The 72089-nt window shown below is 37.6% G+C and overlaps 3 protein-coding genes across 3 annotated transcripts; 1 reads left to right on the top strand and 2 right to left on the bottom strand.

The window, feature by feature from the left end:
* Window positions 1-6466: 6466 nt before the first annotated feature.
* LOC140140383 (craniofacial development protein 2-like) lies at window positions 6467-7321 on the bottom strand. Its single transcript, XM_072162143.1, has one exon. It carries the CDS (start codon window positions 7319-7321, stop codon window positions 6467-6469), a length of 855 nt encoding a protein of 284 aa, XP_072018244.1.
* A 17568-nt stretch (window positions 7322-24889) lies between these two features.
* Window positions 24890-58624, bottom strand: LOC140140382 (uncharacterized). Its single transcript, XM_072162142.1, has 10 exons — window positions 57658-58624; window positions 52684-52827; window positions 51382-51629; window positions 50003-50837; window positions 49257-49472; window positions 48379-48780; window positions 40825-41331; window positions 34106-34249; window positions 30654-32048; window positions 24890-30105 (listed from the first exon to the last, which is right to left on the bottom strand). The coding sequence occupies exons 1-10, from the start codon at window positions 58145-58147 to the stop codon at window positions 29747-29749; spliced, it is 4740 nt and encodes a 1579-aa protein (XP_072018243.1). The 5' UTR covers window positions 58148-58624; the 3' UTR covers window positions 24890-29746.
* An 8804-nt stretch (window positions 58625-67428) lies between these two features.
* Window positions 67429-71567, top strand: LOC140140932 (uncharacterized). The gene is made up of 2 exons (XM_072162693.1): window positions 67429-68203; window positions 69981-71567. Exons 1-2 carry the CDS (start codon window positions 67683-67685, stop codon window positions 70204-70206), a joined length of 747 nt encoding a protein of 248 aa, XP_072018794.1. The 5' UTR covers window positions 67429-67682; the 3' UTR covers window positions 70207-71567.
* Window positions 71568-72089: the final 522 nt, after the last annotated feature.

Below are 72089 nucleotides of genomic sequence, written 5' to 3'. Positions count from 1 at the left end.
ATTTATTTGTTTGCTTGTTAGTTTTTCCGCAAGTAAAATACAAAAAAATTGAGAAAGGTTGTTCGTTAGGCCTATCTACTGGTGATAGCATTTTTAAACCTAATGAAATAAAACAAAAAAAGAGGAAATTATAAGACTTAGCATGAGACGAGTCGGAAAGATAATTTGGTATATTATTGTATTTTCCATGTTTGTTTGTCTCTTTTTTATTTGTTTGATTTTTACCTACAAAAATGAATTTTTGACAATTTTTGTTCTGTACATCATAACAAAAAAAACACTCTTTCCAAATTTTTTTAAGTTTTTTGATATTAGCCTTATTTTTTGAGATATTGACCATAGGCCTATAAAGCATCAAAATGTACTTTTTAAAATTCACAAACGCCTATTTGCACAAAATGATGCCTAAAATTGGAAATAGACTAAAATATAAGAAAATGAGAAACACGTTTCTTAAGTCGATCATGCGTTTTATGATGAGCACAATTGCTTAATAAATGCTGTATTCATTGAGTTATCGTGTACCTAAATCGTCATTTTACCGAGAAAATGAACATTGGAATAAAGGCAGTTGAAGTTTAAAGTGGTCACATTTTGCACTTTGATCAAAGATCACAGGAGAATGCGGCATTTCTCGTCTTTCTTCCTTACATTACGTGAACATCGAGTAAATCCACAGCCCCTTGAGAAGTTTGGGCGAAATCTTTTCATATCTTGATGTTAAAATCGGGGGAGAAAACTTGAAAAAAAATCACAGTAGCTAAAACGGAGCCCTTTGACCGCAAGGTTTTTTTGAAATCAGTGCTTGCGTGGTGCTTCCATAAGATGCGCCGCGCATGCAGATAATCGTTGCGTATGCGTAGCGTATCCGTGCGTTAACAAATTGCGCGACTACAAAACGCGATGTGTTGTTCCTCGCGTGTACCCCGATGGAACAACAAAGATTTCCTTTCCTTCTAAATTGCGGAAACGTGAAATAGTGAAATAAAATCCATAAAATAGAACAGTTAGAGTTAACAAATCTGGATTATTTTTTCTTGTATTTATGAAAAACATAACAAAGTAAATACATTTCAAAAACTCAATTTCATGAAAGAAACAGTGTCTACGCCCCATTCCAGAAAAATACAGAACTAATTTTTTTGCTTTTAAAATAATATTATCCTGTTTTGGCAAATGAAACATAGCTAAATCCTAATCCTTTAGTTAGTCCTAACTGGAGATAAAAGAAAAAGTTCACTATTTCACTAATATCTTGAAAAAGAGCCAAAAACATGCATTTTCGGCATGTTTTCTGACAACCGAGTCACGAAAATCACAAACTTGGAACAAATCTAAGCATTTAAAATCTTCAGTATATGCCGAAATTTTGATCTAATTTTCACTTTTTTGTGTTACTTTAATAAATGGTTGCTTTATATAAGAATGAAACATGTCTTTTCCAAAAAATTAGAAGGCATAAAATGTTATTATTCTTAGTTCAAGTCTTTGGGCTTGATTATCACAACATACGGAAAACACCCTAAAAACGCATGTTTTTGGCCCTTATTTTCAAAAAGTGGCTAGATATCAAAATTTGACTTTTATTACTAGGATAATGTTTTTTTTTATTCAAAAAAAATTAGTTCTGTATTTTTCTGGAATGGGGAGTAGAGTACACAGCCACGTTAAACTCGTACTCGTATGATAAGCATATTTCAGCAGCTCAATGATCTAAAGGTTTAAAAGCACGATAGGAATGAAAAGGTAAAACATAATTGGGGTGTTCTTATGTCAGTTTGTTACAATTTCAACTATTATGAAATTATCAAAATAGAATAGCTAAATTATTTGAAAAGTACATGCCGGTGACTGTTTTCAGGAATATACATGACGTAGGTTAAAATAAGTGTTCGGGTAAATGTCAGCAAAAAATATAAAACTTTCTTCAGAACTTATACTAGCAGCTGTAGATTGCGGTTATTTGAAAATGACTATATAGGCCTTAGGCCTACCCCGGCACCCTAGTCAACACAAAAGTTGACAACCATGAGAGTTACCAAATTGAAATTGCGCGGAAAAGGGGTTATTTTTTTACCAGCAGCAAGGACTAGCCTGAATCCTTCTGGCCTCTAATGGCGGCGCCTTTTATTTACCCACAATCTTTCACATTGCCTTAACCTGATGACCGTGCGTAGTTGTTGAAAGACTGAAGGATCCAGCTTAGGCTTAGGAAAATCAGCGAAGTCCATCGTACACTTGCATTTATAAATCCTTGCACATAAAATCCTCATACGAAAATGATGATGCTTCCTCCAATCTCCTTTGCGCTGCTATCTCCACAAATATATCTCCGTGCGTTGCTTTCTCCACGAATGTATCTCCTTGCGCTGCTTTCTCCAAAAATGGTGTTTCTTTCACCATTCTCTCTTTCTCCAGGGAACAGGTTTCTTTAACACAGCTCCGCAGTTTTTTGACAGATGCGTGGCCTTCACAAACCCAGCAAACTCCAGCAATTTGACAGAAGAACTTTTAATCCTTTGATGAGGAAGAGCACTTTTGTGTGCTCGCTGTCTTCTTCGTTGCTGTATTAAAATTAGCTCAATTATTGGCTATATAAACTGGTTAAAATGTACTTCTTTTTGAAGCACGAAGACCATCACACACATGTGGAGTTTTCAATCTCCCATGGCATTCTGTAAAGTCCCACAAAAGCCTCCAGCTTTTATATCAGTACTCATGCAAAAAATCCCATCATCTATTAATAAACCATTACTTCAATCACATTTTCACAACATTGCTGCAATCTTGGGATTTCCCAATATTAATTATACACATTCACCTTTCACATTACATCACTTCCTGGGGGGTTTTCCTGATGGTGCAATAATGAACTGGGGCTTTCCAAGTTCCAAACATAGCTCTGACTTTGTTTACAATAATTTGGGGAATTCCAAAACGACTTTCCACACCATTATCTTGCACGTACAAGGGGGTTTCCCATCTCATGAAATACTTTCAGCTTGTAAACAAAGTTAAATAATTAAATTAAATCAAATTACTCAGGGCACATCACATGAGTAAGATGAGTCGAGTAGACCTACCGTTTGATGGTTAATATTTCAACAGCAGTTTCATTATTGGTGTTATTCGACATAATCATTTTTTCGTTTGTCGTACATTATTTTTGTAAAATCAGTTGATTTTGAGAAAATCAGATTTCAAAGTTAATTTAGCTTTATTCCGTGTTAATTTATGTACAAACGAAATAAATAAAAATTGACACAAAACGATGTCGAATACATTTTACAATTTTTAAACTGTTGAACTTTTGTATCACTAAATTGAATATATTATGACGGTTATGACAATGTCAGGTTTCCAAAGATTACATGTAAATAATACATGTAGAACAAAGGACTCGTTGACTTGAAATTGTAGAGGGAAATTTAAATGCAAATAGAAATGGTGCTGGTGCAATATCACTCGTAATTGAGAACAGAATTTTTCACAAATAATAGGAAACATAACCTACTACCCTATTACAGCTTGCTACATAAAATTATTTAAATGTCGGTAAGTATTTAATTTTAATTTTATTCATTTATCAATTCATCTTATTTTCATTTTTAAATAAACATGCGCAATTTATTTTGAACTAAAAGCGTCTGAGGGCAGTTGAGTGATCAAACCGTTGTAGAACAGAATAGTTGATCAAAATACTCATGTGTGCAACATCGTTTTTGGTGTGTTTTCTAAGAATGTATTTTTCGTCCAAACCATTAGAGGTAAAGACATGATTTTTTCACCAATAATAGAAAACATACTATCCTGTTACAGCCTACAAACACAAATTATTTAAATGTCGGTAAGTATTTTATTTTAATTTTTGAAGTTGGGTACAGTTCATTTTAAATCACCCTGTATTTTAAGATTATAGCCTATACACGCCCTTAATGCCCTTTTTCACAAATAATAGGAAACATAACCTACCTTATTCTAAATTCCTAAATGGAAACAGGACACCTCGCCCACACGCAACTTCGCCTACACGGCATCTCGCCTACGTGCCATCTCGCCCCCTATGCAATGCAATGCATTGCAATGGCGGTTGTGGATGTATCATGACGATCGATGTGACCGGAAGGGTCGCGTGTTCCTGTGTTGGTAGCAGACTATACGATCAAGGATTCGTTCCAATGAATGCACGGGAATATTCAACAAATTTGTGTGTGTGTGTGTGTGTTTTATAAATTGAGGCCCCTACCGTCCCGTCCCGGTGTAGATTATGTTCGGTTTTTAACACACCGTGCTGATGTGATTATAACAATATTTTTAAATATTTTAATATGTGTATGCATTTTTTCAACATGCATTTTTAATAATTTGATAACTTCGTGTTAAAGTGTGTGAATTTTTATGAAGATAATTATAAAGAAAAATATGGCAGTCTTAATTTTCTTAATACCTCACCTCACCTCACCTAGGCTGTTTCATCCTCTGTAGTATGAAGCCCTCTTCAAGAATCTTCCATTTCTGTCTGTCTTGCGCATCCCTTGCCCAGGTGCTGCCTCTATATGCTGTTAAGTCGTCTCGCCATCTTCGTCTTTGCCTTCCTCTTCTACGCTTTCCTGTTCTTGGTTGCCACTCGGTGACTCTTTTTGTCCATCTGTTGTCGTTTTTTTTTGCCACATGTCCCGCCCATCTCCATTTAGCTTCCCCTATCCTTTGCATGATGTCTTTGACTCCCGTTTTACTTCTTATGTCACTGTTTCTGATTTTGTCACGTAAAGTTATGTTTAACATACGTCTCTCCATGGCTCGCTGTGCCGTGGTGAGTTTTTTGTTCCAGATCTTTGGTAGTCGACCAGGTTTCAGCGCCGTAGGTCATGGTTGGTAACACACATTGATCGTACATACGCCTCCTCAATGTCATTGGTAGCTTTTTTGTCACAAAGGATGTCTTTGTACCTGCCAAAACAACACCAGCCAGCCTTGATTCTCAATAAAACTTCCTCTCTTGTGTTGTCCTCCATTTTGACTGTCTTGCCCAGATACTTGTAACTATCTACTTTCTCAATCGGTTCGTTGTCAATTTCAATGGACTCTCTAGTGTCAAAGTTGGTCATGTATTTTGTTTTCCCTTTGTGCATTTTTAGTCCAATTTTCCTGCTCTCAGTGTTCAAACTATTTAGCTGAACTTCTAATTCTTTGACTGATGGTGATGTAAGGGCTACATCATCTGCAAACCTCAGGTCAGTTAACCATTCTCCATCAATGTTGATGCCTCTTTCTTCTAAATCTAGTTGTTTGAAAATTTGCTCCATTGCAGTTGTGAATATTTTTGGAGAGATTGTGTCCCCTTGCCGTACTCCCTCTGTATGTGGATAGGCTTGGAGACATCCTTATCTATGTGGATTGTAGCTGTGGCGTTTGTGTAGATGTCTTCTAGAATCTTAACATACCCTTCGTTAACTCCAATCCTTCTTAAGGCTGCAAATAGATCACTGTGTTCCACCGAATCAAAAGCTTTCTCATAATCTATATAGCCAATACAAAGCTTCAGCTGATACTCATTTGCTTTCTCAATCAGTTGGTTCAAAGCATGCAGATGATCAGTTGTTGAAAAGCCCTCTCTGAAACCTGCCTGCTCTCTAGGTTGATTCTCATCCAATATTATCTTGATTCTATTCTGAATGAGTCGTGTGAAGATTTTATACGCATGTGAAAGCAGACTAATAGGTCGGTAGTTTTTGATATCCTCTTTATCTCCTTTCTTATGTAGAAGAATAATCTTGGCTTCCTTCCAGGCTGCTGGTATCTTCTTTTCTGTCAATATTTGGTTGTAAAGTCTTGTCAATTGAGTGATGATTTCCGCACCTCCTATCTTATACACGTCACTGGATATATCATCAGTGCCAGGTGCTTTGTTGTCTTTCATTTGTTTTACTGCTGTCTCTACTTCTCTAACAGTTACATTTGGTATGTCTGTTTGATCTGGAGACAGGAAGTTTGGTTTACTTTGGTTAGAATGAGAGCTATATAGGTCTTGGTAAAACTCTGCACAGATATTGAGTATTTCTTCTCTACTAGATGTAGGAATACCATTTTGTCTTTCATCTGGCTGATTCTAGTTTTCTTACTGTTCATTTTGGAGATCTGTTTTGGTCCTTTACCACTTTCTAGGATGGACTCAATTTGTTCTCTTCGTTTTCTTCTACTTCTCTGACGTCTCTTCTTTCTAACTTCCTTCACAGTTTCCTTGTACTCTACTTTCTGAGTAGTAGTTTTGTCTATGATTTCTCTGAGTATCTTTCTTTTAATATCTAGCTCCTCAATCTCAATATCTTCTTTGGTTTTTGTTTCTTTGTTCTTTCTTGTGGTGCTATCTCTTCAGCAGCCTCTGTCACTATGCTGGATATAAGTGTAGATCTCGAGTCTATATCCATATCTTCCATATCCAGTGCTGTGAATCGATTCTTGAGTGTTAGTTGAAATTCTTCCTCCTTTCTTTCAGCCGCATTATATTTAGTTTGCTCTTTTTAGAATTCTTGATGAATTTGAGTCTTGCCAGTTTCTTGTTCAGTAGTATCTTAGCTCTAATCATCCTGTGATCGCTGCCAATGTCCACATTCGTGATCACTTCACAATTCTGTAGTATGCCTCTCTGGCTACTTAGTACAAAATCAATCTGATTCCTGATCTTTCCTCCTGGGCTTTCCCATGTCCAGTATCTGTTTTCTTTCTTTTTGAAGAAAGTGTTGGCAATAACCAGGTTTTGTTGTGTAGCATATTCAAGTAGCATCTCTCCTCTTCTGTTTCTTTCGCCAATTCCATACCTTCCCATGATTGATTCCTCTCCGGATTGACGTCTACCTATCTTGGCGTTGAAATCTCCCATTACTATGGTGTAGGTTGCTCTACTTTCTTCCATCGCCTTACTCACATCCTCATACATTTCTTCTACTGCTTCATCCTCATATTCGCTGGTAGGTGCATACACTTGCACTACACATAGGTGATTGTTTGCTGTCAGTTGTACATCAAGTGAAACAACTCTATTTGAGTAGTATTTTATTTCTCTGATATAGTCTTTGAATTTTGGATGGATCATGAATCCAATTCCTTTCGCATTCCTGTTGTCCTCAGTTTTCCCATGATTATAAAGCCATGCTCCTCCTTTCAATTCTTCAATGCCCTCTCCAGCACGCTTTGTCTCTGACAGTCCTATAATGTCCCACTTGAGATCTCTCAGTTCATCTATAAGTGATTCCAGAGATTCTTCGGTCCTTAAAGTTCTGGTATTATATGTACATATATTAATACTTCTTTGTCCACTCATATGGCTCTCATCAATCTTGCAGCGTCCTTTCGGCTTTGGCTGCAAAACGTCATACGAAGTGTTGGCTTCGAGTCATGACTGGGCAATCTGCAACCATCTTTTCTCTGGTGGTTGCGCCCGTATTGGCCTCGGGCATTACGGCCTCTTTTTACTTTCACTTCCATATTGATTCTTAAAGGGTTTTAGCCATATACTGACGCGCTGGCTGGGCGAGTTGTCAGTAGAGGTTGAAGTCCGGGTTACCTCACCCTTAGTCTCACGATGGATGCAGACAAAGCAGTGTCCTGCAGTCATCTAGGCTACTCCAATAACCTATCAGGCTACAGTCCACTGCCCCCAGAGCCCCGTCTGTTAACTCAGAAAAGTTCTGAGCCGTAACAGGTGATACGCGATTGACATGCAATCTTCGAGAACGTGGGGTTGGGTAACTACAGAGAGTGGTAGAATACCATTGATTGTTAAAACTTTCAGCCTACTTTTAATAACTTGATAACGTGATAAAGCGTTTAAAATAAATTTTGGCCATTTTCAGCGAGCAGGGCCTGTGGTGTGCGTTTCGCCCCTTTTTACACCGCGGGTATTTGCTGCCGACGATTGCTTGACAAGTCCCCTGCGTGACTGCCAGCCAAACCACGGAATGGCCCGGAAATGGAATATACTGGATACGTTGCGTGCTACGGTGACAGTGCCATTGATTTACCCATGTCATACCCGGCGATTTCGCGGAAGTCTTTACTTGCCAGCGTGTTGGAGGACGGGTAGTGTGCGCAACAAAACATTTGTAATTGCGGGCCGTGTTAAAACATGTTTTGTGCTTGTAAGTCCGTACCATGCAAACAAAGACGAAGGAAAGCCATTGAATTATGATACAAAATCATAAGGGTAATGAAAGTTGATTCCAAGTTTCCCATCATCGTCATCACTTTTTTACATTATATTAGCTTATATTTTCACGAACAATAATTAATTTAATATGTCCGAAATTTAGGCCTTATAAATGTATTTTTATGTTAAATCCTTATGTATTTTATTATATTTACAGGTATGTTTTCATGAACAAAAGAATCAATTAGGCACTATTATATGTGTTATTTTATTTTACAAATTATGTTTACTTACTTCATATAAGTTCATACTTTTTAGTGTTAAATTAATTATGGCCAGTATGGCCTAATAATTTATATAATATGGCCAAAAAAAGCGCTTGCGAGTTTTGTGTATTTTTATTTAATTAACCGAATCATTCATTTTACCGGCTCAAACTCACTTAAAATAAAGTTTGAGATGTTCAAAACTTTTAAAACTTGCAGTCCTATAAAATATATTAATTCAGAGAAGATCTTCTTTGACATAGCCTAATGAAACAATTAAGGGAAAAAATATTTGCCAAATTTTTCAAAGACAAATGCGCACAACTAGCAAAACAAACGCCAGCAGCATGCAGCTTTGAGATATTTTGTGGGGTGCTGTGCAGTGACTTATGCCCCATTTTGCACCGCGTGTTAACGGCGGATATTAGCTACCACTTACACGAAAACGCCGGGTGTGATTATGTTCAATCAATGGTACCGTGATCCATGCACGCAAAAATGCCAGAATACACCGATGTATCTTCCTTGACAAGGCCGGGCCCCGCGCGCGGCTGCATGGCATATACACACTGATGTACGATCGATTGCTTGACAAGTCCCGGGTCAAGTATGCTCTCAGTTTGATTAAGACCCCGAGAATTATACGGGCCATGTTTTGTGCTTGCGACGTAGGCCTATCGGAGGCACGCGAAGAAGAAAAAGTTGCAAATGTTTGCAAAACTGGTTAATACTAAATACGATTTCGGTAAAATTTTAATTTGGGGTTATTCTTTGTCAAATATTATTAGTATTAACGTGCTCCCTTATAGGCCTACACATCCAAAGACCCATAATTTTCTTATTGTTTTCACGCAAAAGACCAGCTCCCATGACCATTTTGTGGAAAAGTCCTAGGTTTTATAATATGGCCCAGAAAGAACTCTTTTCTTTTTTTTTTTTCTTTTTTTTTTTTTGGGGGGTCTTCCTCGAAAGGCCTCATTTGTTAGCAACTGCCCTCGAAAGACCTTTTTTTGGATCCTACTCCTATTTATTGCACAATTTTTCCCCGAAATACCTTATGAGCGCGAAAATGGAAAATGTTACTGAATCTGGAATCTGTGTTTTGTTTTCTTTCTCCTGTAATTCTATAATGACTTTGGTTTGTTTATTTGTTCTCTCTACGTCCACTCACCCCTACACATCCCACCTAACACTCCATACACACCCCTTCACGAACACATCTCGAAGAATCAAGCGCGGAAATTGAAAATGTTACTTTTGCGCGCATAAATCCGAATTTGATTTTTTGTTTGTTTGACGGTGGTGTTTGTTAGAAATCAGTAAAGAAATATGTTGTGCATATGTATAATATACAAGAAGGTATACACATGATAAATGAAAGAAAGATAATAATTATAATAATAGAAACAAGGAAGGAATTATTTTAGACAAGTGTTAATTGTGTGTACACTACAAGATTCCTGGCGACGTAGTACCTCTGCTGCAATGTTACTTCGCGGCTACTACCGCTGCTACTACCGAGTACCCAATCCCTTTGTGGCCGACGTTGGTACTACACCAAAGTACCAGCGTCGGCCACCATACTGTAGATACCCCGTAGCAAAGTACTTACATCGATACTCCACCATGCGTCACCTAAGAGTCAACTGCGATGTACCGAGTAGGTGACTTATAGGCAGACCATGGTCGGGGGTACTTCGATGGCCCTTCAGCGATAGTACCTGCACAGTAACCGCATCCATGGTGTACCCATGTGTCAGCAGTGAAGTAGCAGTGAAGGTACTCACCCGCGAGGTACTCCGTCGCTAAAGTCCTTTGATCGTAAAGTTCATTGACTTCAAGGCGCGCGCGCCCGTGGTACAACTACGCGGCCGACTGCGCGTTCAACTACGCGTTCAACAAGGCTTGCACACGAACGCGTTGAAGTGGAATTGTTAATTTGTTATGATCTGGATGCAATTGCTTGTTGCACAATGCAGTTTTTTTCCGTACGCCGGCGACAGTGTTATAATTCCGTTGTTTTTCTTTTGTTTTCCGTTTTGTTCTGTTAGGAAAGTAACACGGTTTTTTGTTTGTTTGATTGTTTACTTGGTTGGTTAGTTAGGTGTTTGCTTGGCTGATGGTTGCTCATCTTAGTTGTTTTCATTTGTAATTTTTATGTTATTTAATTATTTAGTAGGCCTAAATTTATTATTTTTCAGAAATATTTAGAAAAGATTACATCAAGTATTTTATGTTCATATGGTTTTTTTTTCATTAACTCATTACTTGCTTTAGTTATTTTACTGATTTATTTATTACCTGTTTATTTATTTAGTTGGTTACTTATTTATTTACTTATGTACTTATAAATTTACTTAGTTCTTTCTTTGTTTTTTATACTTATTTATTATCTTCACTTATTTATTTACTTACTCATTTAGATATTTATTCATTTATTTATTTATTTAGTTGCTTATTTACTTACTTGGTTATTTTCTTATCTTCTTATTTTCTTGATTATTTACTTATTTAGTTATTATTTACCTAATTATTTACTTATTTGTATAATTAGTTATTTACCTATCTCCTACTATTTATTTATTTATTTATTTATTTATTTATTTATTTATTTATTTATTTATTTATTTACATCTTTGGGTTATTATTTATTTAATAACTTATTTACTTGTTTACCTATTTCCTTATTTATTTACTTACTACTTTAGTTATTTGCTTACTTATTTATTTACTTACATATGTATTGTTATTTACTTATTTATTCGCTTATTTACTAATAGGCCTACTTAACTTATCCGCTTAAAAATACCCAAAGAATAAAATAAGAAACATAAATCAAGAACATATTAATCAATATAAATCAATATGGCAACAGAAATAAATAAGAAATGGCAACCCGCTTGCCTCATTTTTTTTGCCAGAGTACCCATGTCGGTACTCAGCTGCAGAGTACCCGGCAGGTGAGTACCAGTGCCGGTACTCAGCTGCAGAGTACCCGGCAGGTGAGTACCAGTGCCGGTACTCGGAGTACCTTCAAAGTACCTAATCCACGAGGTATTCGCGAGTTGCAGCCGGCTTGCTGGGCCACAAGGGTCTGGTGGCCGACGTAGGTACTCGAGAGTAGCAGCGTTGCTACTCTCATGCGAATCCCGTAGTGTAGGCCTATGCCCAGCCTGATCATGCAAACGACATCCGAGTTATCCGAGCTTCCAAATCTGGGTGTGTGATAAGCCTAGATAGGGAAGACCCATTCGTAGACGGTGCGCACATGAACAGGCAAAATTCGGGGCAAAATAATGATTTATATGAAGTTTAAAATGAAATCATGTATGGTATTTGATAGACCTAGAAGACGCGGTGCGCGTGTTAATAGTATCTAGGAAAAATAACGAGTTATATGAAGTTTAAAACGAATCATACCTGTATATTATAAAGCCAAACAACCTACATCTTCCAATCTGGGGAAAATAACGAGTTACGTGAAGTTTCAAATTAAATCACAGCTCGTATATCAATAAACACATTTATTGCACAAAATGTTTCCATTTATTTGAAATTTTATAACTGCGGCAGGTCCCATATACCCACACCCATTATAATCATTTTTTCTCTTTCCCGTCCAATTATGATGGTTCAAACTATAAACGAATACCGTATAATCCGTATTAGATTGTTAAACCGGATTTCCTCCTTCAGGCATAAGGCCAAAGTCTTTCTTTCCTTATGTCCTTAATTTTTCTTTATTCAATCCTGTTCTTTCTTGAGGCCTAGGCCTAATTCTATTTTCCCTTTGATACGTTTTTGTATTGTCAATGGTCATGTCATATACATAAATAATTCAAACTTTCTGACTTTGGTTTGAGCTGAGACTAAAATACCTAAAGCCTTACTTGCATTTGAATCAAATAAATATATTATATAGGATACATGCTAAATACTTGAAGCCAAAGCAATTAAGTATAACGAGTCAGATCATGCTGACGGTGTTTATGCTACATCATAATGCGCAGGTGCTCCTTTGTTAAAAGGGAAATCCCTGATGAAAGTCCACTAACCGCCCCACCCAAAAAGTTCGTCTTCATGGTCTTTCTTACGCCATGTGAGATACTAGTAGTGATCATATATTCTGAGCTAAGCATAGTTTGGTAACTATAAATAGGCATGTCCACTAAAAATTGAAGTACTTTTAAATTGATTCAGACCTAACTTATTGGCTGGGAATTGATGAAAGAAACATTTTGGCGTTTAAATAATCTTAATCGGACGTTTCATTCCAGAGATATGGCCTTTTGAGTGTTACGGTTTTATATAGGGCTGCTAGAACATTTAAAAAAGTTAAAGTCCAAAAAGGATTACTAACAGAAAGTGCAATTTTAAGGTACTTTTTCTTAATGTATTTATTAACTAGCGTTATCTGGAACATTATATTTGCTTATAACAACATGAAAATAAGATCATCCTGAAAATTTAATCGATTTTGTTGACATACAACAAAAAATATAAGACCTCAAAACCCATGGTTTGTTTGGTGAAACCGCAAGCATGATCATAGATGGCCGCCATGGAAAATATCTCCATAGAGGAGATGAACAATAAGTGCATTATTTCAAATGAATGGCGGTAGTCTTAAACATTGTTCAATCTTTTACGGTCAGCACATTTTATCTTCAAAAATTATTATATTTCATCATGGCATAAGTTTGGTAACATTAATCACTGCCAATTTTGAGAAATTTGCTCCAACTCAAAGTTTATCTTTACTACATTGAGCAATACACTGTGTGCATGGAAGCCATGATGGTCCCCGGTTTTTATACTCCCTATGAAATGGACATGGTAGTAAGAAGTGCACGGGGAAGTGCATGATTTGAGATGGGCCGCGGTAGGCTTAAACATTCTTAAATTTCTTAACATCCTACACATTTTGTCTTCATAAATAGTTAAATTTTATGAGTATGTAAGTTTGCTTGTCTGATTCACTCCAAATTTGGAGATAATTGCGTTTGAACACCTGATGCACGGAATGGTGTCACTTCAACCTGTTGTAGTTCTCATCTCATTAAATTTTTCATTAAAAAAGTTGATCTCTTCATGCAGGAAGGTCCTCTCTATTTACTGACCAAACAGGAAAAAGTTTGGTGAATGTTTTCTGGTGGAATCAGGAATTTCTTGAAACACCCTGATATAGGCCTACATTTGGATCAAAACAAGTATGTACGCCATTTAACATGCCTGGGATTTCTTGTATCGATCAGTTTCTCCATAGACAATACGTGTGTGAGTGCACGCACACAGTAAATGAAAAATCGTTCTAGTGGAAACTGTATTGAGAGTGGGCATCCCTACTATAAAGAAAAAAAAGGTCCTACTCGTCCGACTGTCAAAAAGCTGAGACGGTTAAATAATAGCATTGCATGAGTACGACACTCATAGAATACTAGCTTAAACATATAAATCATCATTATCAGTTTGTTTTATAAAGTTTCAACACCCGTATAAATTATACGACATGCATGAATAAAGTGCACACATGACATAGGCCTACGTATCTTCCAAATCTAGGTTTATCAAACTCCCAGATTTGGAAGTTATATGAAGTGGTCCTTTTTTATTATTATTCATTTTGCAGAAATTTATATTAAACAGGACAAAACACAAATAACTTGAGAAAAAAAAAGATAGAAAGAATAAAAAACAACATACACAACACAAATACAAAAGCATCTCTAACATTATAATATGACTAGTACAATATTACGCAAAAAAAAAATTAAAGAAAAACATAAAAATTGAAAAACAAAAATAGGACAAAAAAAAGCCCAACCCCCCAAACATGTCAGAAAACAATACCAAATAAACAAATTCAAAAGGAAACAGTACAAAATACAGACAGACATAACATTAATTGATACAGACAAAATAAAACAAACAAACACGCATAATATACAAAAAACAATACGATCGTACCAAATTGTATGTAGTAGGCTACAAAACATTACAAAATAAAGAAAAGGATAACCAAACCAAGCCGAGCCAAAATATAACTAGCAACGTAACAAAAACAAGCAAAAAGCCATAGACCTATCCCAAACAAAGAAATTATTCACCAAACAAAGAAAAGCATAAACAATTCACTAATTAAAGGAAAAAACTAAATTGAAAATATATAACCAAAAATCCACTCAGACAAAGCTCTAATAAATCCAAACGAAGAAAAACAAATAAACATTAAACAACATAACAAATTATAGCAAGAACAACAACAAAGCCAAACACTAAAAAAACATTACGAAATATAAAAGAAGAATATTACAAATTACCCAATAAAGAAAACATGCAAAAGTCCAAAAGACTATTAAAAAAACGGTACCGTAGGAAACGTAGGCCTATTAAATTTTGATCCACTATACTTTCCTTATTTCGAAAACGCAATACTGAGCTACTATTCTAATTGCCGCTATAGCTAAATTAGGTGAGGGGGAAATACAACTATACTTCTCAACTTCAAATCACCACAGCACCATCATCAAAAAACAATCATCACCTATCGACACCGGGCTATTTTCAAGACTACAACAGGACGTGGTCACTATAGGCCTATTCTCGTCCATTCAATGGGGGCGATTTAATGAATACATCATTGATAGTACGATCTGAATACACACACATCCTGTGCCCATCGATTGTGTACATCCACAATGTCATTGCGTTGCATTGCGCTAATTAGGGGGCGAGATGGCACGTAGGCGAAATGGCGTGTAGGCGAAGTGCATTGTGGGCGAAGTGTCCTGTATTCCAAATTAAATGGAAACAGGACACCTCGCCCACACGCAACTTCGCCTACACGGCATCTCGCCTACGTGCCATCTCGCCCCCTATGCAATGCAATGCATTGCAATGGCGGTTGTGGATGTATCATGACGATCGATGTGACCGGAAGGGTCGCGTGTTCCTGTGTTGGTAGCAGACTATACGATCAAGGATTCGTTCCAATGAATGCACGGGAATATTCAACAAATTTGTGTGTGTGTGTCGCAAAGGGCCTATAATGATTTGCAAATCACACCGTAAATTCTACCTTGAGTAGATAGTTTCTTACTTACTTTCTTTGTAATTTATCAACAACAAAAAATATCTTTAGTAGATAGCGGAATAAACAAACAAACAAACAAACAAAAAAACCTCAAAAACAACCTTTCCTAACAGATGTTTTCTAAATGTGTGAAATATTTTCTGTTGCTTTATTAGGCCCGCAATGTTATCTTCAGAAGATAGCCGTTTGCGCGTTCCGAGAAAATGATGCAGATCGTAAATGATGCAGGCCGTAAGTGGGCTTGTGCGTGTTCACAGATGCATGTCGCAACGGGTGATTTGCAAATCGCACTGTAAATGGTATCTTGAGTAGATAAAAACAAAAAAACAACAAAAAACAGACAAACAAACATGAAATATACAAAAACATATCAAATTATCTTTTGACTCGTCTCATGCTAAGTCTTATAATTTCCTTCTTTTTGTATTATTTCATTAGGTTTTATAATGCTATCATCAGTAGATAGGCCTGACAAAATATATTCAACCTTTCTCAATTTCTTTGTATTTTACTTGAGTAGATAGCGGAAAAACTAACAAGCAGGCAAATAATAATAAACAAACAAAAACATCAAAACAAACTTTCCTAACAGACGTTTTCTAAATTTGTGAAATATTTTCTGCTTTGTTTTATTAAGCCCGTAAAGCCGTTTGCGAGTGCCGACAAAATGATGCAGGCCGTAAGTAGGATTTGAGCGCGTTTTTTGACAGCATATGCATGATTCGTGATGTCGCAAAGGGCCTATAATGATTTGCAAATCACACCGTAAATTCTACCTTGAGTAGATAACAAACAAACAAGCAAACAAACAACAAACATGTAGTACAAAAAATATACCAAATGAAATTTCCGACTTCTTTGATTTTTTTTTAAAAATTAGTTCATACGGTTTCAAATTAGGGGTTCATTCATATATTTTCATGACTAAACGGTTGTTTATGCCCGAGCCGCGCCGAGGGGCCGCTTGCGGCCCGAGGGCATAAACAACCGTTTAGTCATGAAAATATATGAATGAACCCCGTTCATACATACTAGAACATTTTGTGATTCTTATTTCATCAAAATAATAACAAAAAATTACAAGTAACATCATTAAAAAACATGATTTTCCGTCATTTTCCCTACCCGGCGATCTCACATCCGGGCCACCGGGCATAAACGCTGTTTATGCCCGGCTCTCGACCAATCACGCGCGCCGTTATATAGCGAGTACTTAGATTATTAATACACAGATTGGAATTTTCCATGCCTGTGCGCTCTAAGCGTACCTGAATTCAGCTGACGCCGGTACAGCGTACAGACCTGGCGACATCGCTTATCTGACGCGAGAAGTTTCTTTTGTGTACGCTCGCGCTGTTTGCGCTATTTTGAGTTTGCTCACGTGGTACCTGACTTAGCGTCGATCCCCTGAGGCAACATGCCATGTTTCCGCGGTATGAGCGAGTATGTATGAATGGTAGATAACAAAATATTGTCAACCTTTCTTACTTTCTTAGGCCTATTTTATTATAAAAAAAACCGCTATCTTGAGTAGATAGTGGAAAAACAAACAAACAAAACACATCAAAACAAACTTTCCTAACAACAGATGTTTTTCAAATGTGTGAAATGTTTTCTGTTGCTTTATTAGGCCCGCAATGCTATCTTCAGAAGATAGCCATTTGCGCGCGCGCCTTCCGAGCTAGAAAATGATGCAGATCGTAAATAATGCATTTCTCGTGCGTGATTTTGCGTCACCGATCAATCAACTTGGCTTATCCGCGATTGCGATAAAATTACGCGCCGGTACGCGCAATGAACTTTGCGTGGCGCTCTGCGCCATGCGAGTGGTGGGCTGCGTAATACGCGATTCAGTTCTTCAAGCCTTAAAAAAGTAAACAAAATTTAAAAAAAGACTGAAAATTTCAAAACTCATTTAATTTAATCTTCGCTAATACTTGTCAACCTCCCGGTTGATTTACGCCAATATGTACACCATTTCCGTGGTATTGTGTACAAAACCGTTTTATCTTTCATTGTGATTTTTAAGATTGTCTTATTTAAATTGCACACAAAAATTAAGTTTAATAATGGCGTTTCTTCTTACTTTTGACTGAAACACACACTAATTTTTCATCTGAATAATCTTAAATCTACTTTTTTTTTTTTTTTGCACATTTACTGGTTTGGTATGATAATTTGTCATTAGAGCTCTTTCACATACAACAGCATTTGAGGGAGCTCACGACTGAACACAAATGCATAAATGGAGCCGAAAACACCGTGAACCAGGACAGGAAATCATCTAACAATACATTGTTGTTCCAAAATAATTTAGGCCTAATTCTTGCAAATGAGAGAGCCCAAACTACCAATGCACCAGTAGGCCTACTATCAAAACAACACGGAGCCGAAACACCGGGAACCACCACAGGAAACCATCCAAAAATGCATTCAATGTTCCAAAATAATTTAAATCTTGCAAAGTAACAAAAACATATGAAAGCACAAATCAACCAATGCACAATTACTATCAAAACAACACGGAACCGAAAACATCGGGAACCACCATAGGAAACCATCCAAAAATGCATTTTTGTTTTTGTTCCATTCTAATTTAAATCTTGAAAAATAACAAAAACACATCAAAGTACAAACCTGCAAATTCATAATTATTATCAAAACGACCTGGAGCCTAACCCCGGGAACCACCACAGGAAACCATCCAAAAATTGCATTTTTGTTCCAAAATAAATTAGGATAATAAAATTAAAAACACATGAAAAAGAAATTCAATCATCAGAAATAGCTCATTTTTATACAAAATCATTGTTTTGATTTATTCAAATTACAAAAACCAATGAAAACAAAGATCATGCAATGTTTTGTATGTTCAAAACAATATGGAGCCTAAAACACTGGGAACCACCGCTGGAAACCATCTAAAAATCTCATTTTGTTCAAAAATAATACAAATCTATAAATCACCAAAAAATGATAATGTTAACCCCTGCCAGATTGACACTTGCCAACCTGGTACAATTGGCAGATGCCAATGATTTCTGACACTCTGGATATTGATGGCAAATGCCAATTTGGCCCGTGGCTGCAAATGCCTGGTTGTGCGTACCCCTTGCACATTCTTCTTGGCCGAACCTGGCAAATGCCACATTGGCATCAGTTGGCAAGTGCCAACCTGGCACTATGTGGCATATTTTCCCTGTGATGTGGAGGGAGCGTAACCAAACTGGCCGCGTAGGAGACTAACTCTGAGGCCGCACTCGCTATCCTAATCCAAATAGTGCGAGATGTTTCGAGCAGTGATAGAGGTGAAGTTTATGATGTTGTTTCTTTGCAAATTCCCAATGTTTTTCGCGTCCAAATATATTGGGAACTTTCATAATGATTGCATATTATCATTTTAGAAGAAAAAAAGAAAAATCTAAAAATTTAAAAAGATCGTACATTAAGGCTTTAACTAGAAAGAGACAGCACACCACTAAATCCTTCCGCATTTGGTGTAACCCTTGATAGTCCCGGTAAACATAGGTCAGTAGTGAAAACAAGTGGGTGGCCCCTGGGAGCAAGATGAGTAGCCATGATTGTTTATTATAATTAAATTAAAAGATATGCAATTGATCAATGTTCAGAATATCACAAAATGGTGCATCTTGATCTGGTCAAAAGTTTGGCTACTGAAACTAATCCGCGCGCGGACATGGTAAGGAGGCATTCGTGCAAGCTGAAAATAAGGGTGGCGCTGTTCAGGTCCCCGTAGCTTAAAAGTTAGTCTCAACTTGTGTCAAAAAACCCATTTTAAATTAAATTTCAGTCTTTATTTAAGACATTGGTGCTACCAAAATATGAAAAATGGTTTTACATGAGGTAGAAAAACAAACTTACTTTCATGTATATTTACACGTATTTCAATGGGAGTTTATTTAGTGGTGTGCGCCCAAGAGATCTCACATGACTCCAGTTTTAAGAGAGTTACATTGGCTGCCGGTTGGTTACAGAATTGTGTGTACAAACTGTTGCTCATTGTTTTTAAATTACTAAATGATCTTGTGCCAGAATATATCAAATGTCTACTCCAACTACTTTCAATTGCTTTACCACGTCTCTGGAATACTCTGCCAACCCACATTACACTACATCTTTAACACAGTTTAAAAGTTCTTTAAAAACTCATGTAATGAAAGAAGCATTTTACTGATGTGCATCACCATATTTTTGTTCACCTATTGATTGTTGCTCATGTGTAGATTAAGTTGTAATGTAAATTAATTTTTATTATGTAGTTTTTTTCTCTGTATCGCGCCTTGAGCGCCATTGATTTGGTGGAGATGTGCACATTAGAAATTCACATTATTATTATTATTATTATTTAAATTAAAATGACCAGAAAACCTATCTGGCCGTTGTTACTAATAGTATTTCATATTTTTGGCAAAGAATACAAAATACAAATTTGATTGAAATCATATCTATAATGGCTTTAATAGCTAGAGATATTTCTGACAAATGATTAACCCGGATGATTAGACGGGAGAAAAAGAATGAGTAGACATTAAGACATTCGAGTATACAATTTGTAGACATTTGTAGAATATGCCAAGAATACATCCATATTCACAGCAAACACAAAACGTTTTACAGAAAATGTTTAGAAGTCGGGTTAAAGTGGAGAAAGAATGTTTTGCAGTACATACATAAAAATTGAGGCACAAGTTGTTTTGCATTCTCATATTGTGTTGTTGTACAAGATCATTTGTTCGGAAAATATGTAAATAGTCATCCAAAGTATTAATATCATAATACAATACACCAATAGCGAATCGTGAACACCACTATCGTGAACACCACTAACCCCAATCACGTAATTGGTGTACTCCTAGACTAATCCAATTTCACGCATTCCTACACCTCAGTGACAGTCATAGCTGGGTCCCTGTCGGCTCCATCTCACCTAAAATGTGAAATGATGCGGCCTTGGAGGGTATTTTAAACTGCATTCTATCTCTCGTGTTACACGTAGACAAAAGAATGATGACAGTTTACAACACCGACGAACCTAACATCGATTTGTAAGCGGCTTTAATCCACCCAATGGGCAGTCACAAGTGCTGCGGGGACCCAGTAATGGCCGACCAAATCCGGACCATGACTTGGCTCCACACCACTCCACGCCATACATAAATTATCCCAGTCACATTTCCCCAATATGAAATTTTTAAAAAGTAAAATTTTAATTTTAATTTTAATTCTTTTAAAGTTTGGCAGAGGCGGGGTTCGAACTCACGGCTCACCGCTTTGGCTAGTATCACGTATACCATACGTCCAGCGCCTTAGACCGCTCGACCACGAAGAACTTGATAGTGTCATCGTGAAAATTTATACCTATAATATTAATAAATCGCAACTTCATTACTGCATCATATTTTGGAATTTTATCTGCTTAAAACATTAATGTGTATTATAATAAAGCTACCATTATTTATATTGTTGAATTCTCAAGCGCATAGAGACAATTAATACGAGGGTCATGGGCCTACATACACAATACATAAAATCGATTTTGATATCGGCCATGTGCTCTGCTGTGCATGTGGTTTCCCGCAGTGGTGGAAGTTGTATTACGAAGTGCATCCGAACTCCATTTTGAAGCAAATGATTTTGACAAGGCATTGGATTGTTCCAGTTTGCATCCTAAATCCACATTAGACCCCTAATTTTATTTACAAAATCAAAAGATTAGATTATCATAACAACAAAACGGTAATCTTTTGTCGGGTCTAATGTGAAAATTACATTAAAAAAATGCAGTTTTTACAGAATTAATTTTCACTTAATTCCAAAAAAAAAAATGGCGTATATAAGATTGAAATAAATTCTCTACCTTCTATACTAGATCAATTGTGACGCAAGTTGTTATCAAAAATTGTTGTGATAGATGTACAGTTAATATTCATATTATCCATTACCTATCTGATGGTACAGTTTTTACACAGAAAATATTTATTTGAAAAACCTGCCACTCGGCTTTTTCCGGAAAGGTCACAGGGTCGCCGTGACCTGTGCAATAATTAAAATTAAAATTTTTCTTATTCTAACAGCAAGCGTTTCTAGAATATATTATGGCGAAATGTGGTGTAACTTGGCTCGTTGGATTCGTCTATAGCATTTCGTGAAGCCTGCTATCACTATGCATATGGCTATTACGCATAGTATCGCTATGAATAATTCGTATTTAATGCCGCTAAAACACAAAAGGCATCCCACATTAAACACAATTGACATCCTAAATTTGGTTAATTAAATATGGCATGTTGATTTCGCTTATAATAGTGCACATTCTTTTTGGTGAATCCCTATAGTTGTCCTCTACTTCAGACAGTTCATACATTCTACAAACCGGCTTACTCTTGTACCACACCACTCTTCGTCATACATAAATTCTCCCAGTTCGGCAGAGGTGGGGCTCGAACCCACGCTGCACTGCGCCGCTATCATGTATAGATGAGTTGACATATGATGTCACATGTTTACATTCAGACCGCCCTCTATTGTTTCAAGCCAGGTAATATAACATAGGAGTGTCTATGACAGACCACATAAATGTATTTAAAACTCAACTTTTAAAAACCTTTGAAGTTCTGTGTGATATTATGTATATAGCTTGATGCATTTATAAACAAGATTGATAACATTTTTAGTATTATTTGCTTTGAAACCAAAGTTAATGAATAAAAATCATCTTCTTCCATGTAAACTATAGTGTTTTTTGCCTGACAGTTTTGATCACAGACCAACAGAGGACGTATCAAATGTAAACACATGTCACCTCATCTATACAGTATCGACATATTACCAGCGCCTTTACCGCTCGGCCACCTGACTTGTTGGTGCCATCTTGAAAATTTAAAAACATATAATCGCAACTTCATTAATTCAACATACCACGTGACAAGCAAAGACAGAAAACGTACCATATTTTGGAATTTTGTGACTATTTTTGCATTTTTCTCAAAAATTAATAACACATTGGTAACAAAAGTTATGTATATTATTGGGGCAAGGAATCCAATTACTACACTGAAATTTCAGTGAATCAATACAAGCGGTTCAGTAAATATGAGAGGAAATGAAGTACATCCTAGCGGTACCTCATTTTCTATCACAAGTATATCAAACCGCTTGTCTTGGGTCACTGAAATTCCAGTGTAGTAATTGAATATATAATATACATAACTTTTGTTACCAGGGTGTTATTAGTTTTTGAGAAAAATGCAAAAATATTCACAAATTTATTGAGGGGTGTAGTACCCCCTTAAAAACATTAATGTGTATTATAATAAAGCTACCATTATTAACATTGTTGAATTCTTAAGCGCATACAGACAATTAATACGAGAGGCCTATGATACATACACAATACATAAATCGATTTTCATTTCGGCCACGTGCTCTGCTCAGGACATCGCGTCGGTTGCGAGGTATGGAGCCCAGTCAGCCTACCATTTTTCTTGTAAGACGGTCTGAATTTTTGCAATTTATATGAAAAGTCCACGTAGGTCCCCAAAGTTTCTTTCAGATATTAAAAGATTAGATTCCCATAAAGACGAAACCATAATCTTTAGTCGGGACCTACGTAAAATTTACATAAAATTTTCATCATCAATTCAGTGTTGATTTTGACTAAATTCAGAAAATATTTTGGCGTATATAAAATTGAAATAAAATTATCTGCCTCCTAAACCACATAAATTTTAGCACGATTGGGTATCACGAATCGTTATATAATGATGTGCAGTTTAATATTCATATATTCTGTTATACATAGGATGCTTCAGTTTTGACACAAAAAATATTTCATTGAAAACCCTCCCACTCGGCGATTTCAAAAAGGTAACCACGCTTCCCTAGAATGTGCAATAAATTAGCATTAAACATTGTCTTATTTTAACAGCATTCTAGAAACACTTGGCGTATGGCAAAAAGAAGACTACTCTTGCACAGAATGTTAGCAAGACTAAGTATGTGTAATCTTTTTCTCAAGCTTTCTCATTCAGTTTACTTACTGTCATGCAAAACAAACCCATGATAAATTGAGAGTGGACAAGCGGCTGCATTTCATTTTCAGGTATACACGATCGTGCTAATAACTGGCTTCTCGTGTGCTTTGTCAATGGTGAATCATAAAGTTGCGGAATAGCCCAAATCGTATGTAAATCGTTTCGGTGGAAGAAATAGGCAACATTTCCCAAGCAAGTTTCAGTCGGGCCAACCGGAAGAATATGAATTACACGAGTTATTAGAGTTATCATGATAATACGACGAGGTATCCATACAAACTGCAGCACCGTCGTGGAATTTGCATTTGAATATATACACTACACGCATGGTAAGTGAAACCGTGTGGTTGGTTTTATTCATAGATTCATAGGTTTTTATATGTAGAAATCAGGTTTGGTGTAAGCAAACACAGCAATTTTTTTTTTAATTTAGACGTTCAGAATCTTTGCAATCCGTGCAATGATATTTTCATTTACAGCGGATCCTTCTAGATTTCGTACAAAATCGCCAATGAATGAAGTTAACTTCATTTTGAATCACCCTGTTGTACCAAATATATGACCTATCGAGCCGAAACATGGTCACTATATAAGAAGGAGCAAAAACTCAAAACATCACAACATAGCATGGAAATATTATATGAATGCTCCATTGTACCAAAAGGGGCAGGAAAACAGTTGCATCTTGCAAGATCAACAGATAGAATAGATAGTCTATGGACAAAGATAATAAAAAATGTAAAATTCCTTTGAAAGATTTGTGTCAAATTATACATTCTAATGCCAGTCTAATGCTTTTATATAATCAACCCATATAATCTTGTAAAACAGTAGCCTGATGAAATCACCCCTACATGCCAAAGTCACCCAAATTATGGTATAAAAATCAATTACATCACATCTAACCGCTCATTTTAAGGACTTAAAATTAAATTTGTAGAGGAACATCAGCCATATGTCGGCTGGTTCGGCATATTCCGAATATATAATTTAAGTTAAGCACGTACTTTGTGTGGCTGTGTGGGGGTGTGGATGAATAAGCCCATCATATATTTATTAGGAAATAATTATTTTCTTAGTGGCAATTTAGCAGAAACCGATTTGGCAAAACAAAATCTATTATTATCATCAATCAATTTCAATAATGTTGCAAAGTTCCTGATTAAATCGAAGAGAAAATGATAAAAGGCAATGAGTTAAAAAATAGAAATAAAAGTAAATTATTTGGTTCTAAAGAATATGATATTAAAATTTTCTCGTAGTCATTCTTGAAGGAAACATTATCTTATATGTGACACAATGAACTGAGGTAGGACTAAAGTACAACAAATTCAACATTTTCAAACAATTTTATTTTATACTTTTATTCTTTACAACATTAATTGCAACAAATAAGTATAGCTTATTCATTATTGGATGTAATTTGTTCGTTGAAACTAACTGTATACTACGGAGGTATTTGCGAGTACACCTGAGATGACGTCGTTACTGTGTATTGCAAGTAGGCGTTGCGTCAAATGACGTCATCCCAGGTGTACTCGCAAAGGCTTATGGGATATACCGAAAAGGTCAATTATAATTCTCAAAATCAGTAGACATGGTTCGTAGTATCCAGAAATTGCACTTACTTGTGTACGTTTCAGCAACACATGTTGCCTTTATCAGCATTTGATCCTGATGAATCTATTGATTCAAATTATTTGCTTATCTCTTTTTAAAACGCATTAAGGGCCACTTGTTAAAAATATGCATTGTACCAGGTGTCTGTGTATTCTTATATTTAAGTCGGACATAAACATGAACACGCAACACAACACAAGCAAACACCGCTCCTTCCTTCCACCCACACTCATACCCTACGCGTGTTTATTGTATGCAAACATAATGAGCCGTATATACACTAAACATAGCCCTATACCAAACCCTGACCCTAAACCCTAACCCAAAGGGTTGATTGGTGGTATTGCGGCGCATTAAAGTTACATAAAGAAATTAAGCTACCCGCACCCCCACCATCAAGATAAATGGTATCCTCACACCGTACTCGCTTAAAGCTTTTTTCTTCCAAAATGATAATATGCAATCATTATGAAAGTTCCCAATACATTTGGACGCGAAAAACATTGGAAATTTGCAAAGAAACAACATCATAAACTTCACCTCTATCACTGGAAATATCTCGCACTTTTTGGATTTGGACGGCGAGTGCGGCCTCATACGCAGCCAGTTTGGTTACGCACCCTCTGTATGTGGAGGGAGCGTAACCAAAATGGCTTCGTAGGAGACTACGATTTGCGACTGCTTTCCGACATAATATTATCATAATCTGAAAATTATGATATGTCGGACCAACAGCAAATCATCCCGTTTTACTACAAATAAGGCGAATTTGACAGTTTGCTCATAGATTTAAGTTTAAACATGTGTAAGTATCACAAATATGCCAAAAAAACGGTTTTGAAAAAATTAAGGTATATTCTGAAAAAAGATCGTACATTAAGGCTTTAACCCAGCAAAGAAAAAAATAATTATTTGTAAACCGTTAATAAAATACAGACGTGTTTTGGTTTTGGTCATATCGGGTTCATGTTGCACCGTAAAACCTCGTCTACAAGCATATATAGAGTTTTTGATGAAAGCTACATTAATACGATACATGCGTAAAATAATATGCCAATACAATAGAGTAGTCTTACAATAATACTTGTTTGTATAATTTGAACTGTAATTTATTTGCTCAAACTCCATAATGGCGCTTGGATTAATTTAGCTTTCATCAGAAGCACTCTATATGCTTGTATACGGTATATGACAAAAATTTGCAGAGAAAGAGAAAGTGAACAATTGAGCAGGTGAAATATAGAGAATTCGCCTCATTAGAGCAAAATATATGAAGAAAAGAAGTTAGAATAAGCAGTGTGTGCTAAAAACAGATAGGACTATCAGAAATTCAACCTGTTATCATTCCCATACATGCATCGTATGAAATCCGTTAAACGATAATTTTCAAATATGAACATTCACCCAGCAAACACTCAAAAACATGTACATTCTTACACAATGTTGTTTAACTGTTGAAAAATATTTTGAAAAATATACAAAAATTACATAAACATTTTAACAACATCCAATAGTAGTAGAACATGCAAAAATACATGCGATACTATTCAGCATCTCGTGTTTAGAATCGTGCAAGAGTATCAGTGGCGTAACTATAGTTGGTTGCGCCCCGGGGCAAGAAACAAAATTTGACACCATAAAATATATAAACTAGTAATTTGATAATGAGGTGTGAGGAAGGTTGTTGAGGTATCGGCCGTAAAAAAACCAATATTGCTCAAAGCAATATTCTTTAGGTTGACTTGCAGCGCTACAAAAGAAACAATTAGCGCAGAAAAACAATAGCAATCAAGCTAATAAAGGGTGACGGGATGTCGATAACGGGAGTGGATAATGGGAGTTTCCGGCCTCAGCCATGCCTTGCTGCCTTGATGTTGTTTGTTTATTCTGGGCCTCCCAGCCCTAAAAACATCAAGGCCGCAAGCCCGGTAGGGCTGAAGCCGAAAACACCCGTAGTGAAGACTTGCAACAAATTGAGTTCCAATATATAATGGCCCCGCAGGATAAGAAAGCAATTAGTAACCTTAAGTTATCGACAGCCCGTCAATGCTGTTCTCCAGAGGAAGAGGGGATTCTCTTGCATGACTCCAAACATGAGATGCTGAACAGTATCCCATGTACATGTATTTTTGCATGTTCTACTATTCATATTGGGTGCATGTATAAGATACAAAATATATTTTTTACCCTCAAACTCACTCGCTCCCTAATTATTTCCGTTTCATATAAAGAAACTAAATATATTCTTTTTAAAGTTTTAAACTTCAAAAGCTTTCAACTTAAAAGTTTCAAACTTAATTTCAAATAATTTAAATATCTCTCATCTCAAATACCCTCATGTACAAACAAATGAAATGATATTACCAAAAACATATTTTTTACATAAAATCTTTATATGATATTTTTGTATACTTGATCTGTTTAAAATAAATAATAAGATGCGTTTTTATCGCATTGTCATGCCACGTACAGAAGAATCCGATATTAGTATAAAATCGTCGGTCGCAACACATAGTGGCGTACGTGAAGGACAAAATACGTCTCCGAACAAAACATTTTTGAAGGATATGCTACTAGTAACGGAGTCAATACTCCTCCACTGTTATCTGCCAGTGGCCCGATTCCATTGAAAATTGAAGTTTAAGGTTCAAACTATTAAACTGTATCTTTAATAGCAACAAGAAATAACTATTATAGGATAGTAGCTAGCTCAAAACCTATACGCCACTATGTGAAACGGAAAATTTGGAAAATCACTCTACGCCACTATGTGTTGCGACCGACGAAATGATATTATTAAAGGACGAAGACAACATCGCCCTCTGTAGTTAGGATAACATTCATAAAACACTACATGTAAATTGTGAGCTAATTTTACAAACTAACATTTTGTGTTTTTCAAGCACATACTAAAATCATAGGCATATGCTAAAATAGTAAACTTTGAGGTGGTCCGATTTCGCTATGTCTATTCCACCTTCATGGTTGAATGCCCGTGGTATCCCGGGGGGGCACATCAAAAAAATTTGGTGGGTATGCTCCCCCGGAATTTTGAGGTGGTGGGTCTTTGGGAGCTGACGGCGTACCGGTAAAAGGGTCTTTCGGAGCTGCGAACCGGGCTGTGAACAAGTAAAATGGAGTCTTTTGGAGCTGCGAAAAGTCAAAATCAAGGGTCTTTTTTGGCTTTTTGGTTGAAAATCGCCTGAAAAAACAAGAAATATGAGGAATGAGCAATTTTTGGGTCTTTTAGAGCTGAAATTATCAAAATCAAGGGTCTTTCGGAGCTGTATTTTGGTCAAATATAGGGGGTCTTTCGGAGCTGCGAAACCCAAAAAGGGGGGTCTTTCCGGGGGAGCATATCCGTATGGTCATTTGTGTTGAGTGCCCCCCCCCCCGGGCGTGGTATCCCCCATCACTCACTGTGAGTTTTATGCCGGTATTTCAATAACATTCTATATAGGAACCCAAAATGTGCTATTGAAGACCCTATTAAAATTAAAAGTAAAATATATTTCAGCCCAACATTGAACAGGGTCAATGAGCTTTTCCGTGATACTAAAATCTCCGTTTAGATGGCGACAACGTGGGGATGGGGTTGTTGATTGAGTCCCCTCCTTTAAATTGGCGTCTCAGCCGTCAACTTGATTCCGCCTGCTCGCCACCGACTTTTCTAAGTGGCTATGGGCATGTTTAACCAGTCGGTCCGGTCTGGGTGGAGGCACCCAGACCAGTGCGACCAGGCTCAAGCAAATTATGATCAAGCCAAACTTGCTGATCTGTCAAAACTAAATGAAACAGAATGAAGGATAAGAGGCAAGGAAATGAAAGGCCACTCCCAACAAATCAATTGTACAATTTTGGTCTTAGCCATGGGTCAAGAAATAAGAAATTTGAAATTCTTATTACGTACCCCGATACAAAGGTACAGAAACAGGTAGATGGAGGTAGATCCGGGAATTCTTCTTGTGTACGTCTGAGTTAGAGTCCACGTGACTGTGATCATGATATTGAATAGACAATGTACGGTTACTAACCTGTTGACAGCCCTGTTAAAAGTCGTACTTGGTGACGTGTGAGAAATACGAGCCAATCAAAGAGGGCTCGTTGTATGGACTGAGCGAAATCAAACCAGCGACGCGACGCGACGCGACGGTAGGACTAAAATGAACCGTCGCGACGGTGAGGACTAAAATGAACGGCCCTAAGACATAGCCCTCCAAATAGAGAGTCTTTCACTTTATACAAATGTTTTGTACTTCACAAAATCACATTTTGCTTGTGAACAAATTAGGAAATATTGTACATTTTAAATAAATATTTAGTGTGCTATCACACTTTCTTATCATCTGTTTTAAAATCCATTTTACTTTCTGCATTGCTAAAAACATTGAATAAATATAATTGAACACCGAATTAGTTTGCGTATGACGTTCTGTCAACCAGACCAAAAATACCGCACTGAGCAGGTAAGCAACTAATCACACAGCGCCTTTGCCCTGACGTCAGACGCAAACTCGTCTTTTTAATTCTGTCTTCAATTATAGACGTCATCATATCACGCCCTTTTTCACACACTAGTATCTTCCAAAGGATGTCCTTTTTCCGACGAATTGCATTTCTCTAACTGAACAATGACACACCCACTTATGTTCTCTTCGTTAATTGGGTGAAGTCCATCAAAATCTTTCTCTTCATCTTCAAACACCGGATTGTCATATTCTTCAGCCGATTCAATTTTTACATCGTCAAGTTCATCAATGCTGTTTTCTCTTTGCATTTTGCGTAGTTGAAATTTGGCGTAAAGTTTAGCTATAATGCGATCTTTTAATACACATGTGAGATACACTTGTATCATAGTCAAAGCGAACGCTGATCCAGCGAAGTAAAAAGCAACGTTGTAGTCACCAGTCAAATCATAGAGATAACCTGAAAGACATAAAGTGAAGAGGAAATATGTTTCAAAAGTTGCTGAGAAAAAACGTAATAATGTCATTATTGACCCTAACGCCCCAGTTGCTTGACCGGCCAAACTTTCCGTCGCCATATGACTGTTCGCATGATGACGCAATCGCATCACGTGGGAGACGTGGTATGGTTAGAGTTAATTTAATATAAACATATAGGAGGAGAATTTAGGTGTTACTAGCCCTAACGCCCCAGTTGCTTTTTGGCGAGGGGGAGGAAAGAAGGAAGAAGAAAGAAAGAAGAAGAAGAGAAAACATTTTTTCTCGGGTGCCACGCCCGTGCACGGGTCTACCCTGTGACGGGGGTGTAGCTTGGCAAAATGGCAAAAGGTAAAATGACAGTATTATCTCCTTTGTTTGCGTAAAAGCTTCTTGGTTTATTATGAAGGAAAGGAGTAGAGGGCCAAATACGCCTGATAATATATTTCTCCTAAAATATCACCAGTCACATGGAGTTCCACAAGGATCGATATTTGGTCAACTTCTTTTACAGTCTAAATATCAGTTTACCTGCAACAACACCTCCAATGAGATCGCCAACTCCCCATATACAATACAACATTCCCACCGCTGTTTCCTCGAAGTTGGGCTTTGCAAATGTTTTCATTATCCCCAGACATAATGTGTTGGCAATCCCCATTGCCATGCCTTGTATTGTAGCTAAGAGTGCCACAACAGGGAAAAGCGTCATGAAACAGATCAAGTAGGTGGAGACGGAGCAGGTTCCTAGACAGAGTACTAGCAGCATCTCATTCGTGACGAATCCCTTGTCGACAAACCATCCATGTCCTGCTCGTCCAACCAGGGAACCGATGCCCATCAACGAGAGCAGAAACGACGCGTCCGCTTCAGAGATTCCTGCAGAAATAGCCCGGGCTGCCTGGTAGGTAATAGTAGCGTACCAACCAGTACCAAGGCAGATAATGGCTGGGATCATCATTACATATAATGGGCTTAGAAAGACACCGGGTATACCGTAGCTTTTCGCTAGAAACGAGATTATCTTTGTCATTATGTCTTTAAACTTTCTCCAGAATCTCTGCGTCTGAAGTGGAATGTCTTGTTCGGAATCAATCCACGTTGGATTCGAGTCTGCAAGAGGTAATTGCTTACTATCACATACGATCACATTTAGAATTGGGAATTCATTTTGGACTTTACTTGATGATGGTTCATCGTTGAGCGGAATATTGGTTAGAATTCCAATCGAGTCTGATTCCTGAGATTTGGCATGCATGCCAAGATTTTGGTTGCAATCAGTGTCATTAATTCTGTTCCGAACATTGTCTGGCGTTGCCGTAAAAACAATCCCGCCATCGACGTCGGTAATAGTGTCATCAGTTTGAAATTCAGACAATTCAGTTGCACGGAAAGATGTTGCAAACGACACTGACCTCTTCATATAATGTGACGTATTCTTAGTTGAATATTCATGAGAACAAGACGTAGAAGTAGAAGTTGAGGCATGAGCAACAGTGAACTTCAAGTCATCCTCGTTCACAGAGTTGAAAGATGTTAGGGTAGCAGTTGACTTCGAACCAATGGGAAGTGTGTATTTTAGTTCTTCTTCAAATCCATAACTAGAATTAAATGAAGTAACAATTGCTGTCGACTTAACAGTTTCAACAGCTTTGAACTTAGGGATAATCTTCGCTGATTTCTTTTTCTTAACCGGACGAAGAAGAGCGCCGCACACTGCAATGTTAAGTACTATAGCGCTTATTATGAATATCGCACCACGCCAGCTACCGAACCGGGAAATAAGCTCAACAGTTAACGGCGGCCATATTAGTTGACCTATGCTGACCCCGGAGAAGGTTATACCATTTGCTAAAGAAAATTTCTCCTCAAAGTAATCGCCGACCACGAGTACGGCTGGACTAATTACAATTCCGTAACCAAACGCTGTGGGAGAAAAAAATCAAAACAAAATATGATTAGATGTTTTTTCTGTGATGTCTTTAAAACTAGAGTGTTAGCATGGTATGAAGAGCAAACAATAATCACCGAAACGGAAGCGATACAATGATAGGTCGTAGTATAAGTGACGTAATTAATCGGATTAACTACCATAGCAATATATGAATACAATTTTGAATATATCGCCCCGCACTACAGCGTTCACGCAGTACATGTGCATTAAACCATAGATGACAAAGAACAAGGATAAAGACCTGATCACTCGCACCTGTAAGAATCTTTGAAAAGAGGGGTATTGTATTCGAATTTATGATTGCAGACAGACACAGGTGAAGCGTGCAACATGCTGGTAGTGCAGGGCGATATATTAAAAATGGTATTCATCTATTGCTATGATAGTTAATCCGATTATTACGTCACTTCTATGGCGAATTGTCAGAGTTAAGGGGATTTAACATGTACAAGAGATGTTTTCAAGGACATCATCGTTGTTATCACGACATATTACATAGATTAAAAAAACTCAAGACGAAGATGCAACTTTTTTAAAGGGCAGATGTAACGTATTGTTTTGAGTTAGACGCAAAAGTTTTGATCCCTTTTAGTCGCAAACTGTATGCTTTATAACTGATCACAGTACCCAATCAACCATACAACAAAGTCGTTCATTGGCTAGTCTGTCAGTGTGTTACAGACTGGGAAACTGATTACTACCCGCGAACTAGCAACCGTGATGTGTAGGAGTACAGCGGCGAGCTGGTCGCCGCTCCCGCGGCGACCTGATACTCGCCGCTTCGCGGGGAGCTGTCGCGGCTTCGCCGCTCCCCTCCCCTCGGCAAGGATCGTGAGTCGTCTTTGACAAAGACTATTCATTTGCCGGCTTTCTGAATTATACAAAAGAGATACCTCGTGTAAGTGTCAATCACAACACAGGTTTGATAACAATTTGGTATATCCTTGCTATAAATCTTAACAATATTGTCAACAAACGTATCCAAAGCATTATAATATAGACGTAGACGCAAGCTTTCATGCGGGAAATATAAACACACTCGCTGTAGCCATGCACTTTGTATGAGATATTGATACGGCACCGAAGACTATAGCTGCATACACTTCAAATATAAATCATCAGATTTATAAAGTTTACTTCGAGTACTGTTAAATATCAAAAATATCAATTTTTAATGATTTGCCATAAAATGTGTATTACATTGCGAATTTCAAAAATCAAAATTATTTGATATCAGAAGGACATTCTTCGTATTCAGAATGGGCTATTCCAGAAAATAGATGCACACCCCCTATAGAGGAGTTCGGATATCCGGGCCCAGTCATGACTGTTGGAAATCCAGACTTTTAAAGTGCCCAAAGGCAAAATAATCCGGCAGAAAAATAGTTTAAAACCAGAAATCCTCAATATGAGAGCACATTTTCAACATTTCCGTGATATTTCCTTCATTTGATTGGATTTCCAAGCTTTTTCCAGTAACATTGGCAACTGGAAATCCAGTCGTTTTCAGAAATCAAATTTGGAAATCCGGACATTTCTTTGATTTAAAATTTACTCCTCTATAGGGGGTGTGCACCTATTTTCTGGAATAGCCCAATGTAATTCGATAGGTCTGATGTGCTCTAATGTCCCACAATAGATACTGTCCAAACGTTCATACCCCTTCCCGTAAGTGGGCCACAATATGCTTGGCTAAAAGCCAGTTTGACTGAAGTACTTTGGCTCAAAGTCCTATAAACCAAGTGTCATTCCCAGGATAGTGTATGACTAGCAGCTACTAGCACTAGCAACATGCAACATGATACATTAGGGGCACAGTTCTTTAACCCCAATACATTTGTACATTAATTGAATGGCCTTTGAAAATCTGGGTACAAAACCTCATACTCTACAACTTGAGGTCAGTTTTTGCACTATGATTATTTAATTGGGGTTATTGAATTATGCCACAGTGGGATGAGGCCATAGTGGTCCATAGTGTAGGATATCTCTCTAATCTCGGCCGGTATCGTCTGCATGGTTTAGTTACCTGTTAGGACGCCAACTGTAAACATTAGTTGTGTGATACTCTGCGCGTACGCAGTCGCCAGAAGACCCAGAAATACCACTACAGTGCCTGCTATCACGAGAGGGCGTGGTCCTACTAGTCCAGCAATACCAACAGCTAAAGGACCTGAAAAAAATATAACCAACATAAAAAGAGAGACTACATTTAATTATAAATCGACTGTGCAATTTTAATTCAAACATCAATGTTACAGTGACGGACCTAATGCATGAATAAATGTGTAGTGAGTTCGAACCCATGGGTGGGGAATCTTATAATTAGAAAAGGTTAATTTGGAATCTTTTGGTACATCTAAAGCTATCTAAGGGTTTCAGAAACTGGTTTAGAAATGGAATATTTTTGTTTAACTTTGTTCATAAAAGTGCAGACACTTCATTGTGTTTTACGTACTATTTGCTCAAATACATCAGGAATTAAGCCAGTTTACTGTAGTTTTGAATAGAAATAATCAAATTTTAGTATAGTTTTTGGTCTCTGTTTGGTAAAATTTGGTATATTTTCGGGGTATGTTTATTCGGACTCCCAGCCGCACATCCCTATCCAATAATAATAATAAAAAACGGGATACGAAGCATTGCACATTTGTGCATATTCAACATACGCACTCCTTTCGAAGTCCTTTCTGTTCAGTATTTCAGACTCCCGATGAGGACTTGATAACAAGAACTATTGTTTTTAATTTGAAAATTACTTTTCTCCCAAATGATGAGAAATACAGAAAAATCACTGACAAGTAAATCCGCTGCGCCATGCAATGATATGTTGTTACTGAATATAATTAAATATTAGTACTCCGGCCTATTGTGATAGGCTTAATAATTATGTACACATGATGTATGAGCATTGCCAATGAGGAGAGCAAATGTGTTCTCGCGCCGAAACTGGATCTGCTATAAATGATAAACATGGTAAATAGATTAACTTAATTTGTATGTCTAATTTTCATTCACATAAACACAGATCACCTTGTGGAAGTGACATACGCATGCGCGCCACTCAAGAAGTTTGTCAAGCATCACGTCGCGTCGTTGCGTCTCAGTCGTTTGATTGTTTGGATCGAACGAGTGCCATTGGTTCTATTGGTTTGGTTTGACTTGAAGTTGGTTTGGGATTGGTTTCGTTTGGTATCATCCCACCTAACACTGCCTAAGGTTAGGTGATGAAAGGTCCCTGCCGGAGTTGAGTCTAGCCTAAAGTTTGGTCTGGTTCGAATCTGTTTGGTCTCTTTCAATTCGAAAGTGGTATAGCTTGGTCTGGTGTGGATCCAGGTTTGGTCTCAGCCTCTCTGAAGTTCGGATGGGTGACTGGTTCGAATTAGTAAATTGGTGTGCGATGCGGATGCCACAGTATGCAATTCGATTCTTGACATCTTGTAGATAAAAAGTTTAAAGAAGTAATCTTCCAAAACTCTTTAAGCTGGATATTAACGATAAAATATTACAGTTAAAAAAGGCTCGTGCATTAAGCAGAATTACTCCAATGAACTGTCCTTTCCATGATCTTTTGAAATATACTTTCATATATTTTAAAAGTTTTTGAATCCTTTAAGGGCTGGGGTATGAACGTTTGGACAGTATTTTATGTGGGACATGAGAGCACATTAGACAGTATCGAATACGAGGAATGTCCTTCTGATTTTTGGGAATTCGCGATATAATACACATTTTATGGCAAATGATTGAAAATTGATATTTTTTTGGAGGGGGGCCCATATCTTCAATACGAAAGGTCACAATTTTCGATTGATCGTCGGCTTTTCATCCCAGCTACATACACTTTAAGTACACATCATTTGATTTAGAAAATTTACTTCGAGGACTGTTAAATAATATATATAAAATATCAAACTTTAATAATTTGTCATAACATTTATATGAAATCGCGAATTTCAAAAGATCAAAATTATTCGAAGGACATTCCTCGTATTCAAAATTCTATTCTATATGTCTGATGTGCTCTCATGTCCCACAAAAAATACTGCCGAAACGTTCTTAATCATGTAGTATAAATGAGAATAATGAGAAATACTTAGTCTAAAATGTTTGGCCAGAAAGTTCATTGGACTAACCTGTACAGTGATAATGATACAAAGTAAGCCGCTGAGACTAGATATTATACAAAATGTAGTTAATGTGCAAATGCTGAGAGATTGCGAATTCTTACGCCAACGTTAACCTTTACGTGAACGGCACTAATAGATTAAAATTAATATAGGCGGAGTTCGGGTTTCTCTACCGGAAGTAAATTTTTGCCCAAATTTTGACTTGACTTCCGGTGTAGAGACCCATCAATAGAGAAGTTATTGATATTGGCGTTCGAGTTGCCGTAAGCGTTGACGTTCGAGTTGATGTAAACGTTGACGTAAGAAATCGCAGTCTGGCTTGATTATAAGGGTACACACCAAACAGTATTAATTATTATTTTTTAATGTATCTGTCGTTATTGCTTCTTTCTTTCTTTTTCATTCCTTCCACTCGTCCTCATTTCGTTCCGCGTTCCCTCCCTTTGGGGTTTAATGAACTGTGTCCTACATTATGAGCATTTATGCTTACCATAAATACGATCCTATACAAATCCAATAACACTATATGATCCACAACATGCTCATCTATCAAGGCACAGTTCTTTAACCCAATACATTTGCACATTCATTGAATAAACTTTGCAAAATTGGGTATAAAAACTCAAACTCTGCAACTTGAGGTCAAATTTTGCACTATGATTGTTTAATTGAGGTTATTGAACTATACCATTTGGGATGAGGCCATTGTGGTCCATAGTGTAATGGCCTGTTATCATGTTTATCTATAAAACTGGTTTGTGGCAGAAGCGACTGTATTAACCTTTGGTCAACATGAACAGTAGCCAAGGAAATAAGTTAATAAGTTTCAATTACTTTATTTGCTTATGAAGACAAAAGGAAAGTAATACGGTATAATAATGGTTGTGGCATGCTTTTGTTTATATATAGTTTATTAGTGTTGAGTTATATCGTGTATATTATGACTGTACGCGATCAGGACTCGATATATAGACAGGACCAATAATTTTGACGATGCATTGTCTTTTGGGGACATCCTGTAGAATCATTGGAGATTTTGGTTTATACAGTTCGCGTAGAGTTTGACAGGTCTCCCGACTCTAAGAAATGGTATACTCGCATCAGTGGTTTTTGGTCTGCGGTTTTAAACTGTCGCTCCATGTGGGACACGCTTGGGGTCTTTTATCGGGACGGGGTCACATAAAATTACTCAACCTTGGTGGGTTTTTTTCCTGGTGTTTGTTTCGTTCTCTTTGTATTGTGTGTTTTGGTTTATTCTGGATTGGGACATACTGTAATTTCAGGCATAGTATAGTACCAGGTCACACGGGTGCATCCCTTGCGGCTGAAAGCCGGCCTAGAATTCTGTTTAACACGCTTAAAGTGACATTGTTCGTGTATTGGAGTGGTCGACTGGGCCTTCTTCATTTTTACCTCATGATATTAATATTTAACATTAAAATATCAAATGAAAGTTGCATCAACATGTTTATTTAATTTTGGCAAACATCAGGTTAAAAGTTATTATTATATTAGATCTGATATGGTGTTATAATTTAAATCATGGGTATTCGGGGTGGACAATTAAAGGGATTTTGGCAGGCCAAAAGAGGGGCAAATATTTTTCAGCGGTCGAAAGGGGGCAAGCGATTTTTGGCAGGTCGAAAGGGGGGCAGCGATTTTTGACACAGATGTTTTTGGCACCGTTTCTATATTACGCACTAAAAAGTTGTAGTAAATACTCGGAGTCTATATATATGAGGTCGTGGGCTATGATTTAAAGTTTATGTTCATGATATCTTTAAAATGGGGCATGTGATTTTTGGCAGATCGAAAGGGGGGGAAACGATTTTTGGCACATATGTTTTGGCACCGTATTTATACGCCCTAAAAAGTTGTACGAAATATTCGGAGTCTGTAGGCTATACCAAAGAGAGGTCGTGGGCTATGATTTAAAGTTTATGTTCATGTTATTTTTCTTAGTTTAACACATTCTCAAATTCTCAATGTTTAGCGCTCCAAAGGAAATATTAAAGTAAAAGCCTAAATAAAAATCAGTTAAACACATTAAAAAGATTTTCAATGTGTGGGCCTGCATGTCACATAATTTACAACTAGTTTCAGTCAACCGAAAATAACATTTATTGCAAAAATCTGAGACAGGCAAAAATTACGAAATAAAATTGATTGCAAATGTTGTGAAATATCCGGGGGAATGAACAGAGATTAAGTTCACCTGTGAATGTGTTGTTTAGTTAGTTTACATGGAGTATGACCTGTAACAATGGTTTAGTACAGGGTGAACCAAAATGATCTGTACCCATGTAACAAAAATCCTAGAAATATGATAGGGCTATTTATTACAGGCTAATGTTGCATGTTGCCTATTGTGTGTATTGTATAAAGGTCCATTAAGTCATGTGAAGAGAAGTTACTGCTATTAGGGACAGGTCCGTAGCCAGGATTTATTTGGGGGTGCGTCGGGTTCAAAAAATGGACTCATTTCAGATTCAGATTGGCACCCCATGTTCATGATCAGCTTCCAAAATCATTTGGAACAAATTTCCGCGAAAGGGGGCACAATTTTTTTGTTAAATGCTAACTTAAAATGGGCCAAAACGCAAGTCACAAAAAATACTGGACTGCATGAGGCTCGTCATTTAGACAAGGTATTGTTGAGTTGACTACTGAAAATGAAAATCCCTTTGGACTGTTTAATGTTGATACAAATCATGCATGCTTCCTTAGTCTGTGCAATAAAGTATTTAAAAACACCTTATTTATTATAAAAACGCATTATGAAAGCCGTTTTTAATAAGGATATTTAAATGGTCTTAACAATTTTCGTGTTCTAATTTTCGAAATTCTGTTTCAAAGTAAAAACGTAGCAGATTTCAATCTATTCACACATTCAACGCGTGAACATGAATACCATGTTTACCATGTTCATATTTTGAAGAAAAACGAGCGCCAAGAGGCTTGCCATATTGATCTCAGGTCAAAAACATTTTACATTCGGGTGTCGAATGCATACACCTAGCACCTGTGAACTTGTGTGAAGGCGATCCATGATACAATGTACAAAATAAGCCTAATGTTTTTGTTTGTTGTGCATGTGTGCACTATGTGTTAAATGTTCTTACTCAATGTCCCGTTAATTTAGGTCCAAAAGTCTGTCTTTCGCCCATCTTTCATCTTTGCTAAATATCGCTTGCCCCAACTTCGACATGCTTCAAATCGCATGTCCTCTCAATCCTCTTTAGACCTGCCAAAATGTCCTCCCCCTTTTTTTAGGGGGGGGGGGCCAAAAAACTCTGCCCATAGTTATTGCAGCATTTTTTGGGAAAGTCTTAAAAATAACGTGCTTCTATTCGCTGTCGGAAGTGATGATGTAACAGGATTAATTACCATAACAATATATGAATACAATTTTTGAATAGATCGCCCAACGTTCACGCGGTATCTGTGCACTGAACCATATAAATGTCAAAGAAATACTAATCACTCGCACCTGTAAGAATAGAATCTTTGAAAAGAGCGGTATTGTCTTCAATCTAAGATTGCAGACTTACACTGCACGGGTGATGAGTGCAACCTGATTGTAGTGCAGGGTGATATATTCAAAAAGTGTATTCATCTATTGCTATTGTAGTTTCCGAATATTACATAACTTCGACAGCCAATTCGCTGTAGAAGTATAGATGTAACATGATTAATTACCCATTAGCGACATAGATGAATACAATTTTGGAATGTATCGCCCCGCACTATCTTTGCATCGCATCATTGATTTATCAAAGAATAGGCAAAAGGCCTGGATCGTAATTGTATAGAAATTTCACATTATGTTGACATCACACCTGTACGATTAGTGTCTTTGAAAAGAGCGGCATTGTATAATCATTGCACAGATAAAGAGACAAAACAGGTGATGAATGCAGCCTACTTGTAGTGCAGGGCAATACATTCAAAAATTGTATTCATCTATTGCTATGGTAATTAATCCTATTACATCACTACTTCTACGGCGAATTAAGTTTCTGAGGTATTCGCTGTAGAAGTGACGTAAGGCTACCATAGCAATAGATGAATACAGTTTTTGACTGTATCGCCTAACATTATAACGTCCACGCGGCAGTACCTATGCATTGAGCCATATTATGTTGATCACTCGCACCTGTAAGATTAGTATCTTGGAAAAGAGCGGTACTTTGTATTCAATCTATGATTGCAGACATACATAGGTGATGAGTGCAACCTGCTTGTAGTGCAGGGCGATATATTAAAAAATTGTATTCATCTATTGCTATGGTAATTAATCCGATTATGACGTCACTTCTACAGCGAATGCGGAGCTATGCGGAGCACTTTCTACTATCCCAATAATTACATTGTCTTGCGCATTGCTGTAGATCGAGTGCAACCGTGCTCAGGCACCTCCTTACCTGAACTTCAATCTACATCTTAATTCTCGTGGCATTTAAACGTTTCAGTTTCTTAATTTTAAGAAAAACTTTATACTGTTGCGGACATGTCCAAATCAAAGACACATATTTAGAGCATAGTACATGAGTATAAGCTAGTATAGGCTAGCAATATACAATCATTAATGTAGGCTATATATTAAACTTATACCTACTTGTTATTCCGAGCACCAGCGAAGATAAAGAAACCACCAGCCCTGCAGCAGCCGCACTGGAATCAAAGTATTCCTGCCATTCGATGTAAAATATGCCCAGAGACGTCAGGAACCCCATTCCCATCACTTGAATCAAATGAACCGCCATAACGACAACCCATCCGTAGCCTCCATCTGGACAACGAGGCTCGCTACTGTCGTCTGCTCCTCCAGCCTCGATTTCAAACTCGATAGAATATATCGATCGTCTGTGCGAGCTTCGTCTTCTTTTCAGTTGTGGGGGAAGCTCAGGTTTACTTGAAGATTTTGGAAATCCATTTGACGTTGTGATGGAATTCGGAATTCCACTAGTGCTTGTTGATTTTCGTAACACACCAGAAACGGTCTCAACCATGGAAGCTCGACGTTGTTGTTGGAAGTCGGGAGCCGACAGCTTTCTATTCATGGTGTTCGAGAAAGTGCTGCTGCTATCGTTGCGTTTTCCGAAGCCCATTTTGATTTCTCCCACTTTTTATGTCAATTTGCAGCAAAGAACCCTGGAGGGGTTATGTTGAAAATGAGGTTCTACATAATAGTAGCTGTTTCTCACCATAGACCATGTAGACCCTAGATTTCTCGATCATGCACCCACACAAGGATTTGCACTGACCTATCCTTCACAAAATAAGAAAGCGTCCAGCTGTACACCACTCTTCATTTTCAAACAATACTGAAGTAATTTGAAATTTCATCACATGTCCCAAAGGTGGGTCTTTTGAAAGACCTTGAAATCTCGATTGTTTTTCAATAAATAACAATAATGACAATTTATGAAATATTTTGTGACAGCGGAAGAAAGCTGCGTGGTCCAGCAACAGCTAAATGGTCGAAAGTCCTTTGTTTGCGTGCCTATCTCCGGTACCACTATATCGCTCAAAAGTCTATAATAGACCAAGTTCAAGATCACTTTGTTGCTGGGATATACTGTAGGCGGTACAGTGGATTTTGTTTACGTTACAGAGCTAAATATAGCACCGTCCTCAACAACCCAACAAGTCTAATACCAATTTGCTCGTTTATTACAGCGTTTGCAGTTACAATATATCCGATTGGTTAGAGGTTACTGTCGCTGTTGAGTAGCGACTAAACTATAAACTGGAGAAGTAGGCTCATGGTAAACAATGCTTTTAACGAGAGTATCTTTGACAAAGGTTCCTCCACCCCGTCCTTTCGTGACTAAACCGGTTACCCCGGGGAGCTACACCATAGACAACACCACATGTTAGTTAGAAAACTGCTTCAAACCGGTTTTCTTGCTATTTTCAGACGATCAACCATTTTTCCCCATCTTGTGCAATAGAATAATATAAAAATTATTTATTTTTTTCAAAAAGCGTCGCTTTGTTTTGAATTTTTCTGTTGTTCCCACATCAAACACACATAACACACCTACATCACTGTACACCAAGGATGTCAAGTACAGATTCACCTTTTGCATGCGTTTTGGTAGATTTTATTTGTGCTTTTTTTATGAGTTTAAAAGTCCGAAAATTAATGTTCTGCAAAATTACCATTAATAAAATAACAATAACTTTGGTATGTGGTTGGTTAGTCACGTGATCCCGTGTTTACAATGTACTGAACAGAGTGCATTATGGTCTTGCAATAGGTATTGTTTGTTGGGGCGTATGTTTTCTCTTTGCTTGATTTCCAGGGGCTATTAGCATGATTCGAGTTTTTGAAAACAAAAAACTTCACCCACTAGCAGTGGCGGCGCTAGGATTTTTTTTCGGGGAGGGGGGGGGAGCAAAGTGAATTTCAGGGGGGGCAAAATCAACCAATTTTGTGCAAAATAACCGCAAAAAGTGGAAATTTTCGTAATTTTGGGGTTTTACTGGGGGAAACAAGAGGGCAAGAGTTCTGACTGGGGACTTTTCCCCATGTCCCCCCCGTGGCGCCGCCACTGCCCACTAGTCAGACGAAAAAAATCGCCTCAAATTTTTTGAATAAAACAAACATTCCCCCCCTCAATTATAAATTGGAAAAAAAATCACCGCCTAGCTGGCCTCAATTTAAAAAAACTTTGGAATAGAGCTTGGAAAGAGAGTTTAAACCGAAAAGCTGAAGACCGCTTGACGATCAAGGAAAGTATTAAGGGGTTGTGCAATAATTATGTGTACCCCGGGGTCGGTTCTTACATTATGCAGACTGGCAGACTGCAGACTGGCAGACTGTGGCAGACTGGCAGACTGGTTTTTTGCATGTTCATGAAATACTTTCCATCATTATAAAACTGTTATTTTTTACAACAGTTGCTGTGTAAACAGGTAGGCCTACATCCCAATATCATACTTAATAATTGTATGTACATTATTTAATTCAATTCAATTATTTAACAAAATACCCCTATAGATGATGTGACTTCTGACGTCAATGCCTGACAGTATGCGCACGCATCATCACAATTTCCATTGTTTTTGCCTGGCAGTATGCGTGCGCATCATATTTTGTTCAGGGCTCGTGTTTTTAAAACTCCCGCCTCATCACAATAAGGCAATTTAACAGTGTAGTGGTTGCATGGGGTTCATTCCAGCATAAAGATATACCAGTCCCTTGCCTTTGTTGATTAACATTGAGGTCACCTCATCTATTGTATTGAGCAATATAATGGGTTGACCCTCACTCATGCCCGGACTCATGATAGGTTGAGGAATTCATCCTCTTGTGATCCTAGTATTATAATGGATAATAGTGTCACTAGGATCCACAACATGCTCATCTATCAGGGGCACAGTTCTTTAACCCCAATACATTTGTACATTCATTGAATGACCTTTCAAAATATGGGGATAAAAACTCATACTCTGCAACTTCAGGTCAAATTTTGCACTAAGATTGGTTAATTCAGGTTATTGGGCTATGCCATTGGGATAAGGCTCTTGTGGTCCATATTATTATTTTTTTTAAGGTCTAGGTCCAGGGACACTACAAAACCGGGTACCCGGGCACAAAATTACCCGAAAATCACACCACTAGAACGTATAATAACTTAACTTTCTATCCCATCATGCAACCTAATAATCTTAATCTTACATAAGTGAAGTGAAGTTTCCAACCAAGGGTCAATGGATCATCCCATACAATCACCATGACCACCAAGGTTAACTGGACCAAGTTGAAGTTTAATTATATTTAGCCTACCTACAGAGAGGACTTTCTATCCCATCATGCAACTTAATAATCTTAAGCTTACATAACAAAGGAGGGCGGTCCGTGACTAGTTTCCAACTGAGTATCATCTCAGCACCGAGTACCATAATTATGACCATCAAGGTTAAACAGTGCTGGACCAAGTTGAAGTTTAATTACATTTACCTATCGCCAGGACCAAATAACTTGAAAAGTAGTCCTATACTCGTCGTTCAGGACACAGTTCCTCAACCATGTTAACCCCAATATGCTTATGCATTCACAGAATGACCTTTGAAAATGTTGGGTATTAAAACTCATCCATTTGAGATCAACTTTAAGTCTATGACTGTTGAATGGAGGTCATTGTATTTTGCAAATGGGTATGATGCTATTTTGGCTCGTATATTGATAAATATCAGGTCAGTTGCTCTATTATTTTATTGACTTGGCTGACATGCATGCAAACACAAAATTTTTAAATTAACGGTATAAACATGATGAACGTGTTAGTAAAATTGAGTTTTGGTCAAAACGTTTTTTAACCCGAGGGAGATCAGATGGAGTCTTCAAAAAGTTTTCTACGGATGTGCCACGCAGACTTTCGGATGCTCTTCCTCTTCATCTGCTTTTTGCTGTTTTTGCTTTTCATCAGTATACCACTTTTTCACCCACAAAAATTACTGTTATTGGGCGCTTTGGACACTTTTGCCCAAATACGAATTATTAATAAATAACTAAAAGAAGTTACATCACATTGAATTAATACATCTCTGAGAGTGTACAGCCATGCACCTTTATACCATGTTTATACTTTGCGTGTCACAAAATAATTACTTATTTGAAAATTAGTCTAGCAAAAAGCACGAGTAATAGTTATTTGAATGACATCCTTCTGCCAAATACCCTGCACCCCTCCTCCCGTGTGGTGAATTCTCAAAATGGTTTACTATCTTTCTAGTGTTTCCCACCAAACCCCCATCTGTCTTAAATGTTTCGAGACCCCATACCCTCCTCAATCACCCCCACTGAATTGAACAGTAAAAGTGGGTACACCGTGAACTGAACACAAAACACCTTAAACGGGGTTAAGGTGCCACGCAGGATTACCAAATGTGGGTAATTTTAGACATTGTTTTTGTATCTTTCAAAAATAATGATGATAAGTCCATAAGAACACATGAAAGTAAACATTTTCAGAAAGGAAATGATGCACGGAGTCCAACTAGTACGTCAGATTTCAGCCAAAATGAGCAGGTTTTGAAAAAAAAGTTTTTCGGTCCACCATAACAACTTACCCTTAATATCCAAATGGACGAAATTTGCATATCAATGTTCTACAGACAAAATACTAGAACCTGTTTCCTCACAATTTTGAATTTTTTCTTCGTTTTAAAAATATGGGCCTACCTTAAAATATCCAAAATTTTGGCCAAAATTGAACAAAGGTCAAATTTTGATCTTTTTTAACCATATTTTTAAACGAAGAAAAAAATATTCAAAAATTTTACTAGCTTTGTGTCTTCAGATTTTCGTCAATTCAGTGGATATTTAGGGTAAGTTGTTATGGTGGACCAGAAAAAAATGGCATGGAAAATCAAATTTGACACTTTTCTCAAACCAACTGCTCATTTTTGCAGGAATCTGCCGTGCTAATTGGATTCCTTGCGTCATTTAATTAATTTCCTTTCTGAAAATGCATAAAAAGACTTTAATGTAGTAGTAGTTGTTGGGACGGTTCACCGACTTTTTAAATTAACATTTAACCTAAGACTGACAGTTCACCCTAATTAATACATCTCCCCCCTGATGTTAAATCCTACCAATTACTAACACGCTCTAAATAAAGATTCTCTCGAACACTTCCTGTCAATCAAAAAAGTCGGTCAACCGTCCCAACAACTACTTGTAGTTATCATCATTACTAATAAAGATACAATACAAAACAATGTCTAAAATTTTCCACTTAAAGTAATCCTGCCTGTCCCCTTAAACACATTCCCTTTGGAACACAAAATAAACACACTCCTGTACACATTCAAATTTCAAACAGGTACATTTTAATATGAGCTGATATGCTTGGCTCTTATAAAACAGGAAATTGAAGTGATAAAAATTAAACATGTGTAAACCTTTAATAGATTCTAAATGCTAAAAAAGTTAAAACATGTTTATTTAACAGCTTTTAATGTTAATCATAGTACTTAATATATGACACAATCTGGTCCATGGAGGCCAAAGGCGGCAAATTTGAAATTGAGATAAAGGCAAAAATATGGAGTAAAAAACAATAAAATACATAAGAAAATGGACATCACGAAACTTCATAACCTATGCTAGACCTTTGGTGTTTTCAGAATATGATAGCCTAATGTTTGTATAAAGTAATAGTTATAGTTTTCAAAAATGCCTCCTTTGCATGGCCCCGTAATGGACCAGATAGTGTCACATTATGACATTGATTCTCATAGAGACAGCGTACACAAGCATATGCCTACTATTATCAGAATTATATAATAGGCTACTATAGTAATAATACTAATCTGCTCTGATCTACACGTACATTTTTGAAGAAACCCGCGACATTATTTCTATGCTTTCTGCTTTATAAATGATTGCACATCTCAAAACATTAATATATAAACTATAGGAGTATAATTATAACACATCTCATATTTGCATTTATCTAATAGATATGAATATAAAATACAATACAACACACACTTTAAAACATATACTTTAAAGTCGTGTTCACACAGTCGGATTTAAGTCACTTAATACCGGTAGTACGTCACTAATACCGGTTATAAGTCGCTTATTACCGGTAATAACTCACTTATATGCGACTGTGTGAATACGACTTAACATGAATAATTGATTAAATCCAAATATTAAAAAACTGATCAAAAGTCACGGTGTTATTTCTTGAGTATACGTCCACCCTTCATTGCTCAACAACAAAAAACGCGTTATTCACAGGCATAAGCCCACAAGCCTCAGCACACTTAAAACACTTGTAACGGGGGCCGGATGCAAAAAGAAAATTCGCATATTTCTTTTCAGGGGCCCCTTTCGGAAGTTATTTTCAGACCCCCCCTTTGCCCATACCCCCCAATAGTATAAACTCGATGTTAAAAAATTAAAGTGAGTTTTTAAAGCCCCCCCAATTCGGAGGGGTAAAAATTCAGCCCCTCCCCCCCCTCTTGTTTGGCATCAGCCCCTCCCCCGTTACAAGTATTTGTGAATGGTCCCTCACCTCCTAGGACCGGTGCTCCCTGCTCCCCACACTTTATGCTTCCCTACAAAGCTGAGACTTTTCGTATAGATGAGTTGGCCTCAATGTTTATCAACAAAGGCAAAGGACTGGTATATCGATATGCTTGAGCGATTTGTATACAACCACTACACTGTTCAATAGCCTTACTGTGATGTGGCGGTAGTTTTAAAAACACGAGCCCTGAACAAAATATGATGCGCCCGCATATGCAAAAAACAATGGAAATTGTGGGGGTGCGTGCGCATGCTGCCAGGCATTGACGTCAGAAGTCAACTCATATATTCTACTAACCTCAGGTACAATACAAAGTTAGTCTTCGGCAAAAATAAAAGCAGTATTTATTTATATATATAACTATATAAAACACACAATGAAAAATATCATTATGTCCCAACAAGGTAAATAAGATGTTTCACTTTCAGCGATTCACACCACAATGGCGGACACTACAGAGGTATTGTTTCTTATATTGCGAAAGTTTATTATTAATTATTATAGGCTAGCTAGCTCTTTCTTATAGCATGTCAGATGTTGTAGCATCCAACCTCCCACCAATTAATATTGTGGGTACTGGTATTCTACGCATGTAAGCAACATAAAATATGTTTTCAATACAAGGCAGCTGATAGGGTGTATCAAAATAAAGTATAGGCTACAGTTTGAAAAATACCACTACATTAAAACAAAATATTTTTTGGTCAAAATGCTATAGTTTATTGATAACTGAATCAACATCTTGTCCTCCCACAATTGTAAAATCACTGGCGTGTGACCATTGTAAGGACTCCGTGGCAATTGTTATGAGCCGAGTAAAATGCAGTTGCATGTTATTTTAATTGACTTTGCGCAACGCGGCTCACAAAAATAGTCACTGTGTCCTTATAAATGGTCACACGCCAGTGATTTTACAGTTGTGGAGGGACAATATGTTGATATCGTTATCAAAGCTTTTTGAACAAATACGTCATACTTTTTAAAATCTAGTGTCATTTTTCAAAACTGTATACTTTATTTCGATACACCCTGTATTGGTCGAGGGAATTTGGGCCCAGTTCATATCAAAAATATTAAATAGCCTACTATTATCTGATATCGTTCATTTCACACACTTGTATCTTGCAGACGACTCGCGTCATTTCCACAAGAGTCGCGTGTTTCAAAATGGTAAACCACGTGACCGACATTTTCTGCGACAATCCCGTCGTCTGCCAGTGCAACGCTAGTTTGTGACGATGTCTCTTCCTCCTTCACTCCTGCGCTCTCATCCTCCATTTTGAAAGCTGGATTATCATACTCCTCATTATGTTCATTTATCGTTGTCATCTCATCGAGTCTATCGGCGCTGTTCCCGCCTTTTTCAAGTTGACCTTGTTGATATTGTTCATATAGATTGAGAATAATGCGATTTTTGAAGACACAGGTAACGTAAAAAAGGATGGTGGTGAAGGCGATAGCAGAACCAGCGAAGTAAAATGCCACGTTGTAGTCACCAGTTACGTCATAAAGATATCCTGTAGTGAAATAATTAAAATTTACAAAAAATAGAATTAAATCGAAGAAATGGAATTTCATTGCCGCATCTGATGCTAGACTGAATCCTTCATCTGCCAACTGCGCGTGATCATTTTATATGTGGTGAAGTTTTTGTTAACGATTCAGGGCGTCAGTCTAATAAGTTGCCCTATTGACGTTTTCGGTAAATCACATAAGCCCTAGCGAGTACACATGGAATGTCGTCATTTGACGTCAGTGCGCGTCAGGCCCATGCGCACATCGTTTGGATAACATTGTTACTGCACATTGCAAGGCGTGTTACTGCACATCTCAGGTGTACTCGCAAAGGCTTATGGGATTCACCGAAAAGGTCAATCGGAAAAGCGCCATATTGGATTTCCGGGAATTGATTGTCCCCACATTGCGTGAAAGCGAAAGGTTACCGAATTGCGCTAATGGGCGGAGATCATTTTGGTTCATAATGAAATCTAACCTGCAACAACGCCTCCAGTAAGATCACCAATTCCCCAAATGAGATACAACATTGCCATAGCGGATTCCTCATAGTTTGGTTTAGCGAAAGTCTTGATGATAACAACAGAAAGCGTATTGGCAATCCCTGCAGTCATCCCTTGGATGGTGGCTAAGATGGCTACTATTGGGAACAGAGTCACGAAACAGATGAGGAAGGTGGACGCTGAACACGTACCTGTATGGAAAGAATGAAGCAAAGTGATCAGGAATGTTTATGACATAGCCTACTTCTATTGCCGAAGGTAGGCTAGACATAAATGGATATTACCTTTTGTAGTTTTTCTTAAAATTCCAGCCTATCCCTTAATGACGAAAGGACACTGGTCTTTATGTTATTTATATTTTGTTGGAAAACTCAAATCGCATTTGCCACTTCCACAAAGATCGCCAAATATTTGAGGCAATTTAGCATTCAAGGTAATTCTTAACATTAGAGAGGTAGCGATTTCCAGACGTACGTATCGAACGTACGTGAAATCTATTCAAAATCACTCTCCTGTGACAGGATTTTTAATAGATTCCATGTACGTTCGATGCTACGTTTGGAAATCGCAATCTCTCTACTAAACGTAAAAGCTTACCTAAACATAGCACAAGAAGCATCTCATTTGTGACGAATCCCTTGTCGACAAACCATCCATGTCCCACGCGTCCAACCAGGGAGCCAATACCCATCAATGAGAGTAGGAACGACGCGTCCGCTTCAGAGATTCCTGCAGAAATAGCCCGGGCAGCCTGGTAGGTAATAGTAGCGTACCAACCGATTCCCAAGCTCAAAATTGCCGGAATCATCATGACAAACAGGGACTAAGAAAACACCGGGTATTCCGTAGCTTTTGGCCAAAAATGAAACAATCTTCATCGAAGTATCTTTGAACTTCTCCCAAAGTTTCTTGATTGGAAAGTTTTCTTTGGTAAGAGTGGCTATCATCTTTGGGGTGGTGGCGTCCATGATGGAAGGTCCTGTTGCATCACACACTATTAGAGTTAGGATTGGGAACTCATTTGGAGGTATTGGCAGTTTGTTGATTTCTTCACATGGCTGATCATTGAATTCGGTGGAAATTGACGGACTATTGCTGGTACTTTGATCATGTTCATTGTCTTCGGTCAATGAATCATTGACATGCGTGGAGGCAGTAAACATAATTGGACTGTCATTGTCATCTTCTGAATCTTCTTCAAAAACGGAATCTTCCAAAGAATCTGTTGGAGTAATAGTAACAGCCTCATATCTTGCAAACGAGATACTCTTCTTAATATAGCGTTTGGTTGCGACACTCGAGACGGTATTTTCCATCGCATTTGTGGTGCAGCAGTTTGCGTTAGAGTCAAATTGAGGATTTTCAAATGGCGTTGAAGAAGCTACCTCCTTAAATTGTTCTTCATAATGACAGTTACTATGGTAACAAGACGTGGAGGAGGAAGAGTAGTTGTAGCTGAGACCATTTTCAGAATCAGATGTCGGGAAGGACGTGTTCGTCATTGTAGTAGTCATGGCGGTTGCTGATTTGTCTTCTTTCTTACTCTTCTTCCGGGCCTTAAATTGGGAGATAAAAAATGTAAACTCCACGTTACGTATCATTAACAGAATGCTGTAATACAACATTAAGAGTTTTGCTATATACGAATTGTATACATTGCAATTTGTAACTTTTACAGAATGTTGTTCGAATGCAAGTTCATAAGTGCTGGTTAGAAACAATTAACTGACCATCAACATGATCAACACACAAAATTCAAACCTTGAATTTCATGACACTCCTTCCTCATAAGTGGTCCTAAGATATTTTGATGGATTTTTCCTCGTGGTGACCTTTGGCCGAATTAGGACGTTATATAGTGAGAGAGACCATCCAAGTTAAGGACTGGAGTTGCCACCCTTATATAACACCCTCATTCGACCAAAGGTCACCAAGAAAGCATGTCCATCACTATGATCACAGTCCATCACATTCTGGGTATACTTCTGAGATAAGGTTAGTTTAGTTTTGTGTGCTGAAAGTCCCGGCTGAAAGTCAGTTTACAACAGTATCTTATTTTAATGTAAATTTCTATGACAGTATAGGAATCAGTTTTAATACCTTCACGTTCTTCACTGGGCGTAGAAGAGCTCCGCACACCGCCATGTTGAGTACCAGGGCACTAATGACAAACATTGCGCCACGCCAGCCACCAAACCAGTTGATGAATTCAACAGACATAGGCGGAAATATCAACTGACCTATGCTGACCCCTGAGAAAGCAATTCCATTGGCTAACGCGAAATTCACATCGAAGTAATCGACGATTGCAAGAACAGATGGACTTGATACCATTCCGTATCCAAATGCTGGAGGAGAGAATGTGCAAACTTAACATTTAATATGTAGACCCCTCATATGTTTTGTTCTTACAAAATATCTACAGCCTTTTTCAGCGGAATGACCCTTGATCCGTCGAATGTGTGACGTCATTTTCAGGCTATATACATGTAGATTTGATAACTTGTACCGCTAATTCCCTCAACTAATTACTATGAAACTATGTTTCGATGATCTATGAGTAAAATAAAGAATCTTGCGAACGTGCAAAAACATTGGGCCTTTCAAGTTTTCGTTTCCTATTGTTTGGAAATTAATGATAAAGGGATTAATGTTATTATAATTACTACACCTTGTGTAAGTGTATTGAATTAGGAAGTCCTGTCCTTTCATCATGTTCATGGGTGATATTTGCCCCGGGATGGATACTTGCAAGATTTCGATCTTGGTGGGAGCCCAGGTGGGCGGCACATTGTGTGCTGGCGGTTTATGGGAATGATATCGGTAACCAACGGCAAGCCGATATAATCGATTCAGGGTAGTGCCGCTGCCACGTCACTGTGTGGCGTGCCGCTTGGTGAATGCGGAAAAGTGGATGAAACGTCCCGCATTTCAGCGGCAAGCGGCATGTATGACTAGATATGACATGTATGAAGCCAGCATAATAGTCCTATCAGCGAAAATGTAATGCTGGAGCCATACTTTCTGCCGCTTGCCGCTGAGCGGCGTGACGCTTCATCATGCCGCTTGTACCGGGCTTGTACTTTTCTGCAAGCGGAGCGGCACGTCGCTCGAAAGCCAATGTTGCCGCTCAGCACCTCCAAAAATCGTTCCCTGTTCTAATACGTCAGCCTGCGGCACCGCTCCCGAGTTGACTTGAATTCAACTTCTAGCGATCTGCCGCTTTGGTGAAAGAGGTACGGTGATTGATCTATCGGCTTGCCGCTGATCACCGCTAGCATTTCTAGCGCGACTGTGCAGTGAAGCAAAATCGTCGGCAAAGCGGCAAGCGGCAGGAAACTATGACACCAGCATAACGAAATCAAATCATCTGGTCTGATACTGTGAATAACTGGAATTTACCTGAGATGACACCAACAGTGAAGGTCAATTGCGTAATATTGGTAGCGTAGGAGGTAGCTACGAGCCCTACAAACACTACCAGTGCTCCTGATATCACTAGGGGCCGTGATCCGACTATCCCAGTAATGCCAACCGCCAACGGACCTGAAAGAAAAACACTAATTAGTGACTTTTTACTGGTGTTTATCTCGGCAGCATATGGGTAATTATTTGCAAAAATATATAATTATAATTTAGGCCTAACGTTCACCTGTTTACCATGTTAAATTGATGGTGCAACGCGCGCGCACACCATCCGTGTAGCTATGACGCCAAGACTGTGACGATCTTGTCGGTTCTCTCGATGCCTGCTTACGTTATAGTTGTCACATTGTGGCTTCAGGACCTTGACCGTTGATATATCTGGTTGTGATTAATGTTAATGCATTGAAATTTGAATTGAATTGAAATTAATTTTGGGTGATGTTCATTTCAATGCATTGGAATTGAATTGGAATAAAAATTGTTTGGTCTAGACAATTGAATTGGATTAGAATTGAAATTTGTGAGCAATGAAGAATTGCATTGGATTGGAATTGAAATAATTTTAAGTAATTTTAATTTAATGTATTGAAATTTGAATTTGAATTGAAATGAATTTTAGGTGATTTTCATTTCAGTGCATTGGAATTTAATTGAAATAAAAAATGATTCGACTTGGCCATGAAATGAATTGGATTGAGTATTGAATTGGATTGAGAATTGAGTTGGATTGAAACCAATTTCTGGTGTGAAATACTGTTGTGATAGCATCTGCACGAATTTGCTGTTTTCTATCGTCACTCGTCAGTCAGACATTAACAATTAACGATGTTCACGGAACTAGATGTGGTGAGGTGCTGAGTTCAAATCCACTGGCTCCGGCTGGAATGTTTTGTTGGTGTAGTTTTCATGTCAATGTTGAACAAACTCGCTGCACAGGATTCTAAGGCTTGGTTTGTTGAAAGAACGTCGATGACAGGTGCGAATCCATGCCGTTGACCTGTTGTTGCTTTGCGATGAGTCCCAGATGATTATAGATCGGAGGTTCGATCTTCGTTTCCTCGATGCTCGATGAACGTTGAACCAAGTCATCTCTATGGAATTGTGTCCTCATCCTTCTCCTCCTTCAATTTTCAAACTGGATATAATGACATAAAGGAAAGTTTGATCCAACAAATGCCACAAACAACTAAAAGTGAGATTATGCCAATGAGGTAGAATCAAAGAGTACCGACTCGGTCCGGATTACTTCGCTATGCGTTCGACAAACTTCGATTCAAAGTGAGTGGTTAATTGTTTGCGTTCTGCATTTAAAGCGTTATGTCAAAAACGCGCGCTAAGCACTACATGCACAAACCTTGTAAAACGCTAGATTTCGGGCTTACGCTGACAAATGCCGGAGGTACATTAGCGACTAACAAATATGGCGGATTTGCCATGACGTTAAGTATGGTGCAATTGTGAGTCGGTAATCTTTAGGTATAATATCTTTGGACTTTTGGTCAGAGTTTTTGGTAAGCGTTTAATCGTCTTGATCAAATGCATAATGACGAATAGCAAACAACTACAAACCGACCTGTTCCCTTTATAGGCCTATTATATTGACTACAGAGGGCCACATTATCGATTTGTTTTTCTGCGCGAATCCGATTTTACTATTGTCGCTATTCACGCTTGGCGATACGCGTAAGATACTTCTTGGATTATAGGGACGGTTTATAGGCGTATTCGTCAGTATACAAATATCACGATGGTTTGATCTGGGTCTTATTACATGTATTATGTTAACTTATTATGTTAACTGTGATGATGATTAGAGACTGGTATAGTTTTATAAGATCAGAGGCTATACATGCAAAAGGAACCATTTGAAGTATGCATTTTAATGTTAGCAATAGCCAAAGCTCTGCATCAATTATACAAATACTGATTAATTATGACATTATGAGACAGACAACTTTAAACAGACAGACAGACGAAGATGACGACGAAGACAAAAAAGAACAATCATGGAAAAAAACCCCAATCATCATGATCATGGCTGACCCTCTTTAGCTTTGCGCACTACATTTAACCAAAGAATACTTTGATTTAACAGCGATTCTGACCAATTCAGTGATCTAATACTTAATCAATCAATTAATCAATCAATCAACCATTATCAATCGTCATTTTATAAAGCCAAAATAAACACATTTCATGTTGCTGTATAGCGCTAATATTTATTATAGCCCCCCCCATGGTTCAGGTATAGTGCAGTAACCGCTCTATTTATTTATTTTTTTACTACGCCCAATCTAAATTAGCTTTAGAGTGTTCAAATCCAGAGTTCTGGTTCAAATCTGGAGAAATGTTGTTAATGTTATTTATCAAGAACAAATAATGGAATTTCAGTAGGGGTGCATCTCAATTTGTAAGCGCTCTTTAGCAAAGTCATAGTTCATTGAATTTACAACCGTATGACAAAACAGGCAAAAATAGTAACTTTTTGCACAAGATTTGCAATTTAAAGAGAATTGTCCATTGCTCATTAAAATGAAGCTAGTATATTGCCAATATAAGTGTGCTCTTTCAGTTAATGACATAAAATTTGAAAAATATTGTAAGGAACACTTTTGATTTGAAAAACCTACATTTTGGTTAAAAATTGTGCTGGGATAGGTCGTTTTCAACACACTTTTTCTGTTGACCTAATGAAAAAAAAAAAAGTGTTTTAGGGGAAGTGTTAGCTTCATTTCACAGTGGAGTCTGGCCTATAATCGCTAATACGCTAACGAAAGAGAGATGGGCCGGGCGGACACTCCGTCCCGGGACTCTGTCCTGTAGAAAATGCAGGTTCGACTCCCTTACCTTTACCTTATTAATAATACATTTTTTTCCCAAAAGCCCTAAATATTTTTGGTGTTTTGATGGGCGAAAAAAAAATCCATACCCATAAGTTCAATACGATAGGTCAAAATTTAGGACTGTTAAATATCAAAAATATCAATTTTTATTTGATATCAGAGGGATATTGGGGGATTTTCTTCGTATTCATAATGCAATTCGTTGTGTCTGATATAATGCTCTCATGTCCCACAAAAAATACTGTCCAAACGTTGCTACCAGAGCCTTTAAATGTGAAGTGTTATTTTATTGGTAAATTTTAAAACCCGCGAAACCAAACACCCCATCAAGCCAAAATAATAAGGTAAATAAAAGAAAATTTAGGCCTGCTACCTTGACCGTTAAATTAATAAATGTTGGAGCTCCATGGGTCAGTGATAATAAATTTTATACACAATTGCTGTTTTCCTACAACACAACGAATTTGGTGGATTCTATATTTAGGTGAATTCTATTAATAATTCAGAACATTTGTAAACATTACAGATACGCCCAGATATCAGATTTGAACAAATGTACGATATCCAATGATGTTTATTTTAAAAGATAATAATGCATTCGAGATATTAATGCTAATGATATTAGCTTCTAATAATTAGTAATCATAGTTGCATCATAATAACTGGTTTATTCCAGATTCCTCCAAAACTCCAGTGAAGCAAGTTATGGCGAGTCGGAGGGGCTAGGGATGACCTAGCCGTGTCTGCACTCAAATCAAATATTAAAACAAATAAAGCTGACACACAAGAGGGATGATTGATATACATGGCTTCTATAAAAGAGATCCCAAGCTTGATATAAGGGGTGTCAAGTTCCGCCCCATGTTTGTGTATGAGGAAACGCCCGAAACTTTCGTTTGATATATGATTGGCCTTAACTCAAGCGGCGCGGATGAAATATAAACATGATAAATGCAATTATTAGCTTCCTTGACTAATTTCAAATGTTTTACTGATCTCCCTTTCACCCAATGACTCCCTTGTTTTGTTTTCCTGACGGTCACCGAAAACGAATAAAAAAAAACTCTGCTCTTTCACTAATGACCCCATTCGCGATTTTTTAATTATCTTCAAATTTTTCAAAACATTTTGGTGACTCTTTGAAAATTTTGCATCAACTTTTATATTTGGACCCAAAAATGTTCCCACTCTCACGGAAAGACCCCCTTTTTTGTAAGATTTCCCCAGTCTCACGGAAAGACCCCTTTTTTTGGTGATAGCCTCTCATCGAAAGACATATGTGACGTGTCATGTCAAAAGGAGACACTTTTGGGCAGGATCGTAAAGGGAGAAACCGGGGGGAGAAAAAGCCAAACATCTGCCCGGGTGATTTTTTTCACAATTTGGGTTTGTTGCGAATTTGTGATGTTATTAATGTTTAAATTATTGTCTGATAGTTTCAGACCGGAATATAACTGGCATCTTGTATATTTTGAGATATTTTTGAAGGTAATTCCTACTCTCAACATTGTCAATAATATTTTTAAAGGCTGATATCTCAATTTCCCATTTTATAATACCATAACTTACGAACTCAATATCTTCGCTCAGGAATGTCCGATTTCATTGGGGAAAACGGCGTTGTGGAGCAAAATATCTTATTTAAGATATGTAAAAACCTCAAAATTGATAACCTGCCCAAAAGTGTCTCCTTTTGACATGACCCGGGGACATGACACGTCACATATAGTTTCGAACTGCTGCTGCGACGCGCATCCACCATCCGGGGGGGGGGTGCTGAGGCTGAGCCCCCTGAGGCCTCCAGATCCCGGTTACTAAGCCTACGTGGTTATCTCCTGAAGAGAGTGACACAGGCCAAGAAAAAAGAGCCTCGGACAGCCAGCCAGCATGGACAGGGAGTAAAAAGACGGACAGACCCCGGGGGGACAGACATGCGGACAGAAAGTAAGACAGGTAGTGCAACGAGAAGAAAGGTATTTCGACCTACTCAAGGTATAGCTTTGTTCCTTTTGTTTTCTTGTTCAATAACATTAATAAATTAATTATATAATCAATATAAGTGAAACAACTACACAAAATTAAATAATAAGCCATTTATAACACTTACTTGTGATCCCTAGGACAAGCGACGACATGGACACTGCTAGACCAACTCTCGTTGCACTTGCATCGAAATATTCTCGCCATTCGATATAAAATATCCCCAAAGATGTCAAGAACCCCATGCTTAGAGCCTGTATGATATGCACTGCTATGACGACTACCCATCCATACCCGCCGTCCGGGGGTGGGGGAGGTTTGGTGCTAGGGGTGGTGCCGGTAGTAGAGTCATCTTTTTTTAGCTCATCAATGTCAAAGTCAATGGAATATATAGATCTTCTATGTGAGCTACTTCTTCTTTTCAATTCTGTTGGTAAGTTAGATCTGCTCTTAACCCGTGGTAGGCCTACTACTGCAGATATTGTTTCGATCCCTGATGATGAACTTGGCTGCTGCATAATCTGCTGCTGTTGTTGTTGTGGCTGATGTTGAAAGTTTGAAGTTGATGGGATGTTTTTAGTGAGAGTGCTAACTCGTCGAAGTTCTCCGTAACCCATATTTGTTTAAAATGAAATATTCACGATTTCATGTAAAAATTACAATAATCAACATGCTGACGCTGCCGGGCGGTTGATCTTATGAAAAGGGGATCAAAATCGAAAAGTTTCTTTAAATATCAAGTTCAGCTCCCGGTTCAGCTCCTCTGAGGAGCGCGCTGTAGTCAGTATTAAACAATAATTGTCGTCGCACACTCGCACAATACAATACTTCACAATATTAACTTCATATGAAAATGGTATAAATTTCCTGTTTGTTCAAGTTCAATTGTTTCGACCAATAAATTGGATAATTTATCACCATCATGCCGGATGATCGTGAAATATGCCAGAACAAAGTCTGTAGAGTATAATAGCACGAGAATACAGAATAATGCTTCTGGTGCGACCCTGTATAAAGTTTCTGAATACAAAACTAGTTTGTGTCTAGACTTGGAACCTTCAGGCTATCTTCCTCTCCGGGCTTCCTCCCAACAATACCAGGTGAGAGTTTGTATGAGCGGGATTGCCAAATAAATGTGATTGAAAGTCGCCCAAAAAATATCAAAATGTTATCATATAAAAGCCCATGCAGCTATTGTATAGAGGATAATGAAGCAAGATCATATTTCGTCGCCCATTTAGGCGTAAAGTCACCACTCTATCAACCGTGATCGTCAGACAGCAATTTTTAGTGCGGGGAGTCTCCAATTACCTTGTCAGCACAGTGCGAGTGATGTTGAACTTGAGAGAGCAACTAGTCAAAACCACTCCAAACCAGTTTTCCTTATCCTAAACCAGGCCTGCACTGCTGTCAAAACATTTACAAGATCTCATGATTATTAGAGCACATGATTTTAATAAGAGCAAAACAGTAAAACTGAAACTCCCAGAATGCACTTTGATCAGTAACTGAAAGTGTACCAAAATATCCGGGAACAAGGACCAGGCATATAAATACAAACCGGACAATAAAAGGACGCAGTGGCGCAGCCGGGTGCGTGGCAAGGGAGGCAGGCCTGCCCATTTGAGACGTCCCCCCTGCCCCCCCATTCCTGACATTTAAGATTTTACTTTTGTAATTTTTACTTAGTAAAAATTAGAAAAAAGCCTGTTAATCTTAAATATCAGGGAGGACGGTTTTACCCTAACTTTAGCCCATTTTTGACCATTTTCATCCAAATTTTTCCCCCTTTGAATGTTGCCTCCCCCCACCCCCTTTGCTGAAACTCTGAAAAAGTGCTAGCTACACCACTGTGGACGACCATACATTATACACGCCGTGCTATTCAAACATGTAGGTAAGCCAATACAGGGTGGTCCAAAAACAACTTTACCCAATTTCAAAGATTAATCTCTCAAAATTGAAAAGTTTGTTTCAAATTGTTCTTTCTGAAAGACCAAAGACCGACTCTACGGAGTATTTTGGTGTTTAGGTCGGGGTTTATGTCTACTTTGTGCTGTAGTACAAAATGGCAAAGAAAATAATAGTATGCTCCTGTAGTTAGGCTAATTCCTATAAATCCGGAAGTTTAATAGGCCTATGTGTGGTTGTACCCTGGGGTTGTTCAATAATTATGTGTAGGCCTACATCCTTAGAGGGTTCCGAAGTGTCCTCCTGGCAGAGCCCTCGCACTTGAACCTCAAAAAAGGCAAATTTTGTGAACCCTCAGAGAACTATTGCGTGTTCAATGCAGCTCCCGCTACAACTCCTTCGAGGGCCTCTTTTTACCCAATTATGTCAATTTTAAGAACCACTAAGGGTTCTCCTTTGAACAAATAAAGAATAGTTTGTGAAAAACAATATCATAACCATTATGACCCCCATATATTTAGGACCCCCTCTTCAATGAAAATATTTTGTTGTTTAATAAAATCAAAATTATGCAGTGTTTGGGTAATTATTATTTATTCGTTTATTGTACCTACTGGCACGCAAATAGATATCAGTATCCTATGTATTATAAGAGTGGTAGTGTATATAAAATTAACTAGATAGCTCAGTTTATCAAAATAATAATATGTAAATACTTGGGGATACAATGTCAATATTTAATAATCATATCAGATTATTTATTTTGATTAATTGCATGCGAAAGATAATAAAATACTAGTACTGCACAATTTATATACTCATTTGTGGTTTTGAGGCAACATGTGCAAAACCTGAATCGATTTCGTGTTCCCCCAGTCGCGTATAGCTCTAAATTTTCACGGACCCCCCCCCCCTTGTTCCCTTTTGCTGCATTTAAAACTTGATATTCACCTCTTGGTTCAAGTAAACAATTCAGATCCCCCCTCCCCGACAAACCAAGATCCGATTCCCTCCTTGAAACCCCCACCCCTGGCGTAAAAACAGAACGGTCCCGGTGCTGAGTCTTCGAAAAAAATTTTTTTTTACGGGGATGCTCTCTATAAACTTTCGTATGCTGACTTTCTCAATACTGTTTTTGCTAACCATAAAACACCCAAAAAGTACCCAAATTTGCCATGGGCGCTTTTAAGGACACTTTTGCTAAAATGCGCCCAATTTGGCGCATTGGTCTCCACTGAAAACCACCCATCGATACACCAAAATCGCCGAAAACGGTGGCACATGCATGACATACCTGTATAGTATACCTTCAACCATGGAGAAACCAAAGTAAAAAAAAAAAAAAGCGTGATATAAACGTGTTTTGGTATTGGTCAAAACGTTTTAAACCTTTTTAAATGTCGGGTTTTTATAAAGATCACGAAAACACTTTTTAGCCAAATATATTTTGGCAAACAGATTTTGCAACTTGAAATATTTTATCGACGCAATGGGCTATTCCAGAAAATAGGTGCACACCCCCTATAGAGGAGTAAATTTTCAATCAAAGAAATATCCGGATTTCCCAGTCTGCTTTCAGAAAACGACTGGATTTCCAGTTGCCAATATTACTGAAAAAAGCTTGGAAATCCAATCAATTGAAGGAAAAATCACGGAAATGTTGAAAATGAGCTCTCAAATTGAGGATTTCTGATTTTAAATTATTTTTCTGCTGGATTTTTTTGCCTTTGGGCACTTAAAAAGTCCGGATTTCCAACAGTCACGACTGGACAAAAAGTCCGGATATCCGAACTCCTCTATAGGGGGTGTGCCTCTATTTTCTGGAATAGCCCAATAACACTATCATGTTTTTCATCGGGTTTTCAAAAATCTTTTCTGAATGTTATTAAAAGTTTATACCCTTTTCTATGTAAACGTTTTGTAAACGTCAGCAATGCAAAAAAAAGCCAAACATATCAGATTCAGTGAATAACTGTTAAAATTCTTGTCAGTTGTGACATTAATGTTTCATGGATTGCCTGATTTATTGCCGCTGTTGATCATGTTGATTATAAATATAGTCTGTCTAAAAACTTTACTCCCGCGCAGCAAAAAGAAAATGTGTTGCTCAGTAGGGCCTACTTGTACCCATTGTTATATACTTATTGTTCCAAAAAGTATTATAATAAATGACAAAAGTGCAAAGTCATTTTTCTGGTGTTGAGTTTATAACATAACTCACTTTTTAACAATGGTCTGGGTCCCAGGGCACTCTATAGGCCTAGGCCTATATTGATACGCATCATGGCAATTTTAGCGTCAAAATTGCAAATTTTCGCAAAATTTGCATATTTTCAATGCGGTGGTGGTGAATTCTAGGTAGAGTGGGGAAAATGGGGGAACTTATTTGGACGGGTCCAAACGGGGGCATCCAATATTTGACTTGACGAACGGGGGACGGACAGCAATTTTGGCACAGACATGACAGATGTTTTGGGCACTGTTTCTATATTACGCCCTAAAAAGGTATAGGAACACCGTCCAAATTGTGCAAAATTTCCTGCTCCCATGCATATTAAATTTGGGTTCTCCAAAATCTTGAAGGTGTAAAGGGATGGGGATTTTTTGGCACGTCAAAAGTGGAGTGGGGCGGGGGAAATGTCTTGTTTTTTTTAGTAGTACGACTATTGGGGCGGGGGGGGGCAATCGATTTTGGCATACCATTTGAGATCTCATGTGCGTGAGTTTGAAGCTTTTTTGAGGAACTTAAGGGATGGGGTATGAACGTTTGGGCAGTATTTATTGTGGGACATTAGAGCACGTCATACATATCGAATTGCATTCTGAATACGAAGAATGTCCTTCTGATCAAATAATTTTGATTTTTTGAAATTCAAAATGTAATACACATTTTATGGTAAATGATTTAAAAAAATTATTTTTGATAATTTAACAGTACTCGAAGTAAACTTTATAAATCTGATGATATATACTTAAAGTGTATGTAGGTGGGATGAAAAGCCGACGATCAAATGAAAATTTTGACTTTTCGTATTGATGATATGGATTTTCCCCCTAAAACACCAAAAAAAAAGAGGTCTTTTTAGGAAAAAAATCCATATCTTCAATATGAAAGGTCAAAATTTTCAATTGATCGTCGGCTTTTCCTCCCAGCTACATACACTTTAAGAATATATCATTAGATTTATAAAATTTACTTCGAGGACTGTTATATAGGCCTATCAAAAATGTGAAAAATATCAAATTTTAATAATTTGTCATAAAATTTTTATTATCCCTATCGTGAATTTCAAAAAATGAAAATTATTTGATATCAGAAAGACATTCTTCGTATTCAGAATGCAATTCGATATGTCTGCTGTGCTCTCATGTCCCACAAAAAATACTGTCGAAACGCTCAAAACGCTCATTCCAGATCCCTTAAGAACGGTCATCAGATTTTAAGATTTTTCAAAGATAACCAATTGTTAGTGGATATTGATAATTATTTTATTTCATTTGTAATTACAAATCACAAGATCATTTACCGTACCTGTAGGCCTATATTTTGACCAGAATTGCAGCAGTTTTTGTTCACGCCAGTGAACATTAAAACCGTTTGCACCCACATCTCATATGCACAGTTTATCCCCTACATACCATGTGCCTTGAATAGCTATTGTAAGCCACCAAACCTGTGGTTAAGAGGCTAGGAAATCATTCCTAATATCTCATACCCTCGTTTGTATGCCTTTATCTAATCCTGCTCCCCATGACAAGGACAATTTAGCACATTTAATCTTCAGAGAGACTGCTTAGTATAGGAAATTTTTAGCCTTTTTTATTAAACATGTTTTCAATTGGCTTATAGCAATCACATGCTGACAATACACATAACTGATTGGTTAAGCAGGTCACCATGGTCAGTATAATTAGCTGTAATTTTATTTATTTAGTGATAAGGCATAGAAACCTGCAATAGGCGATTTACTTCAGAATATAACCGTTACAGCGCACAAAATTAAGCCCATTCTCTATAGTTAATAAATTGAACCACTTCCCTGATTAAACACTGCTAGTTAAAATTGGTTGTTTATTGACTCTTGTAATAACCAAGCAATGTGTGTATAAACATATCCAATGTTATATTTTCTGTTACAAAATAATAATTGGTGTGCATATAAAAAGCTGGGATATGCTGACAAAAACTAGCAAGACCATGTAGTGTAATGTGTTTAGTCTGTTTACTTTAGTGATATTGCATGGCAACTAGCATCTGTATAGAAAGCTATTCAACAAACATGCAGTGTTCCTGAAACACATTAGGCGATTTGCTTCCAAATAAAACTTCTTTTAAAAAGGAATGGGGTGTCGAATCATCGGGAAATAGCATCTGTTGGGCTGATATACAGTGGACATTTTGATGTAAGTTTGTTTCCTGTAGGTGGCTTAAAAACCTAATTTATGCAAAATGAGGTTTTTGAAAATTATTTTCAGAGTCAAGATGCAAGTATCATTTATGCCTCAAATCACTTATTTATTGTTAAATCAGTGCAGAGTAGGTTAGTATCTGTGGGTTAGTATAATAATATTGAAAGTTAGACCAAAGTAGAGAACTATACACCTGATCCGTGAACTTTGTCTTTTTAAAGACAAATTCTTGTTTGTCTTTTTCTCAAAACTACCAAAGCTGACTCGGAACACAAGTGTTGATAGTTTGAACATGTTGAAGTGACGAAATGTTAAAGTTACAAAGTAGGCCCTACTGTGTGGGGAGGGGTGCCCCTTCCTCTCCGACCCCACCCCACCCCTCCGCAACAGTGGCGTGCGCAGCACATTGAAAGTGGGGGGGCGGGGGGCAGGTCGTTCAGTCCCCCAAATGGAGTCTGATTAAGGTGTGTAAGGTGCAGTTTTAGCGTTTTCCCCCCGAATTAACAACAAAAGTGGGGGCACGCCCCCCCTACCGCCCTTTGCGCACGCCACTGCTTCGCAAGCCTTATACATGGTAGTATTAGTACCATTTTTTTTATTTATTTATTTGCCAAAATAACACTAAATTGTTACCAGTGTGAAAATCCGGACAATTGAGGGCATACTTTATGTTTTTCATTCATCCAGGCGGTGGCGCCCAAGATATTTTAAATTTTGACACTGCCATTCAATTTCAATTTTCATTGTTTCTTAAGAGATGAACGTGTGGACATTATTTATTGTGGGACATTAGAGCACATCAGACATATCGAATTGCATTCTGAATACGAAGAATGTCCTTCTGATATCAAATAATTTTGATTTTTTGAAATTCGCAATAATACACATTTTATGGCAAATGATTAAAAATTGATATTTTTGATATTTAACAGTAGGGCCTACTCGAAGTAAACTCGCGACTAACCAATGATAAATGCATGACCCCCCTTTTCCAAAGTCTTATTTTCAGCAAATTTGAAAAAAAAAAAAACCTTAATTGTTTTTTAAATGTTCTACCCGATTTCCCTCTTTTTAGAAAGTAACTAATGACCCCCCCTCCCCATTTAGGCAAAGACTTCCCGGGTTATGACCCGATGTATATTAAAGTTTCGTAAGTAAAGGCCTAAGGACTGTGTTTGTTGCTTTTGCGTCCACACGGAATCCCTGTAGGCCCTAGGTCCTAACAAAATATAATAATGCTGTTAAGGTTGGTCTGAACCCTGGAATTATGGAAACTTTCGGGCCTCATAACTTCTAAATTGTTGGTCTAAAGTATATAAAAGTATACATATTTAGAATGGCAAAGACTTGATAAAGTTCATCTGTGAGGTCAAATTTGGGCCAAAATGCCATTTTTGGCCCAAAATCCCAAAAATAACGGTTTTTGGCCCACTTCTTTTTCGTAACAAAAAAATTCGAATTGAATTTCGACCAACTTTGAGAAATTTGCACCAAAAATGGTCAAAACATGCTGATTTTTCAAAAAAAATCATAAAAAAGCCCGATTTTGGCCCAAATTTCAAATATTTTTGGTGAAATTGGTCATTGTTGTCATTTTGGTTCATTACGATGTGACACTTTCGTAATTGGGTCATAGAATCGTGACCAAAACCAAGAAAAATGTTTTGAATAGGCCTAATATATCAAGTAAAACATCTATTTTTGGAGGCATTTCGTCGTTTTTTCTATCATCTAGCGCTAAATGGTAGCATAATCAGTGATAATTATGTCATGTTTAGATATATGAGATGGCAATGAGAAGTTTGAGTATCACAAACGTTATATCCAAATGCGACAAATACCCAAGAAAACACGCTTCACCTTGACATCCCAGAATACAATGGGCTATTCCAGAAAATAAGTGCACACCCCCTATAGAGGAGTAAATTTTCAATCAAAGAAATGTCCGGATTTCCAAGTCTGCTTTCTGAAAACGACTGGATTTCCAGTTGCCAATGTTACTGGAAAAAGCTTGGAAATCCAATGAAATGAAGGAAAAATCACGGAAATGTTGAAAATGAGCTCTCAAATTAAGGATTTTCTGCCGGATTTGTTTGCCTTTGTGCACTTTAAAAGTCTGGATTTCCAACAGTCACGACTGGACAAAAAGTCCGGATATCCAAACTCCTCTATAGGGGGTGTGCATCTATTTTCTGGAATAGCCCAATATAGGCTTACCCGTCAATTTTTATGCACAAACCTTTTTTTTTGCTGACCACACTGCTTAATTATGGCTTTTCATGTTCATGCTTATGGAAACACGGATTCTAGAATTAGGAACGTTCTGGAATCTGTGATGGAAAGTTGCCAAGTTGCACGATACTCCTCTTTTCGCCAAACGACAAGTGTTTCTGGAATGCTGCTAAAATAAGAAAACTTTTAATGCTAATTTATTGCACATTCTAGGGAAGCGTGGTTACCTTTTAAATAGCCGAGTGAGAGGGTTTTCAATGAAATATTTTTTGTGTCAAAATTGAAGCATCCTATGTATAAAAGAATATATGAATATTTACTGCACATATAACGATTCGTGATACCAAATTGTGGCACATTTGATGTCGTTTAAGAAGCAGAGAATTTTATTTCAATTTTATATACGCCAAAATATTTTTTAATTGAGCAAGAATAAGGATAGAAAAAACGTTGAAAATTCTATGTAAAAATTACATTAGACCCCGCCAAAGATTACTGTTTCGTTTTTATGGTAATCTAATCTTTTATTTCCTGACTTGACAAATTTGAGGTCTAATGTGGAATTTTTATATAAATGATAAAAACATCGAACGTGTATGCAAGAAAAAATGATAGGTTCCACTATAGTATTATACTGGCACACATGTATACGATGTACGAGCGCACGTGTCCGGCGAGTCAAAATCGATATAATGTATTGTCCATGTAGAGGCCCATTTATTGTCGGATTTCTGTATGGAACACGCAGTTAACAACAATTGAGCGCTATTAATACACATTAATGTTTTTAGGCAAATAAAATTCCAAAATATGGTACATTTTCTGCCTTTGCTTGTCACGTGGTAGGCCTATGTTGAAGTTGCGATTATATGTTCAAATAAGTTGCATTTGGATACCAACAAGACAAGTGGCCGAGCGGTCAAAGGCGCAAGGCTCATAGAGTATCCAAAGCGGTGCGCCGAGTTCGAACCCCGCCTCTGCCAAACTTAATTTTACTTTTTTTACATTTCATATTGGGGAAATGTGTCTGGGAGAATTTATGTATGGCGTGGAGTGGTGTGGTTGCACGATAAAGGCCAAATTAGTGAAGGAAAAAATAACTGAGATACTTCTCTGCCTCGGAACACGGTTCATTGAACCCAATATAAGAGTATGCAAACATAGAATAACTTGCTGAAGATTGAGTTATCAAAACTCATAGTCAGTAACAAAAGGTCAAAAGGAAAGATATTTAGTGCTATTGGTGAACTTACTAGTATTGCGGCTATATGGGTTTCCGGGTGAAATCACAGACCCTATAAATAGTCAACAACGACTAATAATAATGATAAAGTTCAACTACTAAGGCTATCTCACATGAAAATCTCAAATCACTCACGGTATACCAACATGCCCTGTATTTTTATGTAGATATAAACTGGTATAAGCTGGTATTATTCTACACGTATTATCTTGGATACGTGAGCTGGGAGAACTCCCTGCTCTTTGGATTTTGTTTTCGAAATTTATAGGCCTACGCAATACAGTTGGCATCCAACCATTATAAGTCGGAGCTCAGTTTATTCATCAAAAACCAGGTTGCTATCCAAATGAGCTCAAATGGCTGCTGATGAAACTCACCTATCGCCGCAATGTTTGGACAATCTAAATCAAGACTTCCAGCATCTTCACGAAATGAAATCATTTCTGATGGAAGAACTCACTTCTTATCAAAAAGGAACTCTTGGTTTGGGCAAATTAGGTCGAACCTACGACAGCCGTAAGGGACTTATTCGAAACCTCGCCGACGGGCGGAAAATACGCACTCTGCTCCTACACGGCCACGAATACACTTATAACACTCTGATGTTGTCGCCAAACAATTCTCCCGCAGTAAAGGATACACAACTTTGGTTTGTTGGTTTCTTTGGAGAGCAACGCAAAGATACACATGAAGAGATACCAATGATGGTATGGAACATGAGCAGGGATTTAGATGAAGAGTGTCACGAGTTCCCATCCATGCTGGCTGTATGTTTTGCGGAAACATGTGAAGGAAATTGGTATAATTTGGTGTTAATGCTGGGTGAAAAAACACTCGGTCATTGGCACTCGTCTCGACTACATCGGTTTGCTGTCAGGTAAGGCCAAGAAAAAATAAACATGTTTCACGTCCGGGTTTTTGAAAAAAAGGAGGATGGGGGTCTTTTTTATTTTCTATATTTTATCACAAAATCGGTGATACTTTGCGCTGTTTTAGCGTATACAATAGTGCCTGGAAAAAGGAGGAGGCTTTTTTTTTAAAATTTTGTTGTATGATCATAAAACCTTCCAAAAGTGTTTCTTGTATATTAGAAAGGCTATAGAAAGCATCTCAACTTCCTAGGCATATGTTTTGAAAAGTTATAACTGAATTTCAAAAAAATAAAAATATGATTGAAGAAACTTCAAAATAGGAAGCGAGAGGGGATGTGAAACATGTTTATTTTTTTATTCGGCCTAATAGTGTATATTTTATTTGGCTGTTGGTTTGTTGTTGTTCATGTTGTAGTTTATACACTCATGGCCGCGTCGCTGAGCGATGAAGGCTCTCTGTTGCGTTTACTTTATAATAGGAAAAACGCTCTACTTCATCAAGTTCATTGGTCCAATCACTCGTCGATTGCTCACCGACGCGACTGTATATATTTATACTAGCTTTGTCATTTAAGGTTGAGGGAATCACTTCCTGAACTCACTCAGAAGTGCTTTATATAGAGAAAATCCTTATAGTGCCCTATTTCCAATGCCGATACAGCCTCGTGATCGGTCACATAATTATGATATGTAGCTAGGCCTATTCTATTTATAAATCAACAGCCTATCTTGAATCAGAGCCAGCCGACCTGTGCACCTTTGGCAAATCAGCGTTTATGAATTCTATAATCAAGTCGTGTTCACACGGTCGGACATAAGTGAGTTATTACCGGTAATAAGCAACATATAACCGGTAATAGTGACTTATTACCGGTAATAAGTGCATTAAGTCCGACCGTGTGAACACGACTTCAGTTCCAACTCCAGTGACACACCTCATAGCTCCTCTTATGCATATTTTCCTCGGCATAGGATTAGGCCAGTGTTCACTGGATGGGCACAAAAGCTAACAGCTAAGGTAATACACTATTTTAAAGTGTTGCGATTTGGTAGTTCACAACATCTTGCGAATGGTAATGAGCTTTGGCAAAAATTACATTGCTCACTTCCTTGCGAGCGTGTAGAAGAAATCAAATATCACATAAATAATTTTGTAGGTCCTGTGGTTCTTGAGTTATGTTGTAAAGAGGGCTGAAACAACAACACTTTTGTAAAATGTACATAACTCATTAACAACAATAAATTAAGCAAGTTTTCAAATTATATAGTTTGTAGAATGAACTTTTGCAAAACATCAATGTGTTATTTGCCAATAATTTATTGATCTAGAGACTGAAAATCGATTTTTATGGTTGCTTCGACCAACAACATCTCGTCTACCCTTAATTGATTTTCCAAGTAAAATACTAAAGTCGTGTTCACACGGTCGGACTTAAGTCACTTATTAGTTATTACCGGTGATAAGTCACTGTTACCGGTTGTAAGTCACTTATTACTGGTAATAACTCACTTATGTCCGACTGTGTGAACACGACTTAATATACTCTATTTCAATACATCCCGGTCCCTGGAAACACAGATCCTGGATCATGGAAGAGCTGAAATAGATAATAGTCTAGAACGTAACGCTATATAGCCTATATGAATTTGTTGTGCTGGAATTGGGCTATTGTTCACTGCGGTGCATTGCGTCAGCAATCAGCATTGCTTGTGCAGGTTTCAAAATATATCAAAATTACCATTTTCCGTTTAAAGGATTTCTTGTCTCATCTTTCTTCACAGAGATCTCGCACCTCGATACTACTCCCAGGTTCGAATCCACGTCGGACAATTACCACAGGGGATCACAGAAAGCACTTTTCACTTGAGCAGATCGATCTATCTAGATTACACAGCCTACCAGAAAGACAAAGAAGATTCAATAGCGCGCTCCGTTAAACATTGGAACAAAGATGGCGGATTCGCTGACAAAATGGCTTCTACTAAATTCTTCACATTCGCTAATTAAAGACCAGATGATATTATAAAATGCAAAACAGTATGGGATTTTCAGTTCAAATGTGTGATCAAAATGCACACGGTGGCTCTGGAACCGGGAGCACTCCCATTGACACACGTCATGTGCCCATGAAAAGACCCCGTATTTTTTGGCAAATCCTACACTATGACCCCGTTTTTTCAGCAGCCTACACTGAATGTCCACTTTTTTGAACAATTAGTCCTCAAAATTGAAATTTCAACCCGCTACGCGCGCAAAATGAACGAGTTTGGTCTATTTTGTACTGTAAAATTGGGTAAAAATCTATTTTTGATTGTCAATGATGTGATGTGAAATTTTGGGCGCTCGCATACAAAATCACCCCATTTTTGCGTGGCCAACACCGAATGATCCCCTTTTTTCTGAAAATTTCTACACCGATAGACCACTAGTTTCATACGCTGGTGGGCACATTCGAGTGCCACCCCAACCCGGGCCATGGCCGGCTCCCTCCCCGCATATAGCATGGAATGTATATCGATTTCTAAAGCCCATTATACATACAAAATCTCGATGCGCTTTACATTATATTAAAAACACCAAAACTACTAAAGATTAATTGCACAAATAAATTAGAATATGTATATCAAAAAATATATAACCGAGTTATTCGCCTTTTTATCGAAATTAAAGAATAAGTTATCTAAAGTCAAAACTGATGAATCGAAATCTAGACTTTAATAATCATCAGACAAACTAACAAGAATAGTCCTTAAAAAGGACAAGCTCACAGCTAGGAGGTGGTAAAGCAATATTGTGAATGATATGAAGTAGGACGTGAACTATATTTTTGTTTTAATTAAGAATGGAGCATGCAGTGGCGTAGCAAGCACTTTTTCAGAGGGTGGACAAAGGAGGGGGGCAAAGTAACTTCCAAGGGTGACAACTAAAAAAGTACAATAAAGCCAAAAAATCTAAATATCGATGGGGGTGGGGGTGGGAAAGACATAAGCATGATGATAAAAAGCACATTTCTTTTAACATATCGACCTTTGTATTTAATAGTTCCATGGTCAAATTCAAGTCCCAAGATCGTGATCCATAAAACTAGTTCTATACAGTTTCAAGAAAAATATAAGTCCAGGCGCTTTTGGGGACGGCGTTCACGTATATTAAATGGATACCGGCGTTCAAAAGACGTGGATTGTTCTGGTGTTATCGCAGGTGCGACTGTTGGTGTTGTTGTAGGGGTGCGATATTAGGCGGTGTTTGTATAGATGGTGGTAACATGGAAGAAGTTACAGCAGGGGGTACTGAGATGTGATCAATATGAAGACATTGTCAGACATTTAAAAAATAAATTTTCTGTACAAAGACTACAAACTAGAAAATCACAATAAAATCACACAAGTTGTTGAAAGTCTTCTCACTTCAGCGACATAGACCTACTCCCTGATTAACTCATGGTGCATGCTGTTGATCCCTTTTATAGAATTTAAATCATTCTGGGGGATTCTTAGTGGTACAGGTGCCAATTTTTTGCTTAGTTGACAACGTAACCAATTGATTAAATAGTCATGTTGGTTGCATCCAAGTCAAATTCTATACCGTTGGCCCAAAAAGGCTGATAGGAGCTGCTACTTTCTTGCCATTCACTAAAAGATAATTCTTGAAACATTCCACACATGATTTCAATGACGAAGTCTTCCACAGAGCTATGTTCTATGTACCCAGCCATGATCATGATGATGTACTACAACAACTATACACTGGTACATCATAAGTCTTTAAAGATAAAAACCTCTTGGCACCAAACAAACTGGTTGTTAATTTTGGGTTCATGAAGAAAATACGTAAGTCAGATTTTACGTACACTAATTTTACTAATTTCGAGCAGACTCTCACATCCCTGT

Source organism: Amphiura filiformis, chromosome 19 (genome assembly GCF_039555335.1).
Source record: "Amphiura filiformis chromosome 19, Afil_fr2py, whole genome shotgun sequence".
In the NCBI taxonomy this organism is placed as follows: Eukaryota; Metazoa; Echinodermata; class Ophiuroidea; order Amphilepidida; family Amphiuridae; genus Amphiura; species Amphiura filiformis.
The sequence above is the reverse complement of the archived record's forward strand: the minus strand, read 5'-3'. Positions and strand labels throughout refer to the sequence as shown.

Coding starts and splice junctions, on each gene's coding strand:
- LOC140140383 (XM_072162143.1), bottom strand. CDS start 7,321: ATGAGTGGACAAAGAAGTATTAATATATGTACATATAATACCAGAACT.
- LOC140140382 (XM_072162142.1), bottom strand. CDS start 58,147: ATGGGTTACGGAGAACTTCGACGAGTTAGCACTCTCACTAAAAACATC. Junction 50,838..51,381: donor GCCCAGTGAAGAACGTGAAG/GTATTAAAACTG, acceptor TCCCAATTTAAG/GCCCGGAAGAAGAGTAAGAA. Junction 32,049..34,105: donor TACAGTTGGCGTCCTAACAG/GTAACTAAACCA, acceptor TTTCTCCCACAG/CGTTTGGTTACGGAATTGTA.
- LOC140140932 (XM_072162693.1), top strand. CDS start 67,683: ATGGCTGCTGATGAAACTCACCTATCGCCGCAATGTTTGGACAATCTA. Junction 68,204..69,980: donor CTACATCGGTTTGCTGTCAG/GTAAGGCCAAGA, acceptor CTTTCTTCACAG/AGATCTCGCACCTCGATACT.